The 60948-nt window shown below is 44.1% G+C and overlaps 1 protein-coding gene across 1 annotated transcript; it reads right to left on the bottom strand.

Annotated features, from left to right (window-relative positions):
- Positions 1–1115: 1115 nt before the first annotated feature.
- On the bottom strand, positions 1116–29610 carry BAD (BCL2 associated agonist of cell death). Its single transcript, XM_063437376.1, has 5 exons — positions 29322–29610; positions 28352–28496; positions 27710–27882; positions 6157–6326; positions 1116–1345 (listed from the first exon to the last, which is right to left on the bottom strand). Exons 2-4 carry the CDS (start codon positions 28494–28496, stop codon positions 6192–6194), a joined length of 453 nt encoding a protein of 150 aa, XP_063293446.1. The 5' UTR covers positions 29322–29610; the 3' UTR covers positions 1116–1345; positions 6157–6191.
- Between the last annotated feature and the right edge of the window lie 31338 nt (positions 29611–60948).

The following is a 60948-nucleotide window of genomic DNA, read 5'->3' as shown; positions in this document are numbered from 1 at the left end:
TCACTTCTACTAAAATTACACAATGTATTTAAACATTGGAAACCACATATAACGTGTGTTAACCCTTTTTTCAAAAATTACATAAAAATCCTAATGATTCCAGGCACAGAAACAAACATTGTTTTCATTTGTCCTCTCCCCTCTGTTTTATGTTGACTATCAGGTGCCAAGGACAGAGCTTATAGCAATAATGGACAAGGAATCAAGATTTAGGCACCTAGCTGCCGGATAATTTCTACTTTTAACACTTCACAGACCGTTTGTTAATTATAGAGGATAAATAAACATAATATTAGAAAGGGAAGTGACAGTACCCCTATAAAAAGTTGGGCTGGGCAAGTAGGCCCCAACTGATAAGAACTGTTTGCCCTCCACCCGTATTAGAGTTGCAGTTCTTTAACTGTGCACTAGGCAGTTACCTTGCACAATATGATGCCACTAGAATACTTCGGTTATTGGCTGCTACACTGCTGAAAGCCACCAATAGAGTTTTTTTTTTTTTTTATAAATCATGATATCTGTGGTTTCTACAAGTGGGCACAATTTCATTTCAAAGTTCATTCTCCCTTTAAATCGGTCCCTTGCAGATAATGCACGGTGTATTTGTTCATCGTTAAATTCTTAAAAACATTCACATTAACAAAAGTCTTGTTTATTAAAGTGCTAACATATAGAGGGACAGATACGTTCCTCTTGCAGCACAGCATCCTGTATCCAAGGCACGATTTAGAGGTCATTAGAGGTCACTTTGTCAGGCCAAGAATATGACCTGTAAATCTAGACTGCATTGTACACCGTTACAAGGAACCTTTAGGCTGTCTCACAGAGTACGAGACATATTTTATCCCTATTGTATTTTTTTTTTTCTTTTTTTTTCAATACACGAATGAAAACTCATCCTGCGACTTGCTTATCAAACAATGGCACATCTAGAAAGAAAAAAACAAAATTACAAAAAGGCTTTAACTCCTTAAGGACACATGACATGTTTGACATGTCATGATTCCCTTTTATTCCAGAAGTTAAGGGGTCCTTAAGGGGTAAAAAAAAAAAAAAAAAAATTAAAAAAAAAAAAGGATTGCATTGTATTGAAGGTGCTTTCATTTGTTCTTGTGTTTCTTTCAGTCCTTGGTAATTTATTAACTTCAGATGTGCTCACTTTTGAACAGGAAAAAAAAAGTTAAGTCTTTTCTTTCAAATAGTATCTTCTTGTAAAATTCATCATGCAAAAACCAAACTATACTTCCCTGTATATCTGCTTTTAGATGCATTTTCTGTTTAAAATATAAAAAATGGCGGGCGAAAGTCCAAACATTAGAGTCTTGTCACATTTGAGTATTTTCACCTGCATAACAAAAAAAAACAACAAAAAATGAAAGTTATATGGCTGTAATACAAAGTCAATAGCAGCAGACATACAGTATCTTGCCAGTACAAAAATATGTTCCCCCACTTGCCTACCAGAACACTGCACACAATGCACAATTCATAATCATAACATTTATTTTAATCCCTTAAAAAGACACTCCAATAATCATTAGCTGTTAACCCTGCTGCTGTTGTTGTTGTTGTTGTTATGGTGCTAGGAGAAACCTTGCACCGTCTTATGCTAAGTATGTTTTAACACAGTTACCTGGGTCCCACTGGGTGCCTAGCATGTGAAGCTGGTTGTCACTTTAGAGCAAAGCAGGAACGCAGTCATTGGATGAGAGTGTTAACAAAATGCTCTCCACAAACAAATGAAGTCTTGCTACACTCTGAAATTACACATAGTTCTTATGGTAGAGAAGACCAGATTTGGTCCAGGGACACCTGACGGGACTCCGGTAAGTTGTAAGTAACAGGATTAATATTGATATAGGAGAGGTCAAAACCACAATTTTTTACCAATTATTTTTCTATTTTTTTTTTTTAATATGGCATTTTCATTTCTGTGTCGTAACTTACTGTGCGACATGCATGAATGCCTTTTCTGCCCAAGATGGTTCTACTGGGGGCAAAATAACACTTGGAAAGGCAACTCTAATTCCACATTAACGTAACCATTTAATTACTGGCTTGTGAGTGCTTAGCTGACGCGCTCAGCTAGTGAGTGCTAAAAAAACTAAACAAAGCATCAAGAAAACACAAATACTACACAATATACATTAAATGGGAACATGAAACTACACTATTGATCAAGCATTGGGAACAAAAAATTTTAAATCTATAACTTGTGGTAACCTTTTTTTTCTTTTAAACTTCTAATAAAGACTTTGCCTATTATGACACAATCCAGGGCAAATATGACGAGAGCTATAATAGATTCTCATGTTGGGATAAGAATGTAAATCCCCATAGACTACGGTCAGTAGGACATTTTTATAGGAGGTAGGTGGGCTTTGAGACACTTGGCTACCTGGGAAATGCAATTATGGTTACCGTGGGACTAAGCATGCCATAGTAACCCACTGAGTGTATTAGGGTCTTCTAGTACAAATGCATTTTTAGGAACCAGAGTATCCACTGGTGCTCTACTGGGATAAGGAGTGACAACATGGCAGTGGCCAATTATTAGGCCCGCATCCAGTTAATGTTACCTTCCAGGTATTTGAATAGGGGCTGGCATTCCTTCTAGTTCCCAGTAACAGGGTCTATGAAAATCCAAATGCACCCACTTTTATGGAAGGAGGGACATATGCCAGGCCATCTCTTTTTCTTTTATACAATAGGATGTTTTGGTGTTTAGGTGTATTTACCTTTAGTGAAAGGGAACTCCTAAACTATAAAAATATACCCTCAGATGCCGAGAATGATCAATGCACAGCTCTCAATGAGCACTCTACACTGTGGGGTAATCGGTTTACTCATATCAGCGGGGACATCAATTGAGAGAATCTAACCAACAGAAGTTAGTGTCTTTAGGATTAATAGTGGTTATTTATAATTGGAACCCATGCCATCTTAAAAACGGGTATTTTCTAATGCACCACATTGCAATTGTAAGCTTGAAACAATAATGTGCTTCTTGTAATTTATGACCTACGACTACGAAAAATAGATTAAAATCCTAGATATACAACGTACTCTGTAAATCAGGACAATTCATTTATTTTGAAACACCTTTCTTTAGCTGCATTATTAGTTGTTGTTTTTTTTAAACACATTATGGGCAAATCTGTGATAATGTTCCCCATAATAAACTGGAAGATTTAATTATATCTCTTTTATATAAAAAACTATAACTGCAAAGATGGTAATTACAGGTGAACCAAGAAATAAACCAGTACGCAAAACTGCTTGGGTATCAAAGCAAAATGAGGCTGTGTCACTAAGGATTTAGTAAGGAAGTACTAGTACTTATATGTAATTTAACATTACAGCTTTTGTTAAGCTTCTCTGTGAAAGGGATAAGAAATGTATGTTTTCAAAAATGTTTCCGGACATAAATATTCAAATTTAAAAAAGTGTAGAATATTTATGAAAGGGTAGCATTTTAAATAATATTTAAGTGCAAAATGATAGCAAATATTTAACCTCCCAAAATGTGCAGTAAATGAATTAGGTTGCACGTAATTGCTGTAACATGAACTATATTACTTTAGAACACATTTCTCCCCCTTTTCAATCAACTAGATCATCATGAAGAATAGCTGTGTGGGGGGGCGGGGCCTGACCGCTGACAGGAATGGCCGCAGGGCACTGAAGTTCCTCCGGGAAACCTACCCTTTTAGCCTCAAAGGGGCATAACTCGCTCGTTTTGGTGGCTCAATCCCACGCACAGAACCAGAACGAATTCCGCTGAATATCCAGCACCTCCAAACCGGCACCAGGAAGACACAGCCCGTGAGAGACCAACCTGCGGCCTGCAGTTGCGGTTAAGGACGGGGAGGCGGCCGATCCCCAGACTTGACTAACAGTCTGCAAACCTTGCGCCCTGTTCCCCCCCCCTTTGGACCGGTGGGGGATATCCCGGTCCCCACGGGTGCACCGAAGTGGCCATACCTCAGCAACATCTAACGGTTCAGCGACTCTGAACTTGGGCCCACTACTAAAATGGCCGCCGCGCAGAGGCCTGCAACAGGGGGCATCTTACATCAGGCACCTTCGGGTGTAGATCCGCTTCTCATGGCATTTGATCTCGTTTGCGAGAAATTCTGGGCAAGGATCTGTGAGCGAAGACTCACCCTCACTCCTGTGAATCAAGCTGCTGTCCCGCAGAGCCGTCCCGACCAGCGACCTGGCCCACACACTCAACCCCGATGTACTCCTAGAGGGGGAATGAGGAGAAGAAAGCACGAGAAACCGTTGCGGCGGGTGGCGGCTCCTCAACGCCAGGGCTCACATGGCTGCTATACCTCACCCCGACGGCGCAGAGAAAGATCTACTCATTGCCAGCCTACCCTTCCTGCACCTAAAGCCTGCAAAACAAAATGCCGGGACTGTCCCGGATCTCAACACACAAGGAGACGCATCCCCAGACAGGGACCGCAACACCGGGTACCCACCACACAACGACGACATCACCAACAGGCAGCAGGGTCCCGATACTCCGTACAGACTGCAGGAGCCAAACGGACAAGTGAAGCAAAAGTGCGGGACTGTGATAGAGACTGGGCCTGGTGGGGTTGCTTCGAGGAAACCCAGTTTCTTACTAAACCTCTGGACAGGCTACGCAGACCAGTAGGCATAGGTTGATCGCCCCCCTCAGTGTAGGCCTTATTCTTATTAGACCTCCAGGCCCACACAAGATAGAGTACCTGCCCCAGCACCCCTTTTCAACTATTGGTGCTTCAGAGCAACAATTCATTACTATTCCCCAAATTATTCATCTGTATGGCAGCCATGACGGGTCAGCATAGCCTGTAAATCTCCGTGTGTTTACTCACTATAAAATTTAAGTCAGGCTATATGTTGAGGAATCCCCACTGTAGATATGCTAATCCTTATAATGGTTGGAGTGCTTCCTAGTCCTCCTCAGGCCCAGTGGTAAATTTAACATACGTGCAACCTAGAAGCTATCCTAGACATAATAGATAACATACTAAGATATTGCTCACATGTTTATTACGTATCACCTTTTAAGCTACCTTAATTGCACACATTGTATCCTGCCTGTATGTCTATTTGTCTCTATCTATATTTTACCTTAGTAACTGATGCAGTTTAAGGCATGTTAAACTCTCTTGTTTATTCTAAAAATCTAAAATTGTGCAGCTCCATAGAATGCTATGAAAGTGTTCCTGCTCTATGCTCCTCAATATCTTTGTTATCACTGCTCTGGCATTTTTATTGAATGTAGATTTCCTGCACACCAAAAATAAAGAATATAAAAAATAAAAAGAATAAAAAAAAAAAGAATAGCTGTGTGCAGTTATTGGCCATTGATCTAGCCAGCCAGCAGGGCAAATATTGCTTGATATGAGAAAGACATCAATCTCTACCAAGTCATTGGACTTAACAAAGACAATCCTAAAGATCTGTGAATGCTGGTGGCATGGGAGAGAATATACAGATCTTATCCTAAGGTAAAAAGGGAATGTTTTTAGCAAACAAACACTTTAGGAACAAGTGATGTGTGCAAAGTTTAAAAATAACAAAAATCATCTTTCAGGATCATGAAATATTGCAAAAAAGTTCTTCGTACAAATGCATTCAGTAATTTGACACAATCAATATAATATTTCAAGGAACATTCCAAGCACTATAAACACTATAGCATGCTGGTGGTTTAGCGTGCTATAAGGAAGAAGACCGTTTTAGAGCTGTATCACTTGTTACCAGGGTCTGCTGGGCACTGCACCTCTCTTCCAATACTGCTCAGTGAGAGCCAAAAGCTCCTGCTCAGGAGCTTCCATTAGCTCTTCTTCTGACCTTAGCAGTGCTAGTCAGCTGATGACTCTCAATCAACGAGCTAAGCCCTGCACTGCTCAGTGAAGAAACTTCCCGGCTGTCACTGAGCGGTAGTGGAAGTGGGAGCCGTGCCTCCATCTTGCATTAAGTCAAATTGTTGTAAAATGGTTTAACTCCTTACAAGTGAGAGGCACAAGGGCACTCCTGGCACCACAACCACTACAGCGCTGGTCAGCTCCAGCATGGAATGCCTTTTAACACATTATACCATCACATTTGCACAATATTAATACAGTAGTCAAATCCCTTTAAAATTGTACACACCATTTTAATAGGAGATCATTGTGCAGTAGTGCCTGTTACAATTCTTCATCTGAGGATTCAATCTTTCCTTTATTTTTCCGCCGTCCCCAAAAATTCATGAACATGTCTTTTATACTCTTCTCCTTTGTCAGCTGATTAGCTTCTCCAGCACTTTTAGGACGAGGAAGGCCCTTTAGGAAATAGACACCATGACTTTACAAAACAGTGAAGAAAATTAAAGAAAACATACAATCCCACAATAAGGAGAAATGTTTGCAACCTGTATTCTAAATACCAACGCACAAGTACTGTATGCGGACATACTAAAAAAAAAAAAAAAGCTCCAAGTAATAAATGCTTTTTTTATGGGGATTTTACTGACACAGGATGTCCTTCTGCACAGCGTGAGGACGTCTAGCAAGCAGAAAGTGCCTCTTGTGGCTGTCTAATTGACAGTCACTAGAGGCAGTCTTAAACCTGGAACGTGATTGACATTTCTCAGAAACTGCAATAATGAACATGGCAGTGTTAGGGGAACAGGGGAACTGCACCCAGACCACTTTAATAAGCTGAAGTGGTCAGTGTGCCTATAGTGTCCCCTTAAAAGAGGTCTAGTATGAGTTTGGCTACCATTTTAAAATTATGCTGCATGGTTCATATTTCAGATACCACATATCAACTGTCTGAAAGTGCATCTCTTTCAATTTTATCACATGACAGGAGGCTTCGTATTTTGCATAACTTTCTTTACTTTATGCCTCCAGCAGCACAAGTCAATCAGAAAACTTTAAACCAATCAGTAACCAGCATCACATCCATATATAAAGCCCTGACAGTCACATGATTTCCTCTTTCTTTGCTGCTTCCAGCCAAGGCACAGGTCAGAGTATTATGCTCTCAACTGTTTTCTGTTTATAGTGAAATCTTAACTTGTATTTATACATTTAAATTCTACTGTACACTGTGTATTTAACCCCCTGTTTGGGGCTTTAATCTGTCCCTCTATTATCCCTGCTTCCACTCAATCTACCCTTCTCCCTGGACGGTCCGTTTTTCCTCCACACTGCCCTGTGTTTTTTCCCTTCAGGGCTTTGTTCTGTCAGGCTGCTTGCCTGAGGACCCTCGCGATTCGCGGCATTTTACCGCGATCGCGCGGGACCAACCGGGTTGATTAGGGTCCAGGGTGCTGGGGGGTGGATGGGGGGACACGAGGGGGTGCCGACCGGTACCGTCGAGCCGCGATCGCGGGCCGCGATCGCGGACATAGCGGCAAATTTGCGCGCGAATGGCGGCCATCTTGGATCTCGCAATATCGCGAGATCCTCGGCGGCCACCTTAATTTCGCCAGTTCGTGATTCCCACGAACTGGCACCAGGTTTTTTTTTTTTTTTAAAGGTAAAGTGTTAAATTATGGATACTGTTGGAAATAAAGTTTTTGCCACATAATATAAATGTGTAAAACTAAACACACTTGTCACTGCAGTTAACCCCTGCAACTCTGTGCTATGGGCCACTGCAGGTAACTTACCATTAGAATTGTATTGCACCAAACCAGGAACAACTCCCATCAGGCTGAGCACACTTCTCACTGCAGTTAACCCCCGCAACTCTGTGCTAAAGGTCCACTGCGGGTAACTTATCATTGGGATTGTATTGCACCAAACCAGGTACAACTCCCATCAGGCTAAGCACACTTCTCACTGCAGTAACCCCTGCAACTCTATGCTCAGGGGCCATTGCAGGTAACTTACCATTGGGATTGTACTACACCAAACCAAGAACAACTCCCATCAGGCTCAGGCTGCACTGGCCAATTGGATGATCACTCCCAGAAGGCAATGATGATTGATCCACACGGGTGAAAACACCACAGAACTATCCAGAAACCATTACAAATTTGTTTACAAAGGGTGACCACCACGCCCAACCAGGGGCTTATAACGAAGTACGCACAATCCACAGTGGCGAAAAATTCCACAAAATTACATGCACAAGGATGACTCCTTACAAAAGCGTACTGAGGTCTTCGATACCTCCCATTACCGGGCTTACGTCCCGACCATTACCGGGCTCCGTCCCGACCATTACCGGGCTCCGTCCCGACCATTACCGGGCTCCGTCCCGACCATTACCGGGCTCCGTCCCGACCATTACCGGGCTCCGTCCCGACCATTACCGGGCTCCGTCCCGACCATTACCGGGCTCCGTCCCGACCATTACCGGGCTCTGTCCCGACCATTACCGGGCTACGTCCCAACATTTATGACCGTTCACCCCGGTCGATAGGAGGGTGACCCCTCCACAGACCACTAGTCAAATTCCTAGTGGTACTGAGTACATGGTACCTGGGTGTCCCCCAGTTGTATGTGGAAGCCACTGTGTAGCTACATACGCACTGACGTATACGCTGTCTCCCCACAGAAGGGAAAAAATCACGCTACCATGGTGTCAGACACTCCTCCATTATCAACGGTGGATTTCCAGGCCATGATCACTGCCGCGGGGTCGGCTTCGGGAAAAAGGCTTTAGTCAAAAGGATGACGCAGACACCGCTGGAGATGGTGGACACCATGCCTCCATCAAGAACAGAGGATAAGGAACCTACACAACTTAGGCAGGAGACAGGGGCGTCCAAACACCAATGGATGGGCTCCAACACAACCCTTCCAAGAGGTGAAGGGAATATACTGCGGAAGCGGAGCCACCAGTCCAAGGCATGGACCGCTACCCTCCACAAGACCCTCATCAGAGGATGAGGAACCATTATCCCCACCGTCATTAGAAATCATAGACGAATGGAGGGCAGAGGACTCGCCCTCGGAGGAGGAGGACTAGCAAGACATACCTCAAAAAGTCGGAGAACCCAACCAAGACCCGGAATGGCTAAGGACTTATAGATATTGGGGTCTAATCCACACGCCCTAGGACGGGCTGATAACCACGGAGTACGATCTGTTGCGGTATGCCAGACCGGAACACAATGGATACATGTATGTCGACAGCACCAAGAAGGAGAGCTTACGGTGCTGCCAAAGCTCCACAGTACTATATCCAATAAGGGTGACCCCTTGGATAATTGGGAGACTACCATACCTCCCCATACACGGGCTTACGTCCCGACATTTCTGACCGTTCATCCCGGTCTTATTGAGGGCGACCCCCTCCTCAGACCACTCACAGGAAATCTCTAAGTGGTACTGATGAAAACAATTCTGGGGGAACCCCAGTTGTACGTGGAGACCCACTAGTGGCAATAAATGTTTTACCGTACCTGACACCTGTTTAGGTACCCCACAGACCGGAAGAGAGTCCCAACAGGCCATAAGAGACATACATACAGGGGTGACCCCCTACGCTGGGTGACCCCAGGCTAGCCTTACTCCGGTGCTAGTGGCATAGGTACGAAGGGGTGATACCCCGCGCCCTTGTCTAGGGCTTCTACCTTCAGAGTATGTTCTGGCATGGTATGCACAGACCAGGGCACACTACAGGCATGTGTTCCGACACCTCTATGTTTCAATTGGAGGATCCGTACGCCCTTCCCTTAACCGAGAAGGAGAACTCACTATACCGCCAAACTCCACAATTCTAGGACATATAAGGATGAACCATTAGATTATACATAGGGAGGCTTTCACGTCTCCCATACCCGGGTACGTCCTGGTCCTACGGAGGGTGTCCTCATTCTCAGGCCACTACCCGGATACTGCGAAAGCGGTACCGATTAATCAAAGTACTGGGTGACCCCGGTTATAACCAGAGGCACACTGAGTGACAATAAGCGTACTGTCGTACGATCCTGACTCCACAGACCGAAAGGGTATGAACCAACAGGTCGGATTTCCCTCAATTCACCGACCGATTTCCAGGAGAAGATTAAGCCGCCAGGGCAACTCCGGGGGAAGAAGTCCTCTCCAAGAGGCTGGCTAACAAGTCGGGCGCCTTACCACCTAAACACCATTGGAAGGGCCCAACGCGGCTTCCCCAAAGGGGAAAGAGAACACCCCGACTTAGCGGAACCGTCTCTCAGAACGTCCTGCGCATTGAACATCTCAGACTCCATCATCAGGGGACGAGGACTCCATTCCCCCCCTTCTCTGGAGATCATAAGAAAATGGAGAGTCTCCATCGGAAGAGGAAAAGCGTCAGAACCCGCCTAGCAAGAAAGTTTCCTTTGGCACACTGGACAACCTTGGTCGACTCGCGTACCACCAGACACCCAGGATCATCCGAAAGGGGTTTGCCGGAGCACCGGGCACACCTTGCCAACCTCCGGCTTAGGGGAAAAGAAGTACGAAACAAGCTCAGGATGGAATACCCAGGTCATCTAGGAACGAACAAGATAGTTCTCAACAGGGAGCTCGGTGTCACTGCAGGGATATCTATGTCCCGATCAGACCGAGGTCCACGTTATAGTAGTAAAGAAGAAGACAGGAGACTCTCCCCCAATCATCAACATAGGCCAACCCAATGGTTTTGGGGCGTACCGACATCTCAAGAAGGAAGGTATACATCTATTAGGAGACCTACTCCTCAAAAGGATTTTGGAAAGTTAGATTTGAAAGGACACTTACCTATTGGTTCACATAGTACCTCAAGAAGTTTTGGAAGCTGGTCAGGACGCACTGAAGAGCAAAAGGTATCCGCTGTAGCATACCTAGACGACTTGCTGGCCCTTTGCAAGCCCAATTCCAAACTACGTATACAAACGAGGTTTATTGTTACAGTTTCTGGAATTGTTGGGATTCATAGTGAACAGAGAGGAGTCGGTTCGGTTCCAGTTCCGAGTAACTACGTACCTCTACTTCGGAATAGATTCCACCCTAGACGGATTGCACCTTTCCCGCATCAGCGATAGCGACTTTCGTAAGGAAATTCGACGGATATGGCGGAAAGGCTCCATAGTACCTTGATTATTTCCCAGGACCACTTCACTACCGGGCCAGACATCGACTGAAAACTCACTGCATGAGATCCGGGCTCACCTATGAAATTGGGATCAGAATGGCAAGGACTTCGATAGTACTCATTACAGAGGTAGAGGAGCTAAGCGGGACACCTAGAATGATTGTCTTTAATTGAGATCATCCTCTGCTTCTTCAGTTTTTTTTTTTTTTTTTTAATTCTTTATTTTGGTTGTGCGTGGTATAACAAAAAGCTTGTTCAGCCACAACAGCGGTCACAAGCAGTAATACATCAAACAGAGGAAACATAACGTGGCATGTAATTATACCGCACATTTTAGTTTTATGAGAGAGTCTAATAGGGTCCGCCGTTTCAACAGTGTGCTAAAGATTTATAAAACATTCGACAGTGTCACGTCGCCATATAAAAACTCAGGTACATCACATTTTGACACAAATATGGCATGAAGTTAACAGCACGTTATTAAATGCGTGATGATCAGGCTAGGCAGACGTGTCTAGGCATTGTTCTCAGCAGTTTAAATTGTTAACGAATCAATGCAAAACATAACGACAGGTAAGAGTTAAACATTTTCACCACCCTACATAACACCGCTTTGCTATCTATACATAAAAGTCTAATGCTGCGTCAAGGGTTAGTGTGTGAATACAGGTTACATTTAAGTGTAAGGAGGAGTTTACCACGTTTATGGGTACACATATGAGTTGTGTTGAACAATTGCGTAAAAGAATTTGTATAGTCAGTTGCATGGTGCTGTTGCTCAATTAAGTTGCAGAAAATGAAGATAATAAAAATACAATCAAAAGAAAAATTGCATTGGCTCCGTTTACATATCTGTGATATAGAGCGAGTAGGTGGAAAGCTTGCATGAGCCAGTGATCTAAAGCAGTTGCCTAGTGTGTCGCATAGAGCGGTAACATTGGCCCACAACTGAGTACTATGGTTTAGGACCAGTCAAGTAGACTTAGGGCAATTAAATACTAGCATTTGTTTTTGTTTTTGTTTTTTGTAAATTGAGAGGTAAACAGTCAATACATAAACGTTGAATGGTTATAAACTGAAGTCAAAGAAAAGCATATATACAACTCGTAATGGGTGAGAAAATTAGTAAAATAATAGTAGAATAATAGTAGTAAGGGCAGCTATCACAATGCTCAAATACAGTGTGGGTGGATGGGAACGTCTGAACCCGGGTAGTGAGTTGAGCTGTTAACGCTAGTGTTGCTGTGCCCTGTCTGGGAGAGTGAGGAAGAGGGTAGATGGCATGTCAAGCACGTTAGTAAGGCAGGTGTGAGTGTTGCCGGATGGTCTTTGGCAGTGGAGCAACTGCATGAGAAGCTTTGTGTGTTTATATGACATAAGCAAGCTGACGTTAACTAGGCTGTGACGTCCGGGGATCGGTCAGCTACGCTAGTAATGCAGTGAGAGATATTTACAGTAAGCCCGTGAGAGGCGTTAGCATAGGGCGGGCTAAGCAATAGCCAGGTTGTGGCGTGTAAGGATTGGGCCTGCAGTGCTAAGTGCATGCGGTACCTCTGGCTTTCCAAGCAAGGGGGTAGTGTGAGATGTGTGATGGCAGGCTGTTCTACAGCTAGGACTAAGGTAAGGGAGCATATCCATCGCAAGTTATATAGCGTATAAAAAAAAACAACAACATATGCACTTAATAAGTCCCGCTCTCTCACCCGGACGGGCGCTGGTATAATAATAAAAATAAGAGTAAAAATAAAAATAAAAGGAGTTGCAAGCCGATTCCTGATGTCATCCGCTCGCTTAGTTAGATAGGTCCATCCGTGGCTCAGCGTGATGGGTGTCGTGTTTGGGAGCACCGGGTGCCAATAGCCGACTGTCCTGAGGAGCTAAGTATATGATAGGGCGGTAATTGCCCTGGTTGTGGTCGTCCATAGGCAGTCACTTGAACCTTCGGGACCGGGAACATAAGAGTCTCGGAAATGCAGGTAGTTGTTCGGGTTAGAGTTCCCGTGTGTACGGGCCAGAGCCCTGGGTTATGGCACCTTCAGACTTCTTTGAAGTGCAGGTTGTGGCCGCGTCTGCCGGTAAGTCCGATGGCCGCCTGGGGACAAATTCCGGAGCGGTAGCAGTTGCCCAGCGTGAAGGGTGTTGGAGACTCGTCGGAGGCTTAGACAAGTTAGGTATGTCCAGGGGTAAGCCTAGATGCCTCAGGGCCGACTTTGCTTCCTGCAGGGACCTAATGGTGTGCGTGGATTCGCCTTTGTTAACCTGCAGGGTGTGCGCAGGGCCCCAGCGGTACTTCACATGGTGTGTGCGCAAGTGAGCAGTAAATGGCCGTAGGGCTCTCCTCCAAGCCAGGGTGGCCCCAGAGAGATCCGCATAGAACTCAAGGTTCATGTCCTCAAAAAGGTAAGTTGGGTGTTCTCTGGCAGCTGTCTGGACTGCGGTCCTGTCCCTCTGGGTTTGGAATTGAAGGATCACATCTTTAGTAGCTGTGGCCGGGGCTGTTGCAGGCTTTGGGATGCGGAATAGGCCTTCCAGCGTCACTGCCTTAGCAGACTTCGGGGTCAGCAGTGCTGAGAGGAGCCTGCGTGCGAAGTGGGGCAGTTCAGCATCAGGTATATCATCTTTGACGCCTCTGATCTTCAAATGTTTCAGGCGGCGGTTATTTTCCATCGTGGCGAGTTTCAACTCAGTTTTTTCGTTTTGCTGTTTAAGCTCTGCAACAGCCTGCTGCAGATCCTTGATTAGGCCTCCGTGAGATTCTAAGGTTGTGTCCACCACCCTTAGCCTGCCGTCTAGGCCCTGCAAGGCCTCCTTGAGCGATGCCACATCGGCCGAGATTTTTTGATGGTGTTCCGCCATCAGGTCTCTGATTGCCTCCATGCTTACCGGTGTAGGTTTTACCGCGGTTGGCTGGGGCTGTCTCCGATCCGGTGTCTGATGTGGCCGGGCCGGAGGGGTCATCTCCTCCGCTTCATCGGAAGTTTCCTCGTAGAAATCCGAGCATCCTCCATGCATGGACGCCATTCTGGAGCTAGTTGCGCCCTGGGCCTTCCGCCAGATTTCGTCGATCTGTAAGTCCAGTCTGGGTTTGTCCGGTTTAAGTTTTTTTGTTTTTCGCCCCATTTAGGTGCCGGTATGCTATGGGGTCCCCACGGGGGTAGGTTAACCCGATAATAAGGGTTAAAAACGCCGTTTTTAGTTGTAGTGGCCTGGAGCTCTTCAGCCATGCGACCAGTCGCTTCAGTCATTTATGCTCTTTTCTGCTTCTTCAGTTTTAACTTGCCTTCGGGCAGATCAAAAGGGAGAACATCATCGATTGATAATGTAGGAGCGGCTAGAGTTGGTGGATTGACGTCTTCCAAGGGAGACTGGTAGGTCAAGGGACTATCGCAACCAACTAGAGTCATGGGACTCATGGACAACAGGTATTCCCCGAAATAACTTATCCACATGGAACACTTAGAATTCACTGGGGTATGGAAAGGGACCACGATTTTTTTTTTATTACCCCTATCTACCTTGAGGTTGAATCTTTATCATAATTTTCGCGACGGGCCGATCGGAACGATCCGACCGCTCCATTATCGGGATACGTTCCGTTATTTCGACAGCGCATAGTACGATTCACGACACTCCGGTCGATCAAGAGCTTTTGATAGACAGTTTTTCCGCGGGGTAGCATACGGTCCAGAACCATGAGCTAAAGTATCACTGTGGTGAGACTTCGTTTGGGTTTTTCGGAACTAGTCAGATAACACGAACCTATCCCTTCGTCAGCCGTCAGCCATCAGCCATCAGCCATAATCACGTTACGTTAGATTTTTTTCGTCGGGTATCAGATATTCTGGAGTTCGACGTAAATGGTTTTTCGGTATCACCAGAAGGAAGGACCTCTACGGTGTCTCGTAGAACTAAATCTTTTTCGCGTCCGTATTTTACCCTGTTCCCGACGGTTTACCAATCTTTGTGCAGCTATAGCAGTGTTTTGTTATATGGGGATCCCGACAACACTTAGATTGACACATTATAGGCATCTGCTGGGCTTATACCAACCATACAAGCCAGTTACCATGAACAATCCGCATATTTATTTTCGTCAACCACACGCGCATCCTTTTCGCTCATACCAAGCTTTAAAAATGCAAAATACGAAGCCTCCTGTCATGTGATAAAATTGTAGATTATGCTAACGTAGTGTACCTATAATCTTAATTTTAATAATGACAGGAGGCGAGTATTTTCCCTCCCTGTTTCCCCCCCCCTATACTCTGGGAAATTCTAATTTTCTGGTTGCCATTTTCACAGTCTAATTATAAGATTTTGGATATTTCAGTATATTTATGGGATGCTTATCTGGTTGACGGGTGTTACAGCCGTGGCGATTATTAAAGATACTACGGTTGTTTAATGTTTCAGTATATTAACGTAATATAAATATAGATGCAGATAGTACGAGATTTAATGCGGACACCAGTTGGGTTCCATCACCTTTCACGTATTTCTGTTCTTTTCAGAGTAACCATCATAAAGATAAAGATCAAGATAAAGCTGGAAGGTTTTTTCAAGTCGTGTTCCAAGTCATGTTCTACACGTTAATCAAGACTGTTATTTGAATTCCCTGACGTTATAATGGACTGTTTTTCGCATCAAAGAAAGAGGAAATCATGTGACTGTCAGGGCTTTATATATGGATGTGATGCTGGTTACTGATTGGTTTAAAGTTTTCTGATTGACTTGTGCTGCTGGAGGCATAAAGTAAAGAAAGTTATGCAAAATACTCGCCTCCTGTCATTATTAAAATTAAGATTATAGGTACACTACGTTAGCATAATCTACAATTATCGTATAGTATTACATATACACACACACCTTCAAATTATTAGAAGTTAATTTTGTATTGTTTTTATGGGGTTCATAATAATGATATACACTTCCTTTGTACACATGAAGAGTTTTATGTTTATAAGCCAAATGTATGAATATAACTAAAAAAAAAAAAAAATTATATATCATTTATCATCAGTTTAGCCTGATGAAAGCCATGTGAGTTGGCTGAAACGTTGATGATGACTAGAATTATGTTTTAAGAATATTGGAATAAAGAAGAACTATTTTATCAAGATACAGACCGTGAGTGCAAGCCTTTTTTTCAGTATATTTTGTATTTTTTGGCTTTGGCTGTATTGCACCCGGCATTTTGTTAATTTTTGAAAGTGTGTGTGCAGGGTACCAGTGGAATATATATATATATATATATATATATATATATATATATATAAATAAATTATATTTCTATAAAACAAGTTACACACACACACACACACACACACACACACTAAATTTAATTTCTTTTCAGGCAATTCTTTAAGGAGCACCGTAACCAGCAGGGCATATCCTACTATATCCTGCCTATAGTTATGGTGCAAGTAATTCCCTGTTACCTCCCTGTAGTAATTTGTCAAACCATTTAAAATGGTTTTGTGGTGGAATCTCGGTAAAAATAAATTTAGTAGGCCGAGATTACCACGTGGCATGTGTACGTGCATATGCTGACGTATCGATCAGTTGGTTGCACGAGGCAAGATACGATCAGTAGTGTACGGAGCATGTGCAAGAATACAGGATGTAGTATTCCCCTCCTCCATTGTGCTTGACAGGCCATGCGGTCAAGCAGGAAATTAATTCTTATTTGTATTGATTCGTCAAGAGAATGTGCGGGTGGAGCTTAATATGGGAGGAGTTATGTGCCTATATAAGGAGCCTGCACTATTGTCCGGGGCTCAGAACTTGCTGTATTTTGGTGACATTAGTCCCTCTGAGTCCCGATCGGTGATCCAATAAAGAATCTCTTCCTTCCTGAAGAAACCTGTGTCCATCTCTCTGTGCTTTGCTTCCGTCAGTTTCTCCGGTATCATTTGGTGCATTGGCCGGGAAGCTCATCGTTCAACGGTAGCTGAGAGGCAGAGGCGTGAGACGGTCTATCTTTGCCCACGTTCTCTACGGCTGCACCCCTGAACTTCTGCGTGGACCTCCCTTCGTCTCGGCGCCACTGGTCTGTTGTCCAGGAGATCATCGGCCTCTACGTAAGAAGTGCTGGGGTGTCCCCGTCGATGAGTGTGAACTCAGGTTCAGGAACGAGGAGGTAAGACAACTGCTGTTTTAGACGGCAGACCCACTAGGGGTATACCGATTGTGCGGTAGGCCCATAAGGGGTTATTTGTGTATGGAATCTGCCCCCTCTGTCGGAGGGAAGGAGCGAAGGCGCACCGCTCAATCGAACGCTCTTTAGTCAGACCGTTTGATTTGGTTAGTCAGGCGGGGTTCTGGTGTAAATAGCCCTAGCCGGACACCGGTGTCTTGTCTAGACTAGCGTTCTAGGGTGTATATTTTGTTCGCTAGGTCGGAGGGACCGGGAGACTAAGCGGCGTCTGTGTAAATTCGGTTCGCTAGCTCTCAACCTATCTTGGCTAAGTGGGAAGGCGTGTAAATTTGGAACCCACTAGATTTTTGATAGAGTAATCGACTAAGAGGCGTCTGTGTAAATTCGGTCCTCTAGCTCGCTATATGTGGTGCTTGGGCAGTGTGGCTAACCAAAACGGATGTAGATAGTTTTAGGTAGTCCATTCAAGGTACTGGCCAATAGTTTAGTTGGGAATTGTAAATGTGTTAAAGATTGTTTAGAAAAGTGTATATCTTGTTAGATAGCGCGAGCTCAGCCGTCTAGCGAGAGTGTTAATAGTGTGTTGCTGTATCATAGTGCACGGTACCATAACCCTGTATATTTACTGACACTGTATATAAGTACTAATCATTGTCGTCTATTGCATGTTTAACACCATAACCACTAATAATTGTATTGTGACCTTAAATTGTGCTTTGACCTATGCTAACCGTACTGTAACCGCTATTTGTAAAAGACGATGTTACTGGGGTGTGTTATAGACGGGTAATTCATATATAGAGAATTATAGCGTGGGTGACTGTATAGTTTCGCCAAAGGGCATAATATTGATTATCTAGTGACTGGTGTAACAGCTGTGTGTGTACGGGAATTCCCTGAGTGTTTATTGTGTTATTGTGTACGTTTCACTTGGTAACCGTACCACGTGGTGCTGTTGCCAGAGGAAACGGGTGTGACTGTTGAAAAGTACGTGTGCATAGTATTCGTTGTCAACGACGTATCATTGATAAGTATGGGCGCGTCGGAGTCAACGACTCCGGATCCCTTAGGTTGTATGGTGAAGAATTTTAAAAAGGGATTCAAAACATGTGATTTTGGGGTTAAAATGTATCCTGTACGTTTGGTCACTTTGTGTACTAGGGAGTGGCCTACTTTGGTTGCGGCATGGCCGCCACGTGGCAGTTTGGATCCAACTCTGGTACAGCGCGTACACGTGGCTGTATCAGGTAGGCCTGAACTTTACGGGCAGTTTCCTTATATTGATTGTTGGAGACAGACCGTAAATGACTCGCCAAAATGGATTCAGACATGCCACGAGGAGCAATGTCGCCTCATGGTGGCTAGGACTTGTTTGTCCACTAGGACTGGTGTTGGGCCCATTTTGGACAGGCCCCCTGAGTCCGAGATCCCTTTGCCGCCCCCTTACTTTCCTTTAAGAGGAAGTGACGCGAATGCAGGAAGTCCTGCACCCCTTCCCCCATTGCCCCCATCCACTTCCGCTTCCTCCTCCAGTACAGAATCCACCCCCTCTCATACTAAATCTCCCCTTCCAGAACCAGAACCAACCCCCATTAGATATGAATATCCTGATTTGGCGCCACTTCAGACTTCCGGTCAAGCTTCTTCTAGCTCGGCTCGAAGTGTTTTATTTACTAACTTTTCCCAAAACCAAGCTCCCACATCCTCATGCCCTATTTCCCCCCGACCGGAACCTCTAACTGACGCCCCTCTACGTAGCCCCATACTAACCCGACAACTGACCGGTACCCAACAATTAAAACATTATCAGATGCCTCTTCGTCTGAATCCCGGGTCAGCCTATATCGATGCCGCAGGTCAAATGGCACATGCTGACCCAGTCTTCGTATATGTCCCGTTCACGACTACCGATATCTTGAATTGGAAGACCCACAATTCCTCGTACACTGAGAAACCACAAGCTATGACCGATCTGTTCACCTCGATAGTTCAGACACATAATCCGACATGGGCTGATTGCCAGCAGTTATTAATGACTTTGTTTAACAATGAGGAAAGGACAAGGATTAATCAAGCGGCCATTAAAGCGCTAGAGGATAGAGCCCGTGCTTTGAATCAAGCCAATCCAGCAGCATGGGCCGCAACACATTATCCTAACACCGATCCCGACTGGAATGTATATGGTGCAGATATGGTTCAACTCAGAGCCTATAGAGACGCTATAATTGCTGGCATGAAAGCCGGAGGAAAGAAAGCTATTAACATGTCGAAGACAGTTGAGGTGATTCAGAAAAGTGATGAAGCGCCCAGTGTCTTTTATGACCGATTATTGGAGGCATACCGCTTGTATACCCCCTTTAATCCGGAAGATGCAGATAATTCCCGAATGGTGAACTCCGCCTTTGTCAGCCAAGCTTACGGAGATATTAAGCGCAAGCTACAGAAGTTAGAAGGGTTTGCAGGTATGTCTATCACCCAACTAATGGAGGTAGCGAATAAAGTATATATGAACAGGGAAACAGAGACTAAGAAAGAGGAAGAGCGCAAGATGCGTAGAAAGGCAGATATGCTAGCGGTAGCGATCGCAGGCGTAGATAGACGGGGCCCAGATAGAGGCGATAGTAAATGGAATGAGGAACCTCTGAGTAGAAATCAGTGCGCATACTGTAGAGAAGAAGGGCATTGGAGAAATGAGTGTCCGCGAAGAGAACAGTATGAGAGAGACAGACCTAGGACAGGTTATGGAAACTTTAGAGGCAGAGCGAGAGGTAGAGGAGGCCCCGGAGGGAGTAATGGTAATAGAGGGAGCAATGGGAACAGAGGAAGTGTTAGGGCCGCGCAAAGGTCCCGCGATAGAGAAGGTAGGGACTTTGTAGGATTGGCTGACACGGTCATGGAGGACTATTGATACCGACCGGGCTCCATCCCCCTTGGTCGAGCGGAGCCTATGGTCGATGTATTAATAGGGGGAAAAAGGAGTGCGTTCATGATCGACACTGGTGCTGAACATTCGGTGGTGCCTAATCTAGTTGCTCCTCCATCTGGAAGAACTATTACTGTAATAGGAGCAACTGGAAGAAGTGCAGCAAAACCGGTTCTTAAAAGTCGACTCTGTACATTGGGAGAACACGTAGTAAAACATCAATTCCTTTATATGCCTGAATGTCCAGTCCAATTGCTGGGACGTGATATGCCATCTAAATTACAAGCGCAGATTACGTTCCTACCAAATGGAACAACATCCTTAAAGTTTAATGGACCTTCAGGTATTATGACATTATCCGTACCAAAGGAAGAAGAGTGGCGACTTTATACAGCGTTGACTAGCCAAAACCCTAGGAGTGATGAATCCTTATTCAACATACCAGGAGTTTGGGCAGAGAACAACCCACCAGGACTGGCCCGCAATATTCCACCTATTAAAATCGAACTAAAACTTGGGGTTTATCCAGTGAGCCTAAGACAATATCACATCCCGCAGAAGGCTAAGAAGAACATCCAATCTTATCTGGATAAGTTCATACGGTATGGTATCCTAAAATTCTGTACTTCCCCCTGGAACACCCCATTGCTGCCTGTTCAAAAGCCCGGTACAGATGAGTATCGACCTGTGCAGGACTTGAGAGCAGTCAATGATGCGGTTGTTAGTATACACCCAGTTGTACCCAATCCATATAACCTGCTTGCTTTAATTCCGGGCGGGGCTACTTACTTTACAGTCCTAGACCTCAAAGATGCCTTCTTTTGCCTCCGAATTGCCGCAGAAAGTCATTGTATCTTTGCTTTCCAATGGGAAAACGCTGTAACGGGCTCAAAACGCCAAATGACCTGGACAAGACTGCCCCAAGGGTTTAAAAATTCACCTACCCTATTTGGTTCAGCTCTAAGTCAAGATTTATTGGATTTCGAGTCCATCCCAGGAGAGTGTGTATTGTTACAGTATGTAGATGACTTGTTGATAGCAGCAGTTACAAAGGAAATATGTCAGCAAGCAACGCACAATCTACTACACATTCTCTGGAAGGCAGGATACAAGGTGTCTAGAAAGAAGGCTCAGTTGTGTTTGCCAACTGTCAAATATCTGGGATTCCATATCTCTGAAGGTCAAAGAATTATGGGGCCAGAGAGAAAAGAAGCTGTGTGCCAAATACCGATACCCAAGAATAGAAGACAAGTGCGAGAATTCTTGGGGGCAGCAGGCTTCTGTAGGATATGGATTCCCAGCTACGCGATACTGGCAAAACCTCTGTACGCAGCTATCAAAGGTACAGAGCACGACCCCTTCTTATGGACTCAAGAACAGCAAACGGCATTTGAAGATGTGAAGAAGGCTTTGATGAGTGCCCCAGCATTAGGTCTACCTGATCACACACGACCATTCTACCTGTATGTACATGAGCAAAGAAGAATGGCTGTGGGAGTATTGACACAGTACTTGGGATCATGGCAAAGACCTGTTGCCTATATGTCTAAGCAACTGGATGCAGTGGCCAGCGGACTTCCACCTTGTCTAAAAGCCGTAGCTGCAGCCGCCCTGCTAGTAGCTGAAGCCGATAAACTCACTCTGGGTCAAGAACTTTATGTACGAGTCCCACATGCAGTACAGACGTTGTTGGATTACAAAGGAAATCATTGGTTCAGTAATAGCCGTATGACCAAGTATCAAGCAATGTTGTGTGAAAACCCAAGAGTGCATTTAGAGACTGTAAACACCTTAAATCCAGCTACCCTTTTGCCGCAACCTACTGAAAGTCAACATGATTGTTTGGAAGTAATGGATGAAGTATTTTCAAGTAGACCAGATCTTCGTGATTTTCCCATCCAGAACCCCGATGTTCAATATTACACCGACGGCAGTAGTTATGTGAAAGAAGGGATCCGCTATGCAGGATATGCAGTAACAACAATAGACAAGGTGATAGAAGCTCGGCCACTGGCAAAAGGAACATCAGCACAAAAGGCAGAATTGATAGCACTGACACGAGCGTTACAATTGGCTGAAGGTTTAAGAGTGAACATCTACACGGACTCCAAATATGCGTTTTTAACGACTCATGCCCACGGAGCTTTGTATAAAGAAAGAGGACTATTGAATTCAGAAGGCAAAGAAATCAAGTACGCAGCTGAAATCCTACAACTATTGGAAGCAGTGTGGGAGCCGAAAGAAGTCGGTATCATACATTGTCGAGCGCATCTGAGAGGAGATGGTGATGTAACCAAAGGAAATCGGATGGCAGATAGTGCAGCTAAGCGTGCCGCTGAATCGGGAAGACAGGAGTATGTGGGGCATATAGCTGCTCTTATACCAACTCCACTGTCTCAATGGACTCCAGTTCATACAGCTCAAGAAGAGGAGTGGTTAAAGACTGAACCTGGAAAGTATTTGGAGAACAAATGGTATCAGCTAGAAGAAGGAAGAATAGTCATTCCAGCATCACTAGCGGTAAAAATTGTCCAAAACTATCACAACGGGACACATTCTGGGAGAGACAGCACAGAAGAATCTCTCAGAAAACATTTCTACATACCAAGATTGTCCAACTTGACTCAGGCCATTGTACGAAGATGTGTAACGTGTGCTAAAAATAATGCAAGGCAAGGACCAGTAAAGCCACCAGGAGTCCAGTTTATGGGGGGACTCCCCATGTCCGATTTACAAATTGACTATACAGTGATGCCTAAATCGGGTGGACATCGTTACCTGCTGGTAATTGTGTGCACCTATTCAGGCTGGGTAGAAGCATGTCCTACTCGTACGGAGAAAGCAGGAGAAGTTGTGAGATTCCTGTTACGAGAAATAATACCCCGATATGGACTACCCTGCTCTATAGGATCGGACAATGGCCCAGCTTTTGTTCATCAGTGCCTACAACAACTGACTCATATGCTTGGTATAAAGTGGAGGCTTCATACGGCATATAGACCCCAGAGTTCTGGTAAGGTAGAGAGAATGAATAGAACTATTAAGAATCAGTTGGCTAAAATGTGTCAGGAAACCCAACTTAAGTGGAACGTTCTCTTGCCCATAGCTCTATTGCGAATCCGCAGTACACCTACCAGAAGGATGGGCCTCTCTCCTTTTGAAATCATGTATGGGCGACCACCTCCCGTACTTGGTAACTTAAGGGGGGATTTGAGTCAGTTGGGGGAAGGAATTACCCGGCAGCAGGTTGTAGAGTTGGGTAAGACTATGGAGGAGGTACAGAAATGGGTACAAGATAGATTACCTGTGAATATTTATCCCCCAGTTCATAGTTACCACCCAGGAGACCAAGTGTGGATTAAAGAGTGGAATAATGTACCATTAGGGCCCAAGTGGAGAGGTCCTTATGTTGTTCTTTTGTCTACCCCTACAGCGATAAAAGTAGCCGAAGTGACTCCGTGGATACATCACTCCAGGGTTAAACCAGCAGCAGTCGATTCTTGGCAAGTTACAGCAGATCCAGAGAATCCCTGCAAGATCCGGTTAAAGCGCACGACTCAGTCGGAGTAACGAGGAACTTTGTGGATTACAAAATTTTATTGTTTCAGAGATTTGGTATGTGAGTGAGAGGGCCATAATAAAGCCTGTCCGCCCACCGACGTATAGTATATAAGCCAGGGAAAGTCTCGAAGGGACTCCTGTGAAGACGAGCAGAACTCCATTCCCTGCAGCCCTTACATCCTGGAAGCTGAGGTGCCTTCGCACGGACGAAGACTGAGGATGACGACGAAAGATGTGTTTATGATAATGTTTATTTATATGTATTTTTATATTCAGGAAGGTAGAGGTACCGACACTCCTAGCTGTGAGGTATGCATTAAGACTACAAGAACAGGTAACCATATTTCCCAAACCCTAATTTGGCATTCACAATACGAGTGTAAAGGAGATGTATCAAGATGTAGATACCTAAATATAGAATATAGTGTGTGCCATTTAGGAGTAGGAGAACCTAAGTGCTTCAGTCCGGAGTATCAACCTCGTACAATTTGGTTGACTCTCAGGAATGGAGATCCTCAGGGGACCCTAATTAATAAGACGGTGTTAGAATCCGTACATTCTTCGGGTGTTCTGCTATTTGATGCGTGTAAGGCGATATCAAGTGGTAGAAAGCCGTGGAATGTATGTGGGGATCTTAGATGGGAGAGGACGTATGGGTCTAACGATAAATATATTTGTCCCAGTAGTAAAAATAAATATGTGAGTCCTAGATGCCCAAATAGAGATTATAACTTTTGCCCATATTGGTCTTGTGTGGGGTGGGCAACTTGGGGACAGACAGTAGACAAGGACATGATTGTGACTAAGTTGCCTACTAGCCCATATTGTAAGTCTATGGAATGCAATCCAGTCCATATACTTATAAATAACCCTGACAAGTTCTTAGATACATATGGTAATTTATTTGGGTTTCAAATATATGGGACGGGTTTAGATCCTGGGACAGTATTGTTTATAGGGTTAGAGACTGATACGGTATCCTCCCAGACTCATCAAGTATACCGTTCCTTTTATGAAGAGATGAGTATAGATAATAAGATCCCCCATAATGCTAAAAACCTGTTTATTGATTTAGCCGAAAGTATTGCCGGTAGTCTTAATGTTACCAACTGCTATGTGTGTGGAGGTACTAACATGGGAGACCAATGGCCTTGGGAAGCAAAGGAGGTAATGTCCGGTTCTGAGGCAGTTGACCAATTAATATCTACACAACCGATTATCATATGAGTGTTAGAGGTAAATCTGAGTGGAGATTAAAGACCTCCATCATAGGTTATGTTTGCATAGCAAGGAAAGGAATGATGTATAATACTTCTGTAGGAGAATTAACTTGTCTAGGGCAAAAAGCTTATGATGATGATACAAAGAATACAACTTGGTGGTCGGCTTCAAATGTCTCAGAACCATCTAACCCGTTTGCTAGATACGCCAATTTAAAGGATGTGTGGTTTGACCTATCACATCTACCTGAAGAGCCCCAGCAAATTTGTACTGGATCTGTGGTAAGAAAGCCTATTCGGAGTTGCCACAGGACTGGGAAGGGGCATGTGTGTTGGGTATGCTCAAACCATCCTTCTTCTTGTTACCTATTGAAACAGGTGAGACTTTAGGTGTTAAAGTGTATGATGTGAATCATAGGAAGAAAAGGGGACCCATAGAGATAGGCGCCTGGGAAGATAATGAATGGCCTCCCCAGCGTATTATAGATTATTATGGGCCAGCCACGTGGGCAGAAGATGGTACTTTGGTTATAGAACCCCTATTTATATGCTCAACCGTATTATAAGATTACAGGCGGTGGTTGAGATCATTACTAACGAGACATCACAAGCGCTCAATCTTCTAGCGAAGCATAATACCAGGATGAGGACAGCAGTCTACCAAAATAGATTAGCCTTGGATTACCTTTTGGCAGTAGAGGGAGGTGTATGTGGGAAGTTTAACCTGAGCAATTGCTGTCTTCAAATAGATGACGAAGGGCAAGCAATAGCTGAGCTTACTAGCCATATGGTTAAACTAGCGCATGTGCCTACTCAGGTATGGAAAGGGTATAATCCAAGCAGTTGGTGTGGTAGCTGGTATGAGTGGTTTGGAGGGCTTAAGGCAGTGGTAGGGGGGAGTCCTACTGATTTTAATGTTGTGTCTACTCCTGCCGTGTCTTATACCCTTAGTGGTTAGGTCTGTGCAAAGCCTGATAGAAAATATAGCAGAGAGGAAGGCTGCTGCACAGATAATGGCAATTTATAAATATAAGGCTCTAGATCAGGGAGAACCAATGCAAGAAGATGAGTGTTGAAGATTCACATCATAAGATAAGTCTGGTCTGGTTCAAGGTAACTTGCGGTGTATGCAAACTAAGGTTAAGTGATGCCTCAAGTAATTGTGAAATATCAAGAGGCATCAAAGGGGGGAATGTGGTGGAATCTGGGTAAAAATAAATTTAGTAGGCCGAGATTACCACGTGGCATGTGTACGTGCATATGCTGACGTATCGATCAGTTGGTTGCACGAGGCAAGATACGATCAGTAGTGTACGGAGCATGTGCAAGAATACAGGATGTAGTATTCCCCTCCTCCATTGTGCTGGACAGGCCATGCGGTCAAGCAGGAAGTTAATTCTTATTCGTATTGATTGGTCAAGAGAATGTGCGGGTGGAGCTTAATATGGGAGGAGTTATGTGCCTATATAAGGAGCCTGCACTATTGTCCGGGACTCAGAACTTGCTGTATTTTGGTGACATTAGTCCCTCTGAGTCCCGATCGGTGATCCAATAAAGAATCTCTTCCTTCCTGAAGAAACCTGTGTCCATCTCTCTGTGCTTTGCTTCCGTCAGTTTCTCCGGTATCAGTTTGACAATTTGCCTGGGTCCCTAAGCAACTAGTACCACTTTCAGCTTCTCCTGCTGGATGACTTCACAAGGCTACGCAGGTAAGATACAGAACAACCATCTCAGCCAATGAGAGTGGCCCTGCATAAATCTAGAGCTAATCAAATTCTCTACAAAGGAGAATCCAGAAGTAGAATTGCAGACACCCTGCAAGTTCCAGGTAAGTAGTCAAACCATTCTAAAATGGTTCCACAAATTACTCTGGGAGGGCATCAGGACATTCCAGGATCCAACATCACTTTAGAAATGCTGTTTCTAAGGTGAAATAAGATCCTCAGAGACAGTTGACACGCAAGATAATTATACATCACATAAACACAAGGTTTTAATGTTAGGACCCCCAGTTTGTGTGTATAATATGTAAAAGCAGCATAATAAGATATATTTTAGGAAGTATGTTAAAACCCATGGTCACATTTGAGCATTCTCTAAGCTGGCCCTATTATTATTGGACACGGCCCAGTGTGTGTATACAGTCAACAAGGTTTCCAACTAGTTTGTGGAATTCCCCAAGTTTCAATTAAAAAGCCCTTTAAAAAAAAAATATATATATATATTACAGATCGATACAAAAACCCCAAACAAACATCTCAGTATCAATACCAATCGAGCTGTCTTAATGTGGTTTGAAACTAAATCTAATGCGCATTCATGGCAATGGCCGTTCTCGAATTATTATTATACATGCTTCCCTATGAGGTTTTACATGACGCATGAGGACATCCAGTGTTATGTAAAACCCCATAGGAAAGCATGTATAATACTCTAGTAGCTGGTAGACAACCACGAGAGGTGGAGTTAAACCTCAAAAGGTATTTATTGCAGTTTATGAAAAACTGCAATAATTACCTTTGCAGGGTTAAGGGACCTAGGACTATGCACCCAGACCACTTCAATGAGCTGAAGTGGTCTGGGTGCCTATAGTGTCCCTTTAAGTAGGGAAGAAGTAATGACTAAAGTAAATAGTTTGTGTGGGCAGAGAACAGGCTTCCTCTAAAATATGCAAGTTCACACCAGTGGGGACCTGTTAAAATGTCATAGGTGATGTAAATTTTAAACTCAGACCTAGGCTTTCCTTGCACCATATATGCCTAGCATGTACTTATAATAAAGGCTGAAGAGATAAATAAATGTTACCGTAAAGGATTGGTCAAATTCATCACTCATACGTCTAAGTTCTCGTCCATAGCGCACAGCAACCAGAAGTGAGGAGGGAGCAGAGCGAGAACGTGACCGATAACTGAGTTCACCCAAATGATCTGTCTCTGAGTATTCTGAAGCAGATTCAGTGCGAACCCGGTTCTCATTTCCTGTAAAAAAAAAAAAAAAAGAGACTTTAAATTGGAGACTTCTACAGTAAATTACATGAAGCTATCAGTTTCTCATGGTTATTAATATGTCACTCCAGACACCTAAACAACTTTAGCTTGCTGAAAAGCTTTTTTGAAGAGTGTGTCCTCTTTCCCCCCCCATTTTGCAAAAAGTGCAGATTTCAATAAAAATTTACACTTTTATAAATTACAACAACAACAAAAAACCTTAAAGGGACACTATAGTCACAGAACAACTACAGTGTAATGCAGACATTTTGCTGTAAACACTGCACTTTCAGAGAAAAGGCAGTATTTACATTAGTGCCTATGAACGCCTGTGGTGGCCCCTCCTAGTAACAAATGGCTGTCTACATATCAATGTAAAATAAAGTGAAGGGGAAAAAAGGCTCACACAACATTTTATTTTTGCATTAATTTCCATGTCATAGAAACGGTCATCTATTACCTCTGTTTCTTCTCAGATTTGGAGAGCTTTGAGCCACACTGCAGGTTGTTGAAGAAGGTGGGCTTGTGCTAGGAAGAGAGGCACCCTGTTCTTCAGGGTTGTATTCGGCTATGCTAAACATGGAGGCAGGAGAAGAATCAGTCATCTAGGCAAATAAGAGATAAAACGAGAGTTTAGCTATTTACAGCTACTTTTGCAATTTAGAATCCAAATGTAGGCAAAAACTGCCAAACTGGTATATAGTGATTCTTGAGCAACTATTTTACTCAGTTGGGTCATTCAGCTTTCAATTCAGTACAATTCAGAGTTTAGTGAATAACTATCAATATTACCCGGAAAACAGCTCAACAATTCACACTTATACTTCCCCAACTTTTCTATCCAAATGCCCATAACAAAAAATTTCTGTCATCTTCACATATCCTGCAAAGAGGGAAATTGGGGGTACACATGGAACATGCATTTCAAAGTAGCAGTGCTGCCGTAAAAAAGAAAATATATGAAAATTAAAGAACACACACACAAAAAGTACAGTTTTACATTTTAAGAGATTATGAAAAAAAAATCACCTACCTTCAGTTACAATATGGCCATATCATGTTAAGCACACTACTACGTTGCATCTACACATACCCTACCGGTAAAACAGTCTCATCACATATTCCCACAATTCACATAATCATTTCACTTACACTAGCCAACATAGCAATGCCGTATCATTTTTCCAACCCCATTTTTCAAGAACTATGTTTCCCATATTACCTAATTAGTAAAATGGACAGCGAAGTATTATGGGTGTTGTGCGTATGCACCTACACCACCCATAATACTTCAACCACCCAGCCTACATTTTATTTTAACCCCTTAAGGACACATGACATGATTCCCTTTTATTCCCGAAGTTTGGTCCTTAAGGGGTTAAACTCCAGCCACCTAACAACATTCCCTCCCCCATCATATTTTAGCTTACCTTTATTGTCTGTGAACAAGTCTCCTATATATTTGCAGGTTTCCTTCTTTTGTTTTTGCTGTTATTGTAGTTGATTTTTTTTGTTGTTGTTGTTATATTGTTGTTATATTTTCAGGGTTCTCTGTTCTGAAGCCCAACACTAGCCCTCCCCACCCACTAGCAGGCTTGATCCCAGTATATATGTGTATCTATATAAAGAGCTGGAGCTGTACATAAAAAGCTTAGTACAGCCGCCCCATTCCATTCCATTCCTCCACTGTCTATGTTTAGCTTTTCCCTTCCTTCCTGGTTCCTGTCGCAAGCCACGCCCCCTTTTCCAGTTCCCGGGCAAACCTTGTACAGGCAGACCAATAGAAAGTTGCTACGTCATCACGCCGCACCCAGTAACTTCTGCGCTGGTATGTTCCATGTGACCAAACCTAGTCGGTTTCCATAGTGACACAAGCTCCCTGGCAGATGTAAAGCAGCCAGTGAAAATAGTCTAGGCTAGCAGATGAAAGCGTAGGAGAGGGCATGAGCTAGTTTAATAGACATGGTTATTTACTCTGCAGATCAAATAAAGTGGAGTTGGAGTAGATTCTTTGAGGTTTACTAAAGCAATATTTTTTTTCATGTAATAATTTATAATACCAGAGTTTGACAGGTTAAACATTAACTGTACCCTCACACACAACATGGATGGAGTGACAGGAGGTCTATTTATTAAAAATCTTTTAAAAAGACACTGTTTGACACTGTTTTACCAGGTTGAAAACAAGGAGATTAGATATAAAGTATATTGCTGGAGGCATAAACAATTCAAGACAGTTATTTAAAGGAACACTCTAAGCAACTTCGCCTCTTTATACCTTGCTTTTAGGTTGTGTTGGTTACGGTGCTACAGTTCAATATCAAATTGTTTATAGGGAAACTACAGGCTAGGAATACAAAATTGTAATGAAAGAGCTAAAAAAAAACTTTTGTCACTTCCATGATTCCTCACCCAACGTGAGCTGGCAGGGAGTTAATGCACATGTGTGGCAAGTGCTGCTACCACATTAGGACAACCCCGTAGGAAAGCATTAATTCAAATGGATAGCGGGAGGACCAAAAGTCGCCTAATGACCCGGAAGTGCCTCGAATGGCTTTCTGGTAGACAGCCATTAAAGGTAGAGTTATTCCTGCAAGGTAATTATTGCAGCTTCTCAATAACTGCAATAACTAACTACCAATGCAGGGTTAAACTGACAGGTACAGTGCAACCAGTCTACTTCAATGAGTTGAAGTCGTCTCGGCTCCTATAGGGTCCCTTTAACCTCTTAAGGACCAAACTTCTGGAATAAAAGGGAATCATGACATGTTGTTATGGTACTTTTTAGCAGTAAACCAAAATGTTTAAATGTCTATCTGTTCCTGTCCGAATCAATAAAATAAATTGCGTATATACGCTGAAGTAATTAAGTCTGACACACAAGGTTCAGGTTAAAATAACTTCGAGAAAATTTATTGGCAAGTGATTAAAAAGCGGACGCGCAGGTCCTTTTAAGAGACATTTTACGTCATCATTGATTATTAGAATATCAGTAAATAAACATCATTAATTGGATTAATTGTTAAGTGTCGGGATTAGTGTCCTCCTATCAATATTATTAATTGGCTCAAAAACTAAGTGGTTAGTCCCGTGTCCACCCACCAAGAGGTGGGATTGTTCTGGACACGGGTGGGGGACAAGGGGTCTTGAGCGTCATTTTACACGGTCGGTGATCTCAGGCCTCGTGGCCAGGTGCAAGGTCTCTTATGAATAGAACATTTCATTACTACTGTGTTCTCATGGCCTTCAAACTATACTATGTTGCAAATCTTAAGGAAAAGTCAGCAATTCCTGTGTTAATCATGTCTTTATAGAAAATACAGTCTTTGTTCTATTGTATTAGATGTGCTGGGAAATTCTGTCACGTAAGGTAGTTTTAAAATGAACAAGTTAGGTTATGAGGACAAAATGGAGTATTGAAGAAGTCAGGTTAGGAGGACAAAATGGAGGATTGTCACAGTATAAAGTTAAAATGGAGTTAGTGCAATAATTCAATACAAGTACAATAAAGATTTTTTAATAATCCCACATCAATGTCACACATGTCATGTGTCCTTAAGGGGTTAAGAATGGTTTGCTATAAACCAGTGCTATTAGAGACACATAAGGACTGTTCCATCTTGGTCTCAATAGCAAGCTAGAATTCACACTTGTGCATTACCAATGTCAATATCATGCACAGTTACTTGTCACTGCATATAGAGAAAGCAATAGTCTGGAAATGTTTGATAGAAATGTCAATGGGAGACCAAGAAGGATTAAAAAAAATTAAAAGGGAGCACAGACAGTAAAAAGTAGTGGAAGGTAGACTGTCGAGATAGATGACAAAATAAAGTTGTCTTAAAAGATTCATGAGCCATGGTCTGGAAAACTCCACGAAAGAGGTGCTACTTGTATTTCAATGGAGGTTCCACAGCAGAATCTGTTGGCAGAGCAGACCATAAAAACAATGTGGTGGTATATCTTTGGTGCCTTCCTAAGGTACGTATGCTGAAATGGCATTTAGTATATATACCATTATGCTTGCATTTATGAAGATTACTAGGATCATTTTTGTTGTTGTAGAAGAAGGGGGGTGGGTATTAAGAGTGGAGACAGATTTTCTTTAAAAACGCAAGACAATCTTGTTTTAGTGGCCTTCCAAAAATATGTATTAAAGGGCAAGAGAACAAGATGGTTCTGCAAGGGAAGATTATGAACGTCAAAACCAATATGCATGACAAGTTTCTAATGATAAGTATGAGTCCTGATAAAAAGACTAGAGTTTGTGTGGAAGAGTAGAGCATTTCCAAATATACAGTGCAGGTACAAAAATAGCATATTAATGGTCATGGTGAGAATGTGCTTTTCTAGAAGGAGCCATGGTAAGGATAATATGGAATCTAAAATCAAGCATATACCAAGTGAAAGGCAGGAAGATAAGATATCTTGAAGTATGGAGGACTTGGTTGTCTCTCCTTGCCTAGACAGACCCTTCTTTCCCCCTACTTTTTCCTCTTCCTTCCTTCCTTCCTTCCATCTGTCTCTGTTTATTCTGACTTTAGTCAATCCATCGCTTCCTAGAGTTTCTGCTTACCTGAGATTTACTATATCTGAGCCATACATAATTTTAGGACTAGGCACCTCTTCTACTTACTACCTATCAATACAGCCATTCACATTGTGTATTGTTTACATACATTTGGCACCACTTTCAAGGCTGGACACTTGCTTAAACTTAATATGTACCAAGGGAGATTGTTTAGATTATTTAAGAAGGATTGAATGCTTCACTTCCTAAATGATTTGGTAATTATATCTTTAGAGGCTGATTTAATAGGCCTTATCTACTGAAAACAAACTAGGAAGCGTTTCCATATAGTAATGTACAAGAATGAAGATGAAATCCACATCCACAAGAGAATTGTTGAAGGATTTCTGTTTTATATGAGTGAGTAAGGAGATTATTTTGGGCATTGACTTTAAAACAATTATTATTGTTCGACTTACTCCACGTCTATGCTGTTGATAGGACCTCGTTATCCTTTGCATTGGATACGCATTCCTTATTCACCTACTTTTTAATAGTTTTCCTCCTTCCGTACATTTACTCACAAACTTATACAAAGTGGATTTGGTAATGTATTTTGTAAGAAAAAGCTACAAAACAAAATATCTCTTTTTTTCCTTATGTTTTTTTGCCTAATGTTTTCATTTAAATCCATTTCTACTGTATTGTGGAATGTGGCACTGTCAAACAGCGCGTGCCCTTTGAAGTTTTTAATTTCAAAGGGAAGAAACACAGTGTAAACCTCACTTGAGTGGCAATGTTGGTTTATAATGGTTCCATTATCCCTAATTTAATATATGCTAATAGTTCATGGCTAATCTCATGCAGTATTGATAGTAATGCACTGTGATGCCTTTAGTGACATCTTACCATCCCACTATCCTATACCCTGTGATCGACAAGACTTTCAAGACTCCAGGCGGTTTAGAGCTTTGTGGTTCCATTATAAGTGCACAAGAATAGCATGTCTAGTTTCATACAGCATTACTGACATTTCTTTGTTATTTTGATTGCACGTTTTCATATCTACTTAATATTATCTTTCACCAACAGTCCACCTGTTTGGATGACAACATAAGATTAAATGTTAATATTTCTTTTATCCTCCACAGCAGCTTTTTAGATGTCAAGATAAGATGAATTATGTTTCAATTTCACACGAATAGTATAGTCAACTCAAATTGCATTGCATTGCTTTTTTTCATCGTCACTATCATTAATGGTCATATCCTGACTCATAGCTTGTTGGAGATCCCATTAATTCACCACTATATTGTCACCTACACATCCTTTGTCAATCATGATTTTTTTTTATGTTGAGATGGGCTACAAAAACCTCTTACCTATATATAATCCCTGTGTAGTGTAGCTTTTTTTTCCTCTTTTGCCTTTTTGACATTTTAACTTTGATGTTAGAATGCTGTTCAAATGTACTGTGTATATTTTTACACACTACAGACACTTCATGGCTAAATAATAAAAGAGAAGTTTAATTCTTCAGCACGCATAATTTTTTTTTCAAGCAGTCCATTTTTAGGTTCGGTGGGATACTCAATTCAAATTTAAGTATTTTCCCCTGGGATACAGTCTCACACAGCCGCATGCCAAACAGTAAATTAGTGTCAGCCCCATGTAATTTCTAAGCTCAACCAAGATGTATAATGTGCGCTTGTGCAGGAGGCAAACTATGATATTTTGTACACCAAGCATGTCAAACTCAAGTCTGGATCGGCCCACATAAACAAGGTTTAAGTTTATGTGGGCCGCAAAAGAAAATACCGTAAATTTTCATAGAAACTTAGGTTTATTTTAAAAAGTACAGTATAAAAAAAAAAAACAGCATCCCCCTCTACTGAACCACAGCACCCCCCTCTACTAAATCCCACCCAGTCTACTAAACTACAAAACCCCCCTCTACCACCCTGTGCCAAATCTGATCCTTCCGCTGACAGACACACATACTGACAGACACACATACTTGCTGACAGACACACACACTCACTGATAGACAGACACACACACTGACAGACAGACAGACACACACACACACATACTCACTGACAGAGACACACACATACTCACTGACAGAGACACACACATACAGACACACACACACATACTCACAGACAGACACACACACACACATACTCACAGACAGACAGACAAATACATACATACAGACTCATTGACACACACACAGACACACAGACAGACACACACACATACTGACAGACACACACACACAGACACACTGACAGAGACACACACATATACTCATTGACAGACACACACACATACTCACTGACAGACACACACACACACACACTCTCTCACTGACAGACAGACACACAGAAAGACACACACTCACTGACAGACAGAAAGACACACACACACTGACAGACAGAAAGACACACACACACACATACTTACACATACTTTTTTTATTTTATTGCTCCTTACCTTATGGAGCCGATGTGGGGCCTCTCCCTGGGGTCCTTCCTGCTTCTCACTGCTCCCTTGCGCGGCTTAGTGGTGCCGGAACACGACGCCCGGCTTCACTACAAACGGCGCGAGGGAGCAGTGAGGAGCAGGAAGGCTGAGCTCCCTCGCTGGCCCTCCTCCCCAGCAGGGTAAGTGTTAGCAGAGTAGGCACCTGCAATGTGGGGAAAGCAGATGCCTACTCTGCTATAACACCAGCATGTACTCGCGGCTCGCCGGGCCGGAAAGATGGTCCTTGTTTGGGCCGCGAGTTTGACATGCTTGTTGTACACCTTTGCTGATTTCTATTTTTTTTTTTTTATTCTTTATTTTTTCTGTGCAAAGGTGGTTACAGGCATATATCAGGTGCCACAACAGCACTCATCAATTGAGCATCAGGGTTATCACAGTGACATTGCAGAGAAATGCACATTTTTTGTTTGTAGGTTAGGATAAGCTGGGTGTAGTAGGAACATCAGTTTAGCTGGTAACCGTTTGGCACATAACATTAAAACAGTCTCATGGCACATAGCTGTAGTACAGCGGGAATAGAGCTGATGTGGGGGTACTAGTTGTCAGCCTGAGTGTAAATGGTATAGTCTGTGGTGGTCTATTGTGTTTTGTCTTACGCTGGGGCCGTGTTATGTTGGTGGAAGCCGCGCTATGTCTTGTGGCCTGGGTTCACAGCGGCTGTATGTACTGAAGGGCCGGTTCTAATATGTTAGTGTCTATCCCCCTGGTGTTGAGCGGTAGCGGGTGGTCTAGTGTTCCCGTCTGCAGTATGCTAGGTGGCCCCTGTTACCCCGGGGAGGGGGAGTGATAATCAAAAGAGCTCTATGTGAGTCGCTTTAGGGTGCCCATGACTGCAGGTGCAAATAAAATAAATAAATAAATAAATAAAAGAAGAAAGAAAACAAAAACAAGAACAAACTGTTAACAACGACATGGTTGGTTTGCAAGTTCAGTAGATGCAGCAAGTGGTGCTGTTGGGGTATGGTGGTTGGTAAACCTGGTGATTTCGGAGCCGCCTCAGGTCTTGACTGCTGGTTTGGTTGCTGTCTCTGCGCCTCTGGGGACGAATGAGACCACTGTCGCGGGGTTCCAGGTGGAGCCGTGAGCCGGCGTAGTGTTGGACACCGGTGGGAGATGAGGGGTCGAAGGGATACCCAGTGTCGGTATCAGTTCATTTGCCCCTTGCAAGTCTCGGACGGTGTAGGCTGCAGTCCCATGGTTGATGAGCAGTGTGCGCGAACCTCTCCAGTGGTAGATAATTTCATGCTGGCGTAGGAGGGCTGTGAAGGGTTGGAGTGTACGTCGCCATGCCAGAGTGGACCCTGACAGATCCGCATAGAAGGAAAGCTGCATGTTCTGAACAGATATGGTGAGTGGTTTCGTGTGGCTTGCATTACCGCCCGCTTGTCTCCGTGGTTTTGAAAACGGACTATAAGGTCCCGTGGGGCCGTTGTTGGGGCCTTGGCTGCTCGTGGCAAGCAAAACATATGTTCTATGGGCACCTGCCTGGCTTGCTTGGGAGGTAGGAGCGATTGCATCAGTCTCCTCAGTGTGTGGGAGAGCTCAGTCTCTGGTATGTCTTCTCTGATTCCTCGGATTTTAATGTTCCGGTTGCGGCTCTAATCCTCTAGCGTTGCTATACGCTGCTCATAGGTAAGGTGCTGTTGTGTTAGGGCTTGGACCGTTTGCTGCAAGCGTTGTGTATGTTGCTTGGTGCCCTGGGAGTCTGCTTCCAATGTGCCTAGGCGGCCTGTCAGGCCCTGCAGGTCCGTGCGCAGTTGGGCCATGACTGGCAGGGTGGTATCCCCGTATGTGGAGTCGCCATCTCTGCCTCTGCGGTGAAATCGTCGGATACTTCAGAGCTGTAACCGTCGTACGCGGCCATGTTTGGGCCTTGGGCGCCGAGCGCTTGTTTCCACATGTCACCTATACTTTGGTGTTGCCGCGGGTTGTCGGGCTTCGGTTTCTTGGTTTTACGACCCATGTCGTTAGCGGCAGTCTGTGGGTCAATTTAATGCCTTGTTTGTTCAGCTGGGTCCTCGTTATCGGGCCCAAAGTGCTGTTTTACTGGAGAGCTCGCTTGGCGTGCGGCCATTCAGGTCGGTTGCTTGGCTCCGCCCCCTCGCTGATTTCTATTTTTATTTGAAATCACAAATCCTTTCTCTGATAATTTTTTTTAATTTTATTTTTTTATTGAGGACTCTTGGATGTAACTTGATCCCTCCTCTGCTGTTCTGGTGATACAAGATTGATACATGTCATTCTCCTATTTAAACACTTACCTTCACTAGAAATGTGCCCTTTAATGGCTCTCTGTTGACCAGTGTGACGGTAGTCACCATCACTGGTGTTGGTGTAGTAACCAACACCTGTTTTGGTCACCCTGTGCCCAGCATTGGTGCATGGTATGTTAAATGTATTGATTGTCTGTGCCTTTTCCCCTTCCCCTTTTTCCTGTCCTATGGTTTCCCCAGCTGGGCATTGTCCCAGGGACACTGCCAGACCAGTTTAAACTAGCTGTCCTTTCTCTCCTCAATCTCCCATCAGCCCTTCCTATTGTCTGGCCCCACCCTTCCAGGTACTATAGTGCTCTACTCACCCTATTGTATGTAAATGAGGCTGTTAAGGGCATAAATATATTTGCTAAGTATATTTAAGTTAGTTGCTGTTTTAACCTTCACCAAGTGTCGTCTGGTGTTTGGGGAAAGGGATATAATCTGCTGATGGAAAGTGTGTCCAGGGCTATAAACACAGTAGCCTGGTCCAGGGTGGAAAAGGCCCTCAGTGATCCCAGTCAAGCCTTGGCGACCAGGTCTGAAGTGATTCAGGGTCACTAATAGCTACGAGGAAGCAGACTTGGCAGAGGTATTTGGTTGGAGTACTGTCACAACCAGATATTGCACAGGCCCCAAGTGCCATGACTTGACACAGAGGTGTAACTAGTAATGAATACCGGCGAAAGAATCAGTGAAGGGCTCCCACTTACTGAAACACCAATATACCATATATCAAACTAACACAGTTTTGTATACATATAAACACTACACTATATATCACATGTAAACCAAACACTGAATTGCTTACTGAAAACGTAATTTCTATTAACTGCTTCTTGGAACCCTAAACTCAGCATTACAACTGTTGTGACCTTGGAAGGTTCTCCACTAATTTGGCAAATGGGTGCCCATAGTCAAACGGTGTAGGATCTGCAAAGTGGACAAGCACTTCTGTAATCCTAGATAATGGAATATTACTAAATGGCTTCAGATCGCCATTGGGATTTGCCAAGACTGCCTGGTGTCTTCTCTCCTGTGCATCCTTTGGATCCATTACATAATGCAATAATCATATTTATTTATTTATTTGACAATCTTTACAATCTTCTGGGAAGACCAATTAGGATAGGGTTACAATAATCCCTGCGAGAGATTACTAGAGCATGAATAAGCTCCTTAGTAGTATCTTGCATAAGAAATAGGCGGATGCAAGCAAAGTTTTTAAGGTGGAATCGACAAGATTTGGTAACAGACTGGATGTGAGGCTCAAAGGTAAGACCAGAATCAGATATAACGCCAAGACAGTGCACTTGCAAGGATGGGCTGATGTGGGTACCACTAACTTGAAGGGAGAGCGAAAGAAAGGATCAGTATTAGGAGGAGGAAAGATAAGAAGCTCAGTTTTAGAGAGATTGAGTTTCAGAAAGTGGGAGGACATCCAATCAGAGATGGAAGAAAGGCAACCAGTTACACGTTACAGGACAGCAGGGGAGAGGTCTGGGGAGAAGAGATATATCTGGGTGTCATCGGCGTACAGGTAGTAATTGAATCCAAATGAGAGTGGAGGGTATGGAAGCCAGACTGAATGTGGTCAAGGAGAGAGTTTGAATTGAGGAAGCAAGCCAGACAGGTAAAGACAAGTCTATGATGTAATCTATAAGGCGCCAATGTTCGAAATGAGCATGCCTTCAAGTTGTCTTCAGACTTTTTTGTGAAAGATGGTGTTGGTGATGACCAATTTCTGCTCTGCACAAAACTCTAGTAGAAGGCACCCATTGTCAGGCACCAATTTCTAACAACATGTTTACCAAATACTCCCAGCTTTTGAGTCCTTGCCTACTCTGGCACTGAAGTTGCCATGGATGATAATCTAGTCATCTGCAAGGATGTTCTGCATGAGGTTGTGTAGTTCAGTGTAGAACTTGTCCTTTTCAGCAGAACTTGCTTAAAGAGTTGAGGCATACACGCTAAACAGTGTGACATGCTGCTTGTTTCAAAATTGGAGGCAAATGGAGATGAAGTGATGTGAGAACCCAATGTCAGATTTTCAAGTTGGGAGGCAATAGTGTTCCTGATCATAAAGCCAACACCACAGAAGTATCTCTCGGGCTCCGGCTTGCGTGACCAGTAGATGATGTATTCTGTGATAAGCTCTTAAAGGCTGCTTACTGAGGGAGGCATACTTCACCGAGAGCAACAATGAGCCTTAAAGGACCACTATAGGCACCTAAACCACTTCAGCTTAATGAAGTGGTCTGGGTGCCTGGTCCAGCTAGGTTTAACCCTTTTTTCTATAAACATAGCAGTTTCAGAGAAACATAGAAACATAGAATGTGACGGCAGATAAGAACCATTCGGCCCATCTAGTCTGCCCAGTTTTCTAAATACTTTCATTAGTCCCTGGCCTTATCTTATAGTTAGGATAGCCTTATGCCTATCCCACGCATGCTTAAACTCCTTTACTGTGTTAACCTCTACCACTTCAGCTGGAAGGCTATTCCATGCATCCACTACCCTCTCAGTAAAGTAATACTTCCTGATATTATTTTTAAACCTTTGTCCCTCTAATTTAAGACTATGTCCTCTTGTTGTGGTAGTTTTTCTTCTTTTAAATATAGTCTCCTCCTTTACTGTGTTGATTCCCTTTATGTATTTAAATGTTTCTATCATATCCCCCCTGTCTCGTCTTTCCTCCAAGCTATACATGTTAAGATCCTTTAACCTTTCCTGGTAAGTTTTATCCTGCAATCCATGAACCAGTTTAGTAGCCCTTCTTTGAACTCTCTCTAAGGTATCAATATCCTTCTGAAGATAGGGTCTCCAGTACTGTGTACAGTACTCCAAGTGAGGTCTCACCAGTGTTCTGTACAATGGCATGAGCACTTCCCTCTTTCTACTGCTAATACCTCTCCCTATACAACCAAGCATTCTGCTAGCATTTCCTGCTGCTCTATTACATTGTCTGCCTACCTTTAAGTCATCAGAAATAATCACCCCTAAATCCCTTTCCTCAGATGTTGAGGTTAGGACTCTATCAAATATTTTGTACTCTACACTTGGGTTTTTACGTCCAAGATGCATTATCTTGCACTTATCCACATTAAATGTCAGTTGCCACAACTCTGACCATTTTTCTAGTTTACCTAAATCATTTTCCATTTGGCTTATCCCTCCTGGAACATCAACCCTGTTACATATCTTAGTATCATCCGCAAAAAGACACACCTTACCATCAAGACCTTCTGCAATATCACTAATAAAAATATTAAAGAGAATGGGTCCAAGTACAGATCCCTGAGGTACCCCACTGGTGACAAGCCCAAGCTTCGAATATACTCCATTGACTAAAACCCTCTGTTGCCTGTCACTCAGCCACTGCCTTACCCATTCAACAATATTGGAATCCAAACTCAAAGATTGTAGTTTATTGATAAGCCTTCTATGTGCAACAGTGTCAAAAGCCTTACTGAAATCTAGGTAAGCAATGTCTACTGCACCACCCTGATCTATAATTTTAGTTACCCAATCAAAAAAATCAATAAGATTAGTTTGGCATGATCTCCCTGAAGTAAACCCATGTTGTCTCTGGTCTTGAAATCCATGTGTTTTTAGATGTTCAACAATCCTATCCTTTAACATGGTTTCCATCACTTTCCCCACTACTGAAGTAAGGCTTACTGGCCTATAGTTGCCCGACTCCTCCCTATTACCTTTCTTGTGAATGGGCACAACATTTGCTAACTTCCAATCTTCTGGGACTACTCCTGTTATCAATGATTGGTTAAATAAATCTGTTAATGGTTTTGCTAGTACACCACTAAGCTCTTTTAATAGCTTTGGGTGTATTCCATCAGGTCCCATTGACTTATTTGTCTTTACTTTTGACAGTTGAAATAGAACCTCTTCCTCTGTAAACTCACGTGTAATAAATGACTCATTTATCCTTTTTCTTAACTGAGGTCCCTTTCCTTCATTTTCATCTGTAAATACCGAACAAAAATATTCATTGAGGCAGTCAGCTAGACCTTTATCCTCATCTACATAGTTACATAGTTAGATAGCTGAAAAGAGACTTGCGTCCATCAAGTTCAGCCTTCCTCACACCTGTATTTTGCTGTTGATCCAAAAGAGAAAAAAAAAAAAAAAAAAAAACAAACCCCAGTTTGAAGCACAATTTTGCAACAAGCTAGGACAAAAAATTCCTTATTGACCCCAGAATGGCAGTCAGATTTATCCTTGAATCAAGCAGTTATTACCCTACATTGAAAGATTATATCCTTGAATATTCTGTCTTTGCAAGTATGCATCTAGTAGCTGTTTGAACATCTGTATGGACTCTGATAAAACCACTTCTTCAGGCAGAGAATTCCACATCCTGATTGTTCTTACAGTAAAAAAACCTTTCCTTTGCCTTAGACGAAATCTTCTTTCTTCCAGTCTAAACGCATGGCCTCGTGTCCTATGTAAAGTCCGGTTTGTGAATAGATTTCCACACAATGGTTTGTATTGGCCCCGAATATATTTGTATAATGTTATCATATCCCCTCTCAGGCGACGTTTTTCTAAACTAAATAGGTTTAAATTTGTTAACCTTTCTTCATAGCTGATATGTTCCATTCCTTTTATTAATTTTGTAGCCCGCCTCTGCACTTTTTCTAGTGCCATGATATCCTTCTTTAGAACAGGTGCCCAAAATTGCACAGCATATTCAATATGTGGTCTTACCAGTGATTTATAGAGAGGCAAAATGATATTCTCGTCCCGAGAATGAATGCCCTTTTTCATGCATGACAATACCTTACTGGCCTTGGCCACTGCTGATTGACATTGCACATTGTTGCATAGTTTGTTGTCTATAACAATTCCCAAGTCCTTTTCGTGTGTTGTTATCCCTAATTCGCTTCCATTAAGGGTATACGTTGCTTGTGTATTCTTTACGCCGAAGTGCATAACTTTGCATTTTTCAACATTAAATTTCATCTGCCATTTGAGTGCCCAGTCCTCCAGTCTATCTAAATCCTTCTGCAGCAAAGTAATATCTTGCTCACATTGTATTATTTTACAAAGTTTTGTGTCATCTGCAAACACTGAAACATGACTTTCAATGCTGTCTTCAAGATCATTTATAAAAATGTTAAATAGAAGGGGTCCCAGAACAGACCCCTGAGGGACACCACTTGCCACCTCTGTCCAGCTTGAAAATTTACCATTAACGACAACTCTTTGTATTCTGTTTTTAAGCCAATGTTCTACCCAAGAACAAGCATTTTCATCGAGACCGATTTCCTTGAGTTTTGAACACTAATCTTTTGTGTGGAACTGTATCAAATGCCTTGGCAAAATCCATACCTCCATACATACCTTCCTTCTTTTGTTTTTAATCTAACTAATCCTTGTTTTACTTTTCTTTTCTCATTTATGTATCTAAAAAAAGTTTTGTCCCCCTTTTTTACTGACTGTGCTATTTTCTCTTCTGTGTGGGATTTGGAAGCTCTTATAACTTGCTTAGCCTCTTTCTGCCTAATCTTATAGGTCATTCTGTCTTCCTCACTCTGGGTTTTTTTATAATTACTAAATGCTAACTTTTTGTTTTTTACTATTTTGGCCACATCTGCGGAGTACCACAGTGGTTTCTTGAATTTTTTGCTTTTACTGACAAGCCTAATGCAATTTTCTGTTGCCTTCAGTAGTGCAACTTTTAAATAATCCCATTTCTTTTGGACTCCATATAAATTGCTCCAGTCTGATAATGACTCCTTTACACATATTCTAATTTTAGAAAAGTCTGTTTTTCTAAAGTCTAAAACTTTTGTTTTTGTGTGGTGTGACTCAGTCACTGTTCTTATATTAAACCACACTGACTGATGATCACTGGATCCTAAACTTTCACCTACAGTAATATCTGATACCAAATCTCCATTTGTTAACACTAAATCTAGTATGGCCTCTTTACGAGTTGGCTCCTCAACGACTTGTTTTAGAGACAATCCCAGTAGGGAGTTTAGAATATGTGTGCTTCTGGCACAAGTAGCTATTTTTGTTTTCCAATTCACATCAGGAAGATTAAAGTCACCCATGATGATAACTTCCCCCTTCATTGTCATTTTAGCTATTTCTTCAACTAGTAGATTATCTAACTCTTCAATTTGTCCTGGGGGCCTATAAATCACACCTACACGAGTTACTGTGTGATTACCAAATTCTAACGTAACCCAAACGGACTCTATGTTCGCCTCACTAACCTTTATTAGGCTAGATTTTATGCTATCCTTTACATACAGGGCCACCCCTCCCCCTTTCTTGCCTTCCCTGTCTTTTCTATATAAAGAGTACCCTGGTATTGCTATGTCCCAGTCATTTTTCTCATTATACCATGTCTCAGTAACAGCGACTAAATCTACACTATCAGTTGCCATTATTGCCACAAGTTCATGGATCTTATTCCCTAAACTGCGAGCATTTGTAGACATGACTCTAAGCTTATCATTTTTTAACACACTTGCTACAGGCACCTTCTGTCCTTGTTTTGGGGGACAATTGGATTGATGTTTTATCACCCTTTTGCCCCCCCCTCCTAGTTTAAAAACATCCTAGCAAAACCTCTGAACTGCTCACTGAGAACATTTGTTCCCTTTTGAGAAAGATGCAAACCATCTTTTTTGTACAGTTTATTTCCATTCCAAACAGAGCTACCATGAGCAATAAAGCCAAATCCTTGCTCCCGACACCATTCACCAAGCCACAAGTTAAAGTCCCTAATACGCATCTGCCTGTCGTTCTGAGTGTTATGCACAGGCAGAACTTCAGAGAATGACAGTGTGGAAGCAACCTGCCGTATATCATTGGCAAAAACACTAAAAACTTCCTTAACCTCTGAAACCTCATTGCAAGCCAAGTCATTTGTCCCTAAATGGACAAGTACATCCAATTCCCCTTCCTGCTTTGCTTGCTTAACAATATTACAGATACGTCTCCTGTCTCTGTGAGCAGTAGCTCCGGGAAGACACCTCACAAGACCACCATTGTCCATCTCCACACCTCTTATGATGGAATCCCCCAACAACAACTGCTTTCTATTAGGCCTCACCATAGTCTTCAAGCCTCTCTGCACAACACCACTAGCCTCAGTGCCTCTCTGCACAACACCACTAGCCTCAGTGCCTCTATGCACAACACCACTAGCCTCAGTGCCTCTCTGCACAACACCACTAGCCTCAGTGCCTCTCTGCACAACACCACTAGCCTCAGTGCCTCTCTGCACAACACCACTAGCCTCAGTGCCTCTCTGCACAACACCACTAGCCTCAGTGCCTCTCTGCACAACACCACTAGCCTCAGTGCCTCTCTGCACAACACCACTAGCCTCAGTGCCTCTCTGCACAACACCACTAGCCTCAGTGCCTCTCTGCACAACACCACTAGCCTCAGTGCCTCTCTGCACAACACCACTAGCCTCAGTGCCTCTCTGCACAACACCACTAGCCTCAGTGCCTCTCTGCACAACACCACTAGCCTCAGTGCCTATCTCCAGGACACCACTACACTCTGAAAGTGCAGAAAATGAATTATGTAGAACAACAGACTGTGCAATATGCCTTTTATCCACAACTCCAAGTCTACCAGATCCTACAGTAATCCATCTGCCATTCCTAGTATGTCTCTGCGGTAATGGCTTTGCAGCAGTTCCAGCCTGAATTTGTTTACCAGATAATTTACAAATCTCAGACTTCAAAAATACAATCTCCTGCCGCAAGATAGAGAACTGTCTACAGATTAGACAACAACCAAACCTCCAAAAAGTGGAACGTGAAACAAATGCAAAGCAACTATTACACTGAACTAAGTCTGCCATTCCAATGAGGCGAATAATTTAAATCAAACAAATTTTACCTTTTTTTTTTTTATTTATCCTCCTGGATACCTCAGATTACCTCCAGTTTATCTCCAGAATATCTCCAACCACACACACACTTAGAAGCAACACTTAGATGAAGCAACCAAGCTCTATTGAAACTGTTTCAGAGAAAATGCTATGTATATAAATGGGTTAATCCAGCCTCTAGTGGCTGTCTCATTGACAGCCGCTAGAGGCGCTTCTCACTGTGATTTTCCCAGTGAGAAGACGCCAGCGTCCATAGGAAAGCATTGTGAATGCTTTCCTATGAGACTGGCTGAATGCGCGCGCGGCTTGTGCCGCACATGCGCATTCAGCCAAGGAGGAGAGTCCCCCGCCCGGCGCTGGAGAAAGAGGTAAGTTTAACCCCTTCCACCCTCTAGAGCCCGGCGGGAGGGGTACCCTGAGGGTGGGGGCACCCTCAGGGCACTATAGTGCCAAAAAAAAGAGTGTTTTCCTGGCACTATAGTGGTCCTTTAAGAGTTTGTGGGCGACTAAAGCGGAGTGCCGTTCATCAGGGTGACCGCTGTCTGCTGTATCGATTATGATTATGATGTTCTAACATACAAGTTTTAGTCATCAAACACCTCGTGAGACAGGTGTGTGCCTTTTACTTGTTTTGTTTGTTCGACTACATTAGAAGATGCCAGTTTACTGTGGCTTGCCAACTGGGGGAAATGGAGAGGAGCTTTGGTTAGACCACTTTTTCTAGGCACCTTTTCAAGTAGAGCAAGCACTGCTATCCCTAGATAAGGTTGCTTGGTCATTCAGGGTACTACCAAATGATGTTGTGGTCTCCGTGGTCAACAGCAGATGACCCGTACACCTAATCTGCCTACATGAAGGATTCCAGTGTCATCTTTGAGTGCGGCTTCCGGTGTCATCTTCTACCTGCCAGTTTGCCCATTTGAGGCCAGCATGCAGGAGTCACCCTGTATGACTAAGGTGTTGGACACCAGTTTGTCTGGCTTCCCAACTAAGACCTGTCTCACTTGGGAGGCCCTTCTGTCTGGGATGCTACTTTCAGCATAGCTCTTAACTTCATTGACGCACTCAAGCCTCTCTCCGACTCAGCAAGGTCAGTGTGCACAAGCCACAAACCACATAAAATAGCAGCATATTACTATACCTACCATCAACTATTATGATGCCACTGCATGTAAGCCGACAAAAGTGGAAAGCAACCTATTGTGCCACTCTCGATGTACTTACCTCCTCTTATGTTTCATACTGCCTGGAAGGTAAAACTTTGTCAATTGTCATACTGAAAATTGACAATATGTATTGTCTCATTAGAAAAAGGATGTCATTATGCTTCCCTCTCCTCTTTTCTAATCTGTACCCTAATCCTTCAAACAAAATAAAAAATAAAAAAAATGGTTAAATTGAAAAAAAATAAAAGAACAGCGAATGCCAATAATTTATATGCAGTAACATAACTCTTACTTTTCCTACAAGCTATCCTAACATAATGAGACCCTCACATCTAAATATACAGATAAATTCTACCAGGTAGGGACTGTGGAAGGCCAGGGATCCTTATTTAGTGTTAAATTGCTCTAAAATGGTTAAACACTGAATGGAGAGATAGTGCCAGGGGACTCCAGACACTATAACCAATTCAATCAGATGAAATGGTTATGGTGACTACAGTGTCCCTTTAATGGTTTACCTTCCCTGATTTATAAACTCTAAACATATTTTGTTAGACAGTTTGTAGTTACAGTTTTGTAGCAGTATCAACAATTATGGGAGTTGGGAGTGATTCATGAAGTGCAAGTGCAGGTCTCGCATGAGTGAATAATCCAAGATAATTTGGACAATCGTGGTAACATCATAACATAGGAATAATTGGATAAGTATGCTTGAACACTGTCCACTGACATGGTAATCAAGCTTCAGACCAGGTCAGTCAACAGCTATGCGTCTTAAGCAGTGGTGTATCCTGGTTTTGTGCTGCCCTAGGCAGGACAAAACTCAGGCGCCCCCCTCCCACCCACGCCACCCTCACCCAACCCTCCCCCCCCCACCCGCGCCACCCCCACCGAACCCTTCCCCCGTCCCGCCTTCTAAATACACACACATTCACTGACAAATACGCATACACTAGGTAACAGAAACACACTCACTAGCAGACACACACACAGTCTAACAGACACACACACAGTCTAACAGACACACACTTACAGACACACACACTGACATACACACACACAGACCCACACACATACAGACATACACACACACACATACAGACATACACACACACACATACAGACATACACACACACACACACATACAGACATACACACACACACTAACAGACACACACACAGACACACTAACAGACATACACACACTAACAGACATACACACACTAACAGACATACACACACACAAACTAACAGACACACACACAGACCCACTAACAGACATACACACACTTACAGACATACACTTACAGACATACACACACACACACACACTAACAGACATACACACACACACTAACAGACATACACAGACATACAAACACACTCAATCACTCACATATTTAATACATTTTTTTTTTTTTTTAATTTAACCCCCCCAGCCTCCTTACCTTTGGGAAAGCTGGGGGGGGGGGATATCTGTCTCCCTGGTGGTCCAGTGGCTGCTGGGAAGTGCGGGTAGGTGGGCGGCTGGCGAGGGAGCACTTCCTCTGAGCGGTCTGCGCAGCTCCCTCGCGCGCCGCAGAGTGATGCTGGGAGGCGGAGCCGGAATATGACGTCATATTCCGGCTCCCAGCCTCACTCTGCGGCGCGCGAGGGAGCTGAGCAAACCGCTCAGAGGAAGTGCTCCCTCGCCGGCCGCCCACCTACCCGCACTTCCCAGCAGCCCGCCGGCCGCCCAGCGTGCCTTGTTAGCCGCAAGGCTAACAAGGCATTTGCCCTGGGCATTTGGGGGCGGCTTTTTTTGCCGCCCCCTGAAAAATGCCGCCCAAGGCAAATGCCTTGTTTGCCTCGCGGCAAATACACCCCTGGTCTTAAGCCCAACACACCTTTTACTGTCCCTCCGTTAAGCATCTTTAATCAATGCTTCTCTGTTGTCTAGTCATATTTACAAAGTCTGGAAAGCAATACTAATTGTGTTTAGGAAGTGTAAGCCACTTCTCTGGTTTATGCTCACACTTCCTAAACAACACACTCAGTCCCTTTTCTCTAAAAGCTCTATAAAATTAGGTTCACTTCCAGCTCCTAATTAGTTGGCTGCTACAAAACAAGAATATTGAGCAGCGTTCTCATATACAGCTCATCAACTGCAGAATAACATACAATTAAATATTAAATCTTCCACAAGCCTGCAATCTCTGAGAAGAACTATATCTCTCAAACCAAGCCTGTAGCAGCTGCCATCATGTATATTTTCTATGTGAGATATGTGTAACCTTCTAACAAGATCAAGTATAGCCAGGTAGACCTCCCATGTCACATGACTGATTCTATCACCAGGTATATGAGGAGGACTAATGGGAAGTGCAGTTTATGCACATGTTTTATTGCACAAATGCTGCATTTAATGTAAATTTCAGGTCATTTTAGGCCATACATGAGCGCTACAACAGCACTTGGCATACATGTAGTACTGATTAGCTGCTCTGCCACATGCGTGATGCCGACATGCCCCCTTCAAAGGCTAGTATGTTATCACTGATTCAATTAAAGTGACAGACATAACCATATTGTACCTCTGCCTCCTCTGATATAAGGTCTACTAGGACATAATTGAAAACCAGAGGATCTCAATGTATTCTTATTGATAAACGATTTACGATAAGTCAATAAATCTGCGTTTATTCAGTGTTCGCACCTCTAATGCTTGCCTTCACGACTTCTCTAGGGCTGCACTGTTCCTATAGAACTCTATTCCCTGCTCCGTTAGACTCTCACCCAGTTTCAGTTCCTTCAAAAGATCATTAAAAACTCTCTTCTTTAGGAAAGCATATTAATTTGTTTAATAACTGTTAATAGCTTTCCCTCCCTGCATCTTGGTAACTCAAATGGAAATACAAGATACACAATCTGGGATACAACTGATTCCTAAAAAGAATTGATTACAAAAGCATAGTGTAATATTGTTTAAAATGTGCACTCACAAACATACTCTCAGATATTATCAAGGTGCCTTCCCTGAAGCTGATGGGGGTGCTGTAACTACAACTACAGGTGATTTTTGGGAATCTGATTAGGTGATTTTTGGTAAGTTGTTTCTCTGATTATTAGATAAGTAATTGACTCAATTTATATTTATCATATTTAAGTGATGTGGGTTTTTTCTTCAATATATCTTGGCAACCCACCCTGCTTCCTCTACTGCAACTGTGTCATCCATTAAACTAACCCTTCACTGTAAACTGTTCTAGTATTCCTACTTTTTCCGGTACATTAAATACATCCTGCCCCGGTGTCTGCCCACCCATGAGTCCACCTACAGGGCCCACCCATGAGTTCACTCACAGTGAGTGGAGTGTATGTGTGTAGGGGATGTGTTGTGTGTTATTGTAGAGGATGTAATGTGTGTGCTTATGAAATGTAGTTTATAGGGATTCCAGTTTCTATATGGGCTTTAGTCTGTGCATAGAGTCGATGCAGTGCATGTAATAATTTCCATAAAAATGATTACCCCATAATAAGAATGGTGGTGTACATATGTAAAATATAGTATCACTATATAATTTTCACTGCCTGCACGTCATCTGGAGCACTCTGATGACTCTAACCAATAGAAAATAGCCGCTACCTATTTACACTCACCTGTCCATTTCACTGTTGCCATATTGTGGTTCTTCTTCTTCTGATTTTCTGTTTATCTGACCCTTGGCATTGTTTATCATTTATCCTGAACTCTATTCTCATTTGACTATGCTAGTTTCTGATTATCCTGCTTTCTCCTATGCTTGACCTTGGATATCACTCTGACTACTGTATTCCTTTAAGCCAGGCCAGTCTAAGGACCGGTACATGCATTGTCTCTGCCTTGTTGTGTACTGGGTTTATGTATTTTGGTTTCTACCTTATCCTGACAGTATGGAGTAGACAGAGTCGGAACTACCGCGGTCACAGGGGTCGCAGCTTGACCGGGCCGGTCACTCCATCGGGGCCAAGCCGCCCTGTGGACCCCTGCGACTGGGGTTTCCGCCGGCCATGTGTTGCGGCCCTGGCCAGCGCGGTAGAACCGCCAGGGCTGCGCTTTTAGGGGTCCATCGGGTGGCCCATGCTGTTAGGGCCACCTGATGGCAAAGTATTTCCAGGGGGCTTGGTCACCGCTTCAGACACTGGAAGAAAGTGACTGCCCTAGTCACTTCCTCCGAGCTATCATAGAGAGAGGAGGGAGTCAGAGTGGGAACTCTGTCCATCATCAGTCTGAGCCAGCCATTGGGCCCCAGTGAAGTCACTCTCCTGCACCTAAAGGTAGGAAACAGGAGGGTGACTAAAACATTCTGCATGTGTGTGTTTGTATATGTATGTCTGTATGTATGTGTGTGTGTGTCTGTATATATGTACGTGCATCTGTATGTATGTGTGCGTGTGTGTGTCTGTATGTGTGTGTGTGTGTCTGTATGTATGTGTGTGTCTCTGTAAGTATGTGTGTGTCTCTGTATGTATGTCTCTATTTATGTGTGTGTGTGTCTGTTTGTATATGTGTGTTTCTGTATGTATTTGTGTGTATGTGTGTCTGTATGTATGTGTATCTGTTTGTCTGCATGTGTATCTGTATGTCAATGTGTGCGCTGTGTATCTGTATGTGAGTCACTGTTTGTGTCTATATGAGTGTCATTCTGTGTATTTGAATGTTTGTCCTTAAGTGTTTGTGTATCTGTCTGTATTTGTGGCTGTGTATCCGCATGTGTGTCAGTGTAAGTCTGTGTATCTGTATTTGTGTCAGTGTTTGTATCTATAGGAGTGTCATTCTGTGTATCTCAAAGTTTGTCATTCTGAGTGTCTGTGTATCTGCATGTGTGTCTGTGTGTATATATGTGTCTGTGTATCTATGTTTTAGTTTGTGTGTCTGCATTTGAATGTGTGTCAGTGTGTGCATGTGTGTCTGTGTATCAGCATATGTGTTATATAGTGTTTATCTGCATATATGTCAATGTGTGTTTGTTTGTATATCTGCATGTATGTCAGTGTATGCACCTGTGTAACTGTCACCCCCCTTCACCCTGCCACACTCACAATAACTCCACCAATTATGTCACTTACAGCCATACTCACCTCCCATCTCTCTGCCATATTTACCCCATTACACACACCTTCTCTCGCACTGTCATACTTACCCCCCAATCCTGTCACTCACCCATGCCGTCTCATTCTATGTTTCTATGTTTCTATGTTTCATGCCATACTCACCACCCATCGCTCTGCCATATTCACCCCATTACACTCACCTTCTATCGCACTGTCATACTTACCCGTGATTCCTGTAACTCACCCATGCCATATTCACCACCCATCGCGCTGCCATATTCATCCTATTACACTCACCTTCTCTAGCACTGTCACATTCAACCCCGTCCCCAATCCTGTCATGCTTTTTCTCCATCACTCTGTCACGCTCACCCCCTTTCACCCTGCCACACTCACCCTATCTCATTAATCGCTCCAATTCTGTCATACTAACCCAAACCCCAACCATGCCTCACTAACCCTGTGGGGCGTGAATAAAACACATGAAGGGGCTGACGGGTGTGAATGTGACACATGGAGGGGATGAGACGTATGGGGGAGGCCCCCCGGGCAATTTCGCACTGGGGCCCTGTGGTTTCTAGTTACACCTCTGGGAGCAGATAATCTTGAAGGTTATTATTTCTTTTATAAGCCATGATCAATTTATCCCAGAATTGGAATGATAGCATGCTCTTTAATGACACCAGGTGCCATTACTTGCAGAGGATCTATTTAACTTGTTTAGACTTGGTGTGAAATGTTGGTGGAGGAATCACCCACATTGGAACTGGGATATGACCAGCTGGACATATTACGTCTTTCTCCAATGCTTCATCCAATGTTGCTTTCATTGTTACTTGAGTGTATCCCCGTTCATAAAATATCTGTTCCATAAGAGCAAGATTAATTTTGTCAGAGCTATTTGGCATCACCTTGAAAAACTGTAAAATTGGCAACGTTATTTTAAGGATTTCAGTATAGAAGCTGTTGGCATGGAGCAGAGCGTCAGTATCCCTCTGAAATAAAGTATATCCAAGTCTGTTGCCTTTCTTGAACATCTAAAAATCCCAAAATTCAATACATTCTAGACTGTAGCCTATGGATCAGCGCAGCTAAGAGGAATAGGCCTTGACAGAGCCAGGAGGTAGGCATAGCAACCACAGGAAGTTAATGTCACTTAGCATGCTGGGTGGGGCGGAGCCATAATAGGTGTATTTTATGAAGTGGCCATTGAAAGAAATTAAGCTTACCTGTCAGTTGTGAATCTGCTCGCTCTCTCTCTCTCTCTGGGGGCCCTGTGTGTGTGTGTGTGTGTCTCTCTCTCTCTCTCTCTGGGGGTCCTGTGTGTGTGTGTGTATGTTCCTCTCTCTCTCTGGGGGTCAGGTGTGGCTGCTTTCTTTTTCTCTGTGAGGGCCCTGCCTGGGTCTCTTTGAGTGTGCGTGTGTGTGTCTCTCTCTCTGCGTGCCTCTATTTAGGGACCCTGCTGAGCCTGTTGTCCCTGAGAGCGGCCTCTATGTGCCCATACAAGGTGGAGCAGTCCCGGTCCTGAGCCCGGGAGCATCGGAATGGAGAACGGCGCGGAGAGGTCGGCCGTGGGTTCAGGAGGCAGACTGACGGAAGCGCGGGAGGTGTGCGGCTGGAGCCGTCAGGCAAGGCTGCCGGTCGGGCGCGGACTGTCGCAACTCGCGGACCGCGAGTGAAGGCTGCGCCCCGCATGTCAGCGGCTGGCAGGATAGCAGGAACGGCAGTGGCTCTGAACACGGCCCGGAAGGTGACCGGACTGCTGCGTGTATTTGGGCACGGTGAGTCGGCTACTGAGGGAGTTAATAGGGGTCCAGGGAGTGCTGCTGGCTCCTCGGAACTGGCGGTCCCCCAGAGGGCGGTGGGGACCTGGACAGCGTGTGAATTCATGGGGCGGCCACAGGGAGGGCCAGGTCCACTAGCAACAATGGAGGAAGGGGTGAGGAGCGCAGCAGGGACAGCCAGGGCGCTCAGAGAACGGCAGGAGCCAGGGTCTTTAAGGGTGGCCGGGCGGCAGAGGCCAGCGCAGGGTCAAGCAGGGCGGCTGGCGGGAAGCAAGGCGGTGAGGTCAGCGCAGGATTATGGGGGACATCATTGGCTGGAGGATGCAGGCATGTCAGAGGAGGGCCCATCAGGCTGCTCTCAGGGTCGGCAAACGGACAAAGATGGCGCATGGAGGGAGCAAGGGGAAGAGCGGCGCAGCGCTAGCGCCAGGTGCAGCAGCGATAGGTGGATGGCAGGGAGGTAGGGGAGTGGAGACAGGAACCCCTTCACGATACAGGCGCAGCGTATCCAGATACTGTGGCAAGGAGGAGGCGGGGAGGTTGAGAACGGGTTCCACGGACAGGAGAAGGTGTAGGCGGCGCTTTACATCAGGCTCATCTGATGGGAGTTGCCAGGGGCGGCGAGGAGAACAGACAGCGGGGAGAGTCGGACAGCAATGAGGAGGGGAACTTGGGAGGACGGTGAAGAGCGTAAGGAGGAAGGGCGGGCAGGGGACCGATCACACAGACTGCCCAGGTTGTCTTCTCCCTACAGGTCGCGGAGTAACACACCTGCGGTCCCGAGGGCGGGACCAGGCGAGTCGGAGTCGACGGCTACTGGGAGCTCTGGGGCCTGGCAAGGCGGTCGGAAGGACAGCAACCCCCACGGCCTGAGGTGGCCGGGGGCACCAGCAGTGAGTTCACAACTGCACTACACTCGGGATCATTCATAGGCTGTTTAAAATTCTTTCTGGAATCCTGGGAAGGGACAAGGGATTCACTTCAGTTCGGTAAGGTTTGGGCATCAGAGGGTGAACTGGGGCGGTATCCAGGTGGGTGGAAGCGATATCTAAAGGTCCTAGTAACGAGGTTCTGGGAGGTGCGCCTGCGCCGGTAGAGACACCAGAAAGGGGGTAAGGAAGGGGACATGGCTGGCGGTGACGGCTCGGAGGTACCGCGGCAGAATGATGGGGGGCTGGGTAGAGTACTTGCTGGGGCTTCTGCCCCGCGTTTACGGATCGGAGCAACGCCGGTGACTATCAGGACGTCGTTGCTGCTGGCTATGGCGGTACGCCCATTAGATAGGCACTAATTTGATGGATGGGTTTGTTGGGGGCGGGCATATTCTGTTGCTACACATCTTATCGCACCTGAAAGGGGCAAGGGGGAAGCAGGCATGGACGCGGACCAGTTCCGTAACGCAAGCATCATTCGGCCTTGCTGTCGAGTTGGTTCAGAGGAGCGGGACGCGTTTTTGGTATTGGCGACCCTTCCATCTTTTGGGTTGCATATATACAGGTGCTTATTGGTGAACTCTAATAGCCAAGGGGTGGTTCCGTGTCAGGTTCCTAGGTCGGAAGTGGTTTCCATTTGGCATGGGGGGGGGGTAAACGAGGATTCCTGAGAGGGTCCATTAGTACAGTGTCCGGGAGCTGGCTTGCTGTGGGGCCCGGCTGGGCCGGGCCATAGTGGACTTACATTATGGTCGCGGGAATGTTACTGCACATCCTTGCGGGGTGAGTAACTGGTTTGGTGGTAAGGGAGTCTTAATTGCCTAAGGGCGGTTGGAGGTGCTACGTGAGGCAAGGCGAAGGTTCGCAGGTTCTAGGAGGTCACGCTGAGAAATTGTGGAGGCGCATACGGCGGGCGCAAATCCACATGTGGGTTAAGGGGTGGGTTTTTTCGCGGTCACGAAGGGACGGCTACTTGTGGAGCCTTTATGGGAGGCATTGTGTTGGTCACTGGGGAACATGGGTTCCGGGGCATACCTGGACGGCTGATGGTGCCAGGTGTGGTAGCAGGATGCAGGGAAAGGAAGTCATACTATTTGAAGCTGGCAAATTTTGAGTTGTTGTGGAAAGTGTGAAGGGGGGAAAGTCGTACTGCACGGACGATACGGGAGGTCATGCGGTGAACCATCGTGCCGAGTCCTTGGGTCTGGAGGTACGACGATTGCGGCATTTTATCACTGTGCAGGTTGTTTCGCTATCGGTTGTGGGCACACCATGTGCCTGGTTGGCGGGAGGTAGGGGCTGACTCCTGGGTTTGTGTACAAGTGAATAGCTGCGTATGGCGGCCTCCGGGGGCGCGGGAGGAAGGGCAGGCCGGTCGGGAGGCAATGTGGCAGCTTGGGAAGCCAGGCTCGGTGGGCCGGTTCTGTATCCTATGGCACCGGGTACGGGGATTGCCTTGGGAAGGCTTGGTCTATGAGACGTGGCGGTTGGTTGTCGCTGGTAGGTCCCAGTCAAAGGTGGGAAGAAGGGTACCTTGCGGTGGTTCCAGAGCCGCTGGGTTGTTCAACGTTAGCCACAGCGGCAACGGACAGGAACTAGGCGGTTTGACGTCAAGGTTTGAACGGAACGATTAGGAATTAGTGTGGGTCAGTTGTCACGTACGTCAAGGATAGCCGGGCATGTGAAGGGTTGTGCATGGGTCGTGCCGGGCGACTGGTTTCCGTGGGGACGTATCGCTGGGTGAGCGTGCGGAAGATAGTGTGCTTGTCTACTTTCGAGTTGAAGTTTGTTTTGGGGGCCTTCTCCTGGGCTTGGGGCAATTTGGGTCAGGGAGCTGGTGTGGGCCCCTTTGGGTTGGTGTTGGAGGGTTCTACATTCGGTTGTCGAACTTCAGTCGGTTATGGGGTGGATTCGGTGGGTTGTACAGGATCGGATGTACTGGCAATGGAGGTTTGGGGCAGCTATGTTCTTTGCCGGGGCACGGGTATGCCCGTTTGTTGCAACCGTATCACGAGTCCGATTCCGGCAGGGGTTTTTGTTCGGAGGGGTCTGGCGGCGTTGGGTTTTTGAATCCCAGGCACGTTGGGGCCCATTCCTATCGGATGATGGCGGCGACAGGGGCGTCCCACCTGGGGTTTTTAAGGGGGGGGTCAAGGGAGTCGGTCAGGCAGGTGGGAGTCAGTGCGGTTGAGTCCTGTTTACGGACGGTTTATGTGGTTAAAGGTTGGGGTACAAGAGGTTGTGTGCTAAGTTTGATAGCTAATTACTTTAGTTCTGGTGGCATGGTAGATGTACCACTCGCTCATCTGAAGGGCGCTGAAGCAAGCCGTGGCACGGAAGTGATGAAGCTGGAGTGGTGGGTTTTTTCTTGGGGGGTTTGTGAGTGGCTTTACATTAGTGGAAGAAGTCTTGGGAAAGGGATGTGGTGTACGGTGCATGGCATTTGGTTATTCCGCGAGGGCGGGACGGATAGGGGCGTGGTCCCGACCAGGAATTGGTAAGATAAAGGCAGGGGGTGGTGGACCGGCTACGGAAGCTGGCCACAGGTGTGGTGGTAGTATGGCCCGAGATGGTTCTTCGGTACATTGGAGACATCCTAGGGTCCTGGTCGTGGTGGATCATTGTCGCAGACGGATCCGTAAAGATTGATGGCGGTATGTATTGGAAGTGGGGGGCGGTGTAACGGGGAGACACATCGGATGGGGAAGCAAGTTCCCTGGGTACTCCAAGGTGGATGGGGTACGTTCTGGTTGTAAGGGGCGATCTGTTCAGAGTGGGCCTTTCGGACGGCATTTAACAGGCCTTCTTCTGGTGGTGGGGGTCGCTCAGGAGCTTAAGGTGTCAAGTCCTGAGCTGTGGCGGGGAATGGCCTGGTTAAATCGGAGGGCAGATGGAGGAGAAAGTGGGCATCCTGGGGTTTTAGTGTGGATTGGACAGTGTTGCACGTGGTTGGTAGGTTCGAGCTCGTCGGTGGCTCCGAACCTGGGGGTGTGGTGGTGTCTTGGTACACCCCTACAATGGATATGGTGGGTAGCGGTGTCTCGGTACACCCCTACAATTGATATGGTGGGTAGCGGTGTCTTGGTACACCCCTACAGGTGATATGGTGGGTAGCGGTGTCTTGGTACACCCCTACAATCGATATGTTGGGTAGCGGTGTCTCGGTACACCCCTACAATTTAACCGGGTGAAAATGTGGCCATATTGGGCGGCCAGTTTCTGTATTAACAACATGTTATTTGGATTGTTATCTATTGTTATTATTGGGGGGTCATTGCCAGGGGAACGATATGTACATGGGGGATGTTAACTTTAATAAGGGCTGTTGGCAATGACCCCATTTGTTAATCCTTAATTATCTTATTTATAATTTAATAAAGCTGTGGACTAATACTTCCAACAATATAACCTGTGTCCGTGTTTTTATGGGGGTTGGGTAAGGTGAGCGCAAATGCCGGCAAATCCGACTGTGCGCCTGTCATGTACTCGTACGTGATCTCAACTGGAAAAATCAAGGTAATTCTGCATTCACAATTTTTTCACAGTGTATGAGCCCATGCAGTCTGAAGAATATCCAGTAAACTTGGGGAAAAAATTAACTATACTTAACAATAAGCATATTAATTGATTGCTGTTAAAGAACAGATACACACCTCTGACCCCATAGGGCCAGTACCGAGAAACAGGTAGCAGCTGGCTGGTAAAACTTAGTGAGTGGGTTAGAATAAGACTTTTTGATTCAATAGGATTTATATAGATTTAGCTGTCATTACATTGTCACATAGGCTGAAAGAAGACTTGTGTCCATCAAGTTCAGCCTTTCTCTGATGAGTTTCTGCTGTTAATCAAAAAACAAAAAAAACAGCTTGAGTCTCCTTCTAATTTCACATCTTTATTGTTTTTACTGTCAAGAACCCTTTCATCTGCCTTATACTAAATCTCCTTTCTTTGAGTCTGAATGGGTGACTTCATGTCCTATGTATAGTTTTATTTATGAATAGATTTCCAGACAATGGTTTGTACGGGCCCTGAATGTATTTGTATATTGTTATCATATCCCTTCTGAGACACAGTTTTTCTAAACTAAACTGATTCATATATTATTATTTTTTTTATATAACTAAAATCTTCCATTCCCCTTATTGATTTTGTAGCCCATCTAAGCATTTTTTATAGTGCCATAATATCCTTCTTTAGAACAGGTACCCAACATTCTACAGCATATTCAAGGTGTGGTCTTATCAATGATTTAAAAGGACTGAAAATAAAGTATTTACATCCCAAGAATTAATGTTTCTTTCTTAAAAGTCTTTTTTTAAATAGAGCATATATATACATTTATGGTGCGTGATGTGCAGTGAGTTACAAATGCCCGCAGTATAACAGACATGAAACAAAGACAATATACGGTAACATACGGTACATTTGTTATATACACTTCTCAATCAAGTGTATTCCCCAAGATATCTTAGTATGTTCACATGGAGCATAAGGGTTGGTCATGCTTGGTAAAGTTCAGACAGTTATTTCTGTAATATTTGTTGTCTTTTTGCTACCATACAGCAGTTGTCTCTCTATTCCACCATGAAGCAAGAGAACTGCCTCATTCTGTTTCAGTATCACAACATTCTATTGCAGTGTTTTAAGATTTTATTCATGCTACATGCAGATCAGCTTGTGTGACTAGGGTCCTTGATGAGAATAGATTTTAGCTGCAATCAACCAGTATCTAAGAATAAATAACAGATGGACAGAGGGTCAGTGAAAATGTTGTCTCTCCATTCTATTGATAGCTATAGTGTTCCCACGGTCCCCACACCTTGACAATATGGTACTAGACTTAGCAACTGCTGATTGGCATTGAACATCGTTGCCTAGTTTGTTGTCAATACCAATTTCTAAATATTTCTCAGGTGTTGTTTTCATTAATTCACTACTATTTAAGCTATTTAAGCTGTAAGGTGCTCGTGCATGGTTTACCCCAAGTGCATAAGTTTGCATTTATCTTTATTAAAAATTGTCTGCCATTTGAGTTCCCAGATACCTAATCTATTAAATCTGTCTGTAGCGAAGTAAACTCCTGCGCACATTGTATTACCTTACCTAGTTCTGTGTGATCTGCAAACAATGACACATGGCTTTCAATGTCTATTTCAAGATCATTTATAACTAGGTTGAATAGAAGGGGTCCCAAGGAAATGAGGATGAACCGGTTGTTCTACCCAATGTTCTACCCAAGAACAAGAAGTTTCATCTAAACCAATTACTTCTAATTTGAACACAATCTTACTGTGTGGATCCAATATAGGACAAAGTGTGTGTTACATTTTTTGGGCTATCGGGAGGGACATGAGTAGAAACAGGCTTAGAAACCAGAGAAAAGCAGTCGCTATGTAGCAATTAGCAGATCTCATAGAAAATGTGAGCCCCTACCCTCTCCTTGCCAGTAACTGCCTGTGGCTATTGTTAAAATATTGCAGTTGGTAAAAAAAAGCACAACATTGTAAATAAACCCTTAGTTGGAATTGAGTACATTTTTCTGTATTTCACCCTATTATTATCGGTTTGGTAAATTATTTTCTGTTTTGGACTTGTTACTTAAGCTGTCAGGTTAACCTATGCACCATTACAACTTTGCATAATTGCAAAGGTTTTGGTACAGACAGAAAGGATTAAGATTACACAAGGACCTAGACAGGTTACCAGATTGAACAACCCCCCCCCCCACCACCCTTCATTATTAACATTTGCATGGTTAATTGGGCCAAGTAAGTTCATGATTTCAAAGCCCTTGTCTATTCCCTGGGCCCTAGACAGCTTAGGGTCACCTTCTGGTTAACCATGCTCTGGGTGCAGAACGGACCCTATGCCCACTCTCTCTGCTGAATGGCTGATAACTGCTGTGATTTATGACAATTGCATCATCTATAAGCAAATACCATTGGCTATGACACAACAAAGGAGTTTTTACTTTTTTTTTTTTGTGCCGTCAGGTTGTAGAAAGAATCTCTCTCTTCTATGTCCATCTTGGAGAGAGCAAAAACGTAGCACATAAGACAAGGTTGGTGGCTCTGGCAATCACTGCATACAGGCCCGGACGTAGCTTTCTTTCTTTTTTTTTTTTTTTATTCTTTATTTACGTTGACATAGATTACATATACATTTCTGGTACATTTTCTGGCTCAATGCGATACTTAGTATACACGGTAGATAACATGGGTCTTGTATATTTGGTATATGTTCATACATTGACTGTTAATTGAAGGCAAAAACTCAACACCCTCAAGCGAGCGCATCAGACCCATCTGCATTGTTTGTGATACTAGGTTTCATCTTGCCAACTTTTTTTTTTTAAAGAAAACACTTAACTCTGTTAAACGTGTAACTGGTGTACCTAACCAATATGACCACCTCTCAGGTGCGCCTCCCTCTGGCTGATGTGCCCCCACTTTCCTTTATTTATTCTGTGTAATGAGAAAACCTCCTCAGAATGTTGTGTGGGGGGGGGGTCCTAGTCTGTTTTCACTCATGGCTCCGTTTCGAGCTTTGTCAATTTACATCTACGGGTCATAATGTATGTATTCTGTGTTACCATAAGACGGCGATCACCCTGAGGATTGATCCCAATCTGCTATCATAGTGTCACACCTGTCCTTTTACCAGTTCTCAGTATCGTTTCCCCCTTAAGAAACATTGGGGAAGTTGTACTACTCAGGTTAAGGAAAGAATAGTGATAGGGATAGAAGAGATAGATAGCAAGAGATAGCCGGGTATGGCTATGGGAGGGTGAGGGGGGTCTCCACTCTCTGTAGCTCCATGTTGTGGCTCAGATGGTCGGACGTAGCTTTCTAATGGATTTTTCAGAATGGGATGCCGAGTGCATCAGCTGTGATCGGCGCCCAGT

The sequence above is a fragment of the Pelobates fuscus genome, chromosome 12, assembly GCF_036172605.1.
Source record: "Pelobates fuscus isolate aPelFus1 chromosome 12, aPelFus1.pri, whole genome shotgun sequence".
NCBI lineage: Eukaryota > Metazoa > Chordata > Amphibia > Anura > Pelobatidae > Pelobates > Pelobates fuscus.
This window is presented reverse-complemented; position numbering and strand designations above follow the sequence as displayed.

Bases quoted from the DNA above. Each gene is read 5' to 3' on its own strand.
- BAD (XM_063437376.1), bottom strand. From the start codon at position 28,496: ATGACTGATTCTTCTCCTGCCTCCATGTTTAGCATAGCCGAATACAAC. The intron at 27,883-28,351 runs GTAATAGATGAC...TTTTTTTTACAG, and splicing joins AAATCTGAGAAGAAACAGAG to GAAATGAGAACCGGGTTCGC. The intron at 6,327-27,709 runs GTAACATTTATT...TATTTCCTAAAG, and splicing joins AATTTGACCAATCCTTTACG to GGCCTTCCTCGTCCTAAAAG.